The following is a 69,583-nucleotide window of genomic DNA, read 5'->3' on the forward strand; positions in this document are numbered from 1 at the left end:
ATTTTGCTAGTATCAGCGTTTGATGCTCGAGAATTTAGAGCACCAATTTGGTGTCCCTTGGACTAAATATGTTAATGGTCGGATGCCGAAGAAAGGTTTTCGAACACACTCAAGACAGATTGAAGGATCCCTCCAATGGGCGGTTGCCACATCAGCAAACACGAGGACCAATCTGAAATCGCCACATCAGCAGACTTCTCTTCTCTTTGATGTTTCCTTTCCTAAACCAGTGTTTTTTCTACATATAAACATGGTTCTTTATATTTATAGCTCATGGATTCCTCTGTAGCATTTGCAGAAGCTTCTTCACCTTTCCATAGCTTGGCCGAAGGTATTCACTCATGGATTGCTTCCAATTACAGAGGCTGAATGAGCTTGTAGTAATCGTAACTCGTCTGAATTTGTTGTTTTTCTCTGTTTTTTCATGATGTGCACAGAAGCTGTTTCTTCCAAGGAGAATGGAAGTGAAGAGGTAAGATCTATCAATAACTTCCTTTCTAGGAGCTAAGAATGGTTCAAAATGGTTTTGTTTGAAACCTCAACATCCTTTCTTACAAATATTGCCTCCTCCCAAAAGAAGGAAAAAAATAACCCCAAACCCCAGAAATCAAACCATGAACATAAACGCAAGAATATCTTTGCTGCAAATATGCATAATATGATTTTACATACATAAAATCATGATGTTGATGGTGATAGCATATTTTCTCACTTCTGTTGATTGTAGTTATTTGGATGCATTAGAATATGAGATATGTCATCGAGATATGGATATTTTCTTGCCATCAATATTTCTAGCACTGTTGTTTTTTATTTTCCGTCTTCAACTTAAACTAAGTTTGGATGTGTTATAAATATTGGACATTGTAACCATTTTTAGATAGATGTTTCCTGACATTAGCCACTGTGCTTTCTTAGTCATTGTTGCATAGCTTGTACGATTTTAGGGTACCAATATTTTACTGTTCTCCTTACTCACATAATCGTACATGTTTGTTATGTGGAAACAACGTTTTGAGAATTAACTTCTCACTAGTTAAAATATAAGACAAGTGCATAAGGAATGTTCTTGTACCATTTTGGTTTAACGCATGGAACCTACCTAAGGAGAAGAAAAAAGGTATCTCCTTTGGCTATCAATTGAAAACAGCTATAGACAGCAATAGGCCAATCTGTTGATAGCAGTCTACACTGAGATCCAAAGGTGTCCAGATATCACAGATTGTGCACTGTTGGTCTCTCCAATTGTCCATTGGAAAGGTTAAAGCATGCAACTTTAGAATCTCAACTCATTTTGGTGTTGGAGGTTTTATATGTTGGAGTCTCCTTGTGGTGCATTTGTTCTGGATATAATTACATATTGTGGCATCATAATATGGGTTTAATTACATTTCTCAAAAGACTTTACCTCTTGAATGTTTGAACACATCAACAAGCATGTTAGAACCAAGGTTTTCCTTTGAAATACGAAAATCATCTAGTGTTACACATTTTGAAATGGAGATATATTGTGATGACATGACGATCACATCAAACTACATCCTTTACTTTAGTTCTCAACATCATGAAATTTGAATATGGTTCGGATCTTGTCAAATCTGCATTATTTTGATGTGTTAGAAGGCTGTAGACAACCCTTTTCGTCTTAGCAGATTGTCATGGTCTTGGTTATCTGCATCCAGATTCTTTGAATCTTGCATGTGTTAGAACAAGTCACATCCTCCAAAAAGTTGACTAACCAATAGTGATGAATAAAATACCAATGTTATTCTGGTCGGTTAATTCCAGCCCGATTATATTTTCAGTACAACTTTGTTGTGTGAGCTAGAAGTCACATTAACAGTTCATCAGTTCGTGTCCAGAGCATAGATATCAAGTGTGTGAATAATGATTTGGACTGCATTCTACAAGCAGAAACCATCAACAGCAAACTTAAGTTGGGCTCCACTTGTTGCAAGAGAGTTGAATCTCTAGAACGTAAGTAGTCCAGTTCACTGAGTTCCAACTTGACATACTGCAATGAAGAACATGGCCTTCAAACTTTGGAAGTATCCATTAATTACTTCCTTGAGTCAGTCCAAAATGGCCTGAAAATGAGTTTGATGCATAAAAAAAATGTAAAACCATGTAGAATGACATTCCATGTGATTCAAGTTCTGCAATCCATTCCTCGCCATATCAACAGAGTGTATGTGAACTTCAAAGTGTTTTAGTTACAGAGGAACGTAACATAGATTTTTGCAGACTATATGAGGCACTTGCTTCCATGATGAACTTTTATTAGGATTACCTTGTCTTTTGTAAGGAGAAAAGTGAATGAAGAGTACTCATCGTGGTGCTAATATTTAGGACTTGGAATTGAAGGCTCAACGAGCCTTGGAGTGTCCATGTGTTGCTGAGCTACGTGATGGCCCATGTGGAAAGGAGTTCTCCGAGGCCCTTGTGTGCTTCATCAAGAGCACTGCAGAAGAGAAGGTGAAAGTGAATCTTGGGCTTATAAGTTAGCAATAAATTGTGAACAAAATAGGTTTTTGATTTTATAAAGTGTTACTCATAGGTTCTGGTTAGAGAAAGGTTTTGTTTCTTCTCTCTTGGAATGGAAGGGGAATCAAGAAAATTATAATAAACATTCCCCTAGTTTTATCAAGTAGGGTATGCTTTGTAACACAATTCACAAAGATGCACACCTTCCCAGTTTTGTATTTGCAATCAGTAATATGATTGATAACCAAACTCACAAAAACTCACCAATCTTGTTTCTGAGAAATAAGACCTGAAGAATTATAAAATGCAACTCAAGAAGCATCATATTAATCAGTCAACAGTTGTATGTTAGATTTTCTGGTTTGGCTGAATGTTTTGCATGGATTTCTGTAGGGGTCTGATTGCGTGAGTAGTTTTTTGGCAATGCAAGCATGCATGCTTGAAAAACCAGATGCATTTTCGAAGGACAATGTGAGGGAAAAGCATAAAGAGAACCAACTATAATATCAGAACTACCCATTCTTGAAAGATGATGATAGTTAATTCATCCATGATTTTATTTCTATTGTTGATGTGACATCTATCATATTCGAGAAACAAAACCAAATTAGAGTGGTAATGTGTGGAACTCTGTAGCGAGTATAATGTCAAATAAAGAGAACATTTGAGATCTGTCAATTTGGAAGTCTACTTGACTACAGGAAATAAAGGATGTTTGCCCTTTGATCTGAAATGCAACCAGTAGGTTAGTGATAAGGAATTAATGTAGATGAAATGGTATTTGTACTTGCTTTGTTTTGTTTACCTCAACAGAACCTCCGTTTTTTGTATTGATCAAAAAGTGTTCTTTTCTGTGGGGAAAATGTAAACCGTGATACACTATTTTATTTTATTCTGAGACCTCTGTTCTTTTCAATCTATGATATGCTTGTGTTAGATTGTTCTCTGAATTATTCATGCTAGATTGCTCTTTTTTCTCTAACTTACAGCATGCTTATGTTAGATTCTTAGTGTTTGATGAGGATGTACTGAAACTGGTCAATGTATCAGTAATTGCTTTATGTTAGTTCATATCTACATGACTCTAGTGTCTATATTATTAACGTTTGATTCAAAACTTATTAGAGACATCCTTCCGTACAATTATAGTTTAAACAGAAAATTCAAGATCTTTTTTAAATTTGTTTGACACATGACCCACATGAATGGAGTAGAGTTACCCCATTCATATAGACAAAAAGGAATATACCAATACATCCCTAACTACCACAATGCCAAGGCTTCACAAGGATAAAAGCTTTGAAAACAAGACATGTTTCACTTTTCAACAATATCATAAAATCCATGAGCTAATTAAACTAAAAAGCAGGATAAATGCTACTGCACCGATAGTTCTTTCAGCACCTCATACAAACATATCTGAAATGTGTTCCATCCCCTCCAATAATGTGGACACTGAATACAATACTGTCCATAACAAAAACCTCATTTCACAATGTAATTTAAACCTATACCAAACATACGAAACAGGATAAATGCTACTGAACAGAGCTCTTTCAGCACCTCATACAAACACATCTGAAATGTGTTCATCTCCAATAATATGGCCATTGAATACTGTCCATAACAAAAACCTTATTTCACAATGTAATTTAAACCTATACCAAACATAGGAAGACATCAGGAACCCAACATCAGATATAAATTTGGACGACTTACTGCTCTAATGAATTCATAGACAGTAAAATAATCAACCTACTATAAATATGAAAGTTTGAACGTACCCTGTCTCACAACAAAAGACAATTCCTCTGGTTGTGACTTGCGCTTGTGAAATAGTAGCATGGATTCCTCATCAACAGTAAATCCATCATATTCATATGAACCATCTCTAAATTACCTGCCCTATAATTCCTAGTTAGCAAATATTTGATCCTCTTGAAGTAATAATCCAACATCTGAAACAGTAGTAACCTCAGGTTTCTTTGAAAGAAAAGCCATGCCTATTGCAATATTTAAGCAATGGAAATAACGATTGATAAATTCCTTGCCATTAAGGATCTAGAGACCAGAAATTTATAAATGGCGCACTCCTCACATCAGAAACTTGTACATCCATTAACTTAGCAGACGAGATAGATTACAATTTCCCAATAAGAGAACTACTTAATTTAGAAATAGAAGTCATTATTACAATTGTGTGGAAACAAATTTGAAAGCTTTAGATCAACCTAAATCTAAATCTCCTATGACATTAGTACATATTTATCCTCATGTTTTTCATCACTGAGGTTTGTTACATTAAGCTGAGCATCACTTTCTCAAAAGCATCAGAAATGCGTAAATTCACCAGAAAGCCCGTCATTATTACACCATATTCAGGTTCAATGCCGTTGATTAAAATATCTAACTCACCACCTTTTACATGGGCAGTCTTATATGTTCCTTTATAATCTCACAAATAAGTCCAGAGCTTATCAATTAGAATTGCATTGTTCCAGGAAATCTTACATGTACCATCGCTTTCTTTACAAGAAACTGAAGGCGAACTTCCTATCTTCCAAATGAAGCTTCCACAAGAAGCCTAATTTATGGCTACCAAGGAAATTCCTTCAAATGTTGCGTCAACTTACAAAAGTTTGCACTTTCTTATATTAAAAGACCAGTAGCTATGATAGAACTTTACAGTGATCTAGACCTAAATTGGCTAGTTTAGGGTTACCATGGAAACTCCTTGAACAAATAACATCCGCAGAGAAATAGATTAAAATTTCTTAAATCAAAAGATCACTACATTTAGCGATCCTAATTAGCATTAGAGTGATTGGAAACAAAATTGAAAGATAACTTTACATCAACCTAAATCTAAAATCAACTAGGCATCACTATCACTATCATCATCATCCTCCTCCTCTTCATCACCAAGCTCTGCAGCATTAAAACGGACATTACTATTACTCTTCCGTGTTCTAGAAGATACAATGTTGTTAAGATCAACTTCATCAAGAGGATCTTCAGATAAGTATCCTGCATCATCCTCATCATCTTGTTCTTCATTATCACTATCAACCTTAGCTTTACCCTTACCTTTATCATCAACCATGACACCTTTTCCTTTCACACCCGAATCATTGAGCTTTCCTTTTCCCTTGCCAGCAAGACCTTCTTCTTTATTTTCTTCATCTGAATCTTCGTCAGATCCATCCTCGTCCTCATCGTCCTCGTCATCCTCGTCTTGTTCATCTTCTTCTCCTTCATTATCCTCAGAATCAATTTCGGATACCAAATCTTCTTCTTCAACATCATGATCGATATCCTCTTCTTCCTGCAATCCCTCTTCTCTGTTTTCTTCTTGTGGAGCTTCTAACCTTTCTTCCACCAAGACCTCCCCTGTTCCATCTGTCCCAGAGCATTCTAGAGCCGCAGAGCAAGAGCCTCCAGTCTCTGAGAAGGATTTCAACTCCGAAACGTTCCCGGCCGTTCCTGATGCACCATCCACGCGCTCAGGGGTTACGGCAACGTCTTCAGAGGAGCTCTCTCGAGGCTTTTTCGAAGGTAGGGGATCGTCGGGGCCTGCGGTCTTGCGTTTGAGAGGGGCTTCGGAGGGCCCTCGTTCTGTGACGGACTCCATGGCTGCCTTCACTTCTCTGAGACACAGACTCAGACACAGAGAGAGAGAGAGAGAGAGAGAGAGAGAGAGAGAGAGTCTGATGTGATTTGCTTGTTGGTTGAGTGCGGAGGCCCTTCCACATTGGGTGGGTAGGGGGGGGAGGGTACCTACTTACTGCAATTAATACCTATTGTATTGTATAGTAATGTATGTATATATCATATATGTATGTAATGTATATATCTATGTATGTATGTATGTAATGTATGTATATATATATGTATGTAATGTATATATCTATGTATGTATGTATGTAATGTATGTATATATATATATGTATGTAATGTATATATGTATGTATGTATGTATGTATGTACGTATGTGTGTGTGTGTGTGTGTGTGTGTGTGTGTGTGTGTGTGTGTGTGTGTTTGGATGTCTTAATAAAGAATATTTCTTATATAGTGCGTCTTCCATAAGCATGGGATCGAATTAACATTGTGATGTCTTACTATAATTGTTGTGATGTCTGATACTATTGTAGACGAATTGATGTGTATGCAAGATCAAGGAATGTATATATGCTATGAGGTGTATAACTAATCCTATGTTTCGAGCATAACTAATCGTGTTTCAACTGTCTATAATGTAATGTATGTTTGTAATATTCCCGTAGAATCGTTTCATCAAAGACCCTTGGCCAGCCAATGATTGTGCACCCTATAAACGCTTGGAATGAGTACGACAGAGAACGAGAGGTATTACCCTAAGAATCCAAGCCACACAAACACATACTTGTGTTGGGTGAGCCATGTCCTACACAATTTCAATTTCAATATTCTTTAGATACATTATGGAGTTTGCGTTAAGGATGAACTAATAGCAGTAAGTGTGTGAATGTGCGACAACTTTGTTGGCCATAATATCATGCCACCCTAGAAAACACATTATACAAGTTTGGCACACCTTGGAAAAATGACCACTATTGACATAGTAGATCTGGATCTTTTGAATCCCTTCCACACCTCGTCTGTATTAAGCACTTGTTGGCATGGATTTCCTAAGCAAGGGGTCGGTAACACATTTGATGTTCACCTGAGTTTTTCATTGCAATTGGAATCATATATTCACAAAAAGGACCATTTGTATGCACCAACATCACGAAATCCCATGGATGGATGCATCTCAATCATAGAAACCTTAGAAATTCATCAAAGTCAATTGCAATATTTGTGGATAAGAGAGTATGGAGCCTAGCTTGTAGGATCAACGTCATGAAAACAAGCCTTATTGTGGCATTATAAAAGCTGAATTCAATTGCTTCCATGCAAACGCTCACGAAAAACTATTCTTATTCAGCATCCTTATCAGTGCCAAAACAATAATTAAATTTTAAATTTCTGATATGTTGACCTTCATTGCAAATTAATATAGGCAAAAGTACCAAGATACCCCTGGAAGTTCGTCTATTTACCAGGGGTAGTTTGGTAAATTTGGAACTTCCAGGGGCATTCTGGTAAATAGACGAACTCCCAAGGGTATCCTGGTACTTTTCCCATTAATATATATAAATATATTATTGTGAAGCCTACCAATTGATGTAAAACTGAGTCCGTATGTTTATGAGGCATAATATACATATGTACATCAAGATATAAATATGTATATGTATGTATGTATGTAATCTACACGTATATGTGACTGCATTTCAAACATTTCAAAACCTCCATACACAAGTTTACATGGCCTTAATTTCCTTCATTGTGGTATCCTTTGGCGTCTTATTCTGATTCTAATAGAGGAATCATACATTCAATAATAGCCTGCCCAATACATGGGCGGGCATGGCCAAAGGAAGGGCGTTGCCATATTTGAGATGGCTAGCCAGAACATGAGTTTATTGCTTGATCAATATTTCTTTTTTACATGGAAGGGGAGAAAAGCCTCCAGAACTCTGTCCACTTTCTTCAAGATGAGACTTAGGGAATAAGAGGACTCACTGAATTTCCCCTGTTTTTTCTTTTTATTTGTACTGAGAATGAGCAGCTGCCAAAAGGGCAGCACCAATCCCAGATCCATCTTTGGATAAGACAATTTTCACTCTTTTTGCAACTTCTTCACCAAGAAGCTCAGTTACTGCAGCTCTTAACTCCTCTCTGAAGAAAGGATAGTGCTCATATAATCCGCCATCCATGGCTACTACTATCTTTTTTGCATTCTTCTGATTACCATCACTGGTGACCACGTCCTTGCCCATCTTCTTCAGTAGAGCAACAATCCCAGCCCCTGCTAGCCGACTCGCTCTTCTTGCAACAATGCCGCATATTTCGACTACAAGCTTTCGTGAATTCAATGAAGATGCTTCTATCTACAAACCAAAACTCTAAATTTCTTTTTAAGTGTTTTAACAAACACTGAACCAACATCACTAATGTCAAAAATCTAATGCATCACTTACGATGCAGGTTCAATATATTTCTCTTTAATTCAACTTTAATTTATTATTTCCATACCCCTAAAACATTGCCCAGGATTTTCTGTACTTCGTGCAGGTCAGGAGATTCATCTTGATGCATGGTAGCAACATAAGGTGTCCTGAGTAGAAAATCAACCTTACTATTGTATGCATTTAGTTTCAATCATATTCAAAAGACTGGGTTCACTGGATTATGTATGTACCCGAGGATGAAAGGATGTCTCAGTTTTGGTGGAACAGTCTTTCCAAAAAGTTCAGTTTCCTCAGCCAGTCGTAGTAATACTCTCCGAACAACGTCTCCCAGGTACATTCCAGAGAGTAACTTTTCATAAATCTGTCGAAAGTAAAGAAAATTAACTGACTGCTTTAATGGACACAACAGTATCATTTTTATTTATCTGTTAAGAAAAAACAAATTAACTGATCACATTACTGTACACCATTGCTTTCATAAACTTCTCTATATTGTACCTGTTCACCTGGGTTAACACTCGCAATATCAAGGGCATCATCATACTGAGTCCATGGCAAAAATGGAGAATTCAATCCGCCCCATTCTGTGTTGATAATCTATAATAAAAAGGAGAGATAAATTCAGTAACCTTCCCAACTTTTACTGCAAAACTTATCTTAGAACATCACAAATTCAAGGCATTAAACAAACGCCAGCATTCATGGAAGTGCCATTATGCATGGTTAATAAATCTAATTATTTGTATTTTGTAATTAGTTTTAATGCACAAATAAGGCACACTGACTCATCACATGGCAGTGGATCATAATACAATATAGGGACAGATTTCATTACGGTAAGTTCGAGTATCAAAGTACAAATATATTTCCTTGAATGTTTTGACATCAAGATTACCATTTTTCCTGAACTTGGTTTTGGTTTTTTCCATTTGGGTATAGCATCAACATCCTCAACATAGCATGCATTTGTTCCTGTTCCAAGTATAATGGAAATCAGAACTTCTTCATCCTCAGATGCTCCCATGGATGCCACAGCTAGTGTTCCAACAGTATCGTTTATCTACTAACCATAAAAACCAAAAAACCAGGAGCTGTTAGGGAACTGCTTTAGGAAACACAATATTGAAAGTAATTTAAAGGAACCCTGGAATCCTTAGATCTTTGTCATACCCTAGGTGACTGATGCATAAACCCTTCTTAAGGCAAATACATTCAGTGAACACCCTTGCTGATAATGCTACAAAGCCCATGATAGACGATAAAACACATACAACAAATATGCAAACCCATTGTGACCCTTCGATGCATGATCCATCAGCCCTTTTCAGATAAAATATATGCAAGAAATGTCTGGGAAAAAATAATGACTATTGAGAGGTGATATAAAAAAGATACAATATACCTTGAATATGCATCCATCAGTGTCAATATACACCAACTATATGTTAATGCATACATATGGCCAAGAAGACAAATACAGAGGAGGAACATATGTGACATAAATTCTGATTACCAGAGCACTGACGATCATATCAAGTCCTTGGCGTGCCATGGCTTCATTTAATGCTTGAACAACATCTTTGCCAGCCTGTCAACCAGCATAAAGTAAAATTTGAGATTGTTTGTCAAATTAAAATGAGTCCCAGATACGCAGCAAAAACCAAATATGGAATGACGTTAATAACTAAATTTATGCACTATGAAATAGATTCAGGTGTTGTTTGCTAGACCAGGTTTATCCATGAGGAGAATGACACACGATGAGGAAGGCCTCTCTACTGATGAATTCAAGCATGACCAGGAAGTAGGAGGAATTCATGTATATGCACATTGGATGACATTTGATCTAGACTAAGCATTTGAGAGGTTATGAGGCATAAGCTCCCTGTCAACTCTAATGACTTTGATCTCATCATACAACTCCAAAAATAACTCTTCCTTATTCCCAACTTGTTTTCCATGCTTACGAGCTTCCACAAATCCTCTTTTTGGATCCATGTAAATATTAGCATCTAGAGAGCTTCTTACTCCATCTGCCTGAGTAACTATCATTTTTCATATTGTAACCGAAGCAAGTATGTGTTATCTGCTGATATAGAAACCCCATTTCCTTACCTAACTCCAAAAATAACTCTTCCTCATTGCCAACTTGTTTTCCATGGTTACAGGCTTCCAAAAATCCTCTTTTTGGATCCATGTAAATATTAGCATCTAGAGAGCTTCTTACTCCATCTGCCTGAATAACTATCATTTTGCATATCATAACCGAAGCAAGTATTTGTTATCTGCTGATATAGAAACCCCATTTCCTTACCTGATATGACTTTGGTTTTCAAGTCTTTTCTTTAAATTTATCATTAAAACATGTTCTTAACATGTGGAACGAACTAATTGGGAGGCACAATATAGAGAACTTTTAACTAGGAAGTTATCATTTCAAATTGACTAACCGTTCCCTCCACATGAAATCCTTTTGTCCACTTAATCAGTTTTCCCGAAGCAATTGATGTTTGATCTATAGGGAACGAGAAAGTGAAACCGAGCTCTCGTTTTTGACCTGGCAAAGGTGCGAAATCGCTGCTTTCATTTGCCACAAAGGAAGCGAGTTTGCCTGCCAGGAAATCAAAAAGCTCCTGTATGGAAGAATATGTAAAATCTGATCAGTTACTAAGGTCTATACCAATCATTTCACATCTTATAAATAGAATAGAGGTACGCTATATAGGTCAAATTCAAGATGTAAATTTGCTGAACAAAAACATTTCACATAGCTTAAAGAAAGATGGAAGGAGAAAAACTAAATCAATAGTTCAAGATGAAATTTTTTAATTTTTAGCAAAATCTCATTATAGAAAGAAAGATGGAGATACCTCATAAGTTCATGATGAAATTTCTAAACCCATTTATTTCACATACAATATATGCAAAAGGTGGCCAGTAGAGAAGCAAACCTCATGAGTTCCAGACTTAATCTCTGAAGGAATGGTGGCTTCTTCCATCTGTCTATCTTCAGATTGAGGAGGTTTTCCCTTCACGTGCAGTCTTAAGACGCGAAAATTGGTTCCACCAAGGTCCAATGCGTAGAAATTTCCTCTCTCCTTTCTGTTTGTTGCAGAAAGTTTAAAAAATCTAAGTACTATAAATTGACACACAGAACATAAAAATTCCTGAATCTCTCATTTCTGTTTGTTGCAGAGAGTTTCAAGAATCTAAGGGCTAAGAAAACTCAAGAGAACATCAGAAAAGGGACATCACAGCAAGATTGAACACTAAGGGAATATGTACCCGGAAGGTAGCTCATCAACATAAGTCACGATCATTTTATAGTCTTTACTTCCTCCTTCCATGGCCAGACCTGCGCACATTCTGTCTACCATGGTGTTGATAATAAGGTTGAGGCGTTTCACTGGAGTTTCAGTCTCTCTCTTGAGTTCTTCTACCACTTCTTGGGCATGGTTCCAATCAGATTTTCCTTTCACTTGCGTATTAACAAAAACAGAAGAAGAAGGGTCCACAGCTGCTGCCATCTTAACAGTCTTACTACGACTACCGATTATCCGTTTGCTTATATAGTTTCCATTAAAGGAATTATGAGTGTGATCTGTTGTTGTTTGTCCGAGCATCAAAATACGTAGAAAACGTGAGCTTTTGCTTTGATTCGTCCTCGTTGTCTGCGTGGACGCAGCAGAGGCACTCCATGGCGTCACACAGTTAGCAAAGAAAGACGAAGAAGAGGAAGGAGGAGGAGAAGGAGGAGGAGAAGATAGTGAGTGGTTAAGCACGGTGAAAGCCATTCATTCAAAGAAACCAGATGTTATGCAGAATACGGTATTTGCAAGAAACTACGTGGAAGGGAAGAATGAATATATATATATATATATATATATGGTTATAAAGAGCGAAATGTGCAGGTTTTTCTGTAATTCCTGGTGGGATTTCTTCTTGCTTCTCGTTCGAACAGATAGATGATAAGAGGCGATCTTGAAAGACTTGATAGAACTCTCTGAATCTACGATAGAAAGAAGAAGAAGAAGAAGAAGAAACGCAGAGATGCCAGAATGTGCTTGCTTGTGTTGCTTTTGATTCAAACAGAGGACCCAGTAGGTTATGGATGTGGCGAGATCTCTCTCTCGATCGATCGATCGATCGATCAATCTCGATCTGACTGTAGTAAAGAGCTCAGAAGGTACTTTCCTTTTGATCAGGAGAAGAAGAAGAAGAAAGAAGAATACAAAGCGAGCTTATGCTAGCAGAAGAAGAAAAAGAAAAAGGAAGGAAGGAATTGTGGCTATGGCGAAGGAAGGAAGGAAGGAGCAGGAGCAGGAAAGAAGAGGCAGGGGGAAGGAGCAGTCAAATGAACGCTGCGCCAGATCAGCAGGATGCCACGTCCGCCATATCCCGAACACGTCACGTCAGAGGGGTTCCCCATTTGGATGCCACGCAGCCGGATCCTTGCCACGTCAGATGCCACGTGGGCGGCTCTGTTCTTCAAGAGATCCAGTACATAAATCTTTGCCCTCCTACAAGTCAACCCGGGGAAAATTCCCGCTCCCCCCCCCCCCCATCTCATCTCTATTCTCCTTGACCCTTGACCCTTGACCCTTGACCCTTGACCCTCGACCCTTCCGTCTCTCCTTTCCTCCTTCATGGATGGCTCCTCTCTCATTCATTCTAATAACGCAGAGAGTGGGAAGGACCCCACCCCGGTCCCCCACCCATCGCCTCCTAATATATATGTGTTGCTTCCAAGGAGCGCCCCCTGATTGAACCACCATGATTCTCATTTGGCTCCGTGGGTGGTGGTTTCCTCCCCCTCCTTTTCATTACTTGTTGCCGCCTGTCCACGGTGGCACAATCCTCTCCCTCATTTTCTGGGGCCTCGAAGTCAAATGGTCATTAAATTCGCGTAGGTGGAATGCCTTTTTTGGGGATTTCTTGTGCTCTCCTCGAGACAAAATGTTGTGGCTCGTGCGTTTTTCGAGGAGCTTGAACTTGGAACCGCCATCGGTTAGATTAGCTTTGTTTATTGTTTAGTTTATACCTTCATTATGAGCCTGAAATCGAACGATCATTGATTGGATCGGTTCCTTTTGTATTTGGCATACCGACTTTCTAATAATACTAAACGTATCAATATGCTCTAGTAAGCAATATCACAATGTTGAAGCTCAAACTAAAGCAATAACAATTAATAACTAAATAATCAACGTGCTTATGTAGTTACAATCATATTCCTTAGTACTTGCATAACATAAGACGTGAATGACGCAAATCAACCATGTCCTTTTGTGCTCAAACATGCTCGCCGACTAGACTTTTCAACATACTGTATACATTTATAACAATATTGCTTACCACATAGGGAAGCTATGACATATGCAATGACGTAACCCAATCATTTGTCCTTATTTTTAGCTTAACCACATGGTGGATATTTTTACATTTGCCCTGTTGCTTGAAAATAGTCATTATGCAAAGGGGAAGTTGAAGTCTGTTTGTTGTGTTGACCTTGTAATAAACATGTCAAACAAATGCTTTCCATCTTTGCAATACCTTAGCAACACAAAGTTGGCAACGACAATAACTTCCTAGTTGCGCCTTAGGAAGTTAGTAGTAGTGCAATGCCATCTTAGCATATAATTTGCTCGTATAAACTAGGATATTTTTCTCTATGTGCTATGTTGTTCTCGGCATGCTTATGGAACAGTATGACATAAGCAATGACATAACTTAATGAGGTCACCCCAACAAAAAAAAAAAGTATTGGTAACACTACGTGGTTGACATCAATTGCAACATCATGTCATTTGTACATTCTAGTTCATGTATGGGAGATGGAAGGGATATACTTATAGAGGATATGCTCGCATTAGGACTATGGGATATTACCGGAACAATACACTATGTACAAGTTTATCACGTTTATAAAACCAAGTGATAAATGCCAACTACGTATGTCCAATGTGTTGTTTACATTTATATTTGCAAATTAAAATAAAAGAGTGACTTTTGACCTATGTAAAGACTTATTCATGATTATATTGTGAAATGCACATAAGAGATCAAAACCAGTCTCCTTAGCTTCTTACTTCTTAATCAATTTATAGTTGATACAACGAAACCCATTTGGGTTGGCCTGGCTAAAAAGGGTGTGCTAAAAGGGTGGGTCATTTTGGGCACACGCATCCTAAAAAGGGTGTGCTAAAAGGGTGGGTCAACTTGGGTACGTGCAACTAAAAAGGGTGAGCTAAAACGGTGGCACAAAGGAACACATGCACACCACATTTCCCCCTGCGAGAAACAAGAGATTGAGGGGCATCAGTGACCATGTGTGGTCCTTGCCGGGAACTGGAACGGTCCTCGCTGAGAGTTGGAACACGAACACCAACGGGCGTGAGCAACCATGTTGTCCTCACCGAGAATTGGAACACGAACGAGTGAGTGACCATGTGGCCCTCACCGGGAACTGGAACATGAACAACAACGGGCATGAGCAACCATGCGGTCCTCATCGGGATCTGGAACACGAACAATAGTTGGAGTGAGCGGCCATGTGCGGTCCTCACCGGAGACTGGAACACAAACGGGAGTGAGCGACCATGCGGCCCTCACTGGGAACAGGAACACGAACGGGAGTGAGCGGCCATGTGCGGCCCTCATCGAGAACTCGAACACGAACGGGCGTGAGCGACCATGCGGCCCTCACTAGGAACTAGAACACGAACACCAACGGGCATGAGCGACCATGCGGCCCTCACCGGGAACTTGAACACGAACGGGCGTGAGCGACCATGCGACCTTCATCGGGAACTGGAACACGAACACCAATGGGAGTGAGTGGCCTTGTGCGGACCTCACCGGGAACTGGAACACGAACACCAACGGGAGTGTGAGTGGCCTTGTGCGGCCCTCATCGAGAACTAGAACACGAACCCGAAAGAAACTAAAAAATAGAGACAATGAAGCGATGTTGATGATGAAGCGGTGGATATCGGGAGGCCTAACTAGTGAACTAAGGCAGTGCTAATAGAAGAGATACTACTACAAGAGACTAACAAGAGTGTCGGTGATGGTGGTGAGGGTGATGCTACCTACGAAGCGGAAGAGGCGGATGCTTGGATGTGGGGGACCGGTACCCCGTCGTCTCCACCAATATGTGAAATGCACATAAGAGATCAAAACCAGTCTCCTTAGGTTCTTACTTCTTAATCAATTTATAGTTGATACAACGAAACCCATTTGGGTTGGCTTGGCTTGGCTAAACATGGTGTGCTAAAAGGGTGGGTCAACTTGAGCACACGCATCCTAAAAAGGGTGAGCTAAAAGGGTGGCACAAAGGAACACATGCACACCACAATATCATAAAGAAATCTATTTTTAAATGTAAAATTGTTTGAAACTACTTTTTCTTTTTCTTTTTTCCAAAAATCACTACTTCACATTATTAGCAAACCGAATACAACAAAGTTCAACTCAAATCCACAATGGGATCAATATATATAACACAGAGGAACCACCCCAAAACACGCGACCCTTAGCCCCAACAAAACTGAAACAAACCCCATTTTACACCATCTTTACTCATCCAAATGCACTCTTTTATCAATTATACCTACATATTTACATCCCATGTACAATATTGGGAGCCATCAGCAGAAACAACCACCTAGGCGCCTGGTAGTTCCAGTTATGCCTCGTCGAAGATTTGACCATCATGGGAGAACCACCCCAATTTCAGCAAGAACTTAGACCTTGCCCTTTCTGCTTCATTCGATTCCCCCTTAATTGAGCCATATATCGCGAATGAATGCATATACATAAAACAACACTAATGGTGCTTGCTAAGGCTCCGAGTAACCCCAGGAGAGACCACGGACTTGAATCCACCGAATGATAGGGATGCCACGCAGCCAAGTCACTAGCTCGAACCAGATATTTAGCATCACCTCACCATATGAGAGCTTTTGCCACTGAAAAACTAACAACGCCTAGTCCAAATGTGCCATACTGATAAACACGCTACCACTCTACACCATAAATCCATGTCCCTGTGGGTTTAATTGTTCCGCCTAGCCTTCCCCATTTAGGGTCAAACCCTGTACGGAACCCCACACAACGTTCCCATTCACACTGCAAGCTACCACAATTCTAAGGCTTCTACTCCAAATGCTAATCGCCTCTATATAGTTCCAAAAACAGTGAAAGATTGATTCCAAAGCATGTCCAAGTATCTTACAGCCAACCTCAACTTAATTATGTAAAGTGCTAATTAATTAACATAGACATTGATTAGTCCTTCATTACATAATTAGATGATAATTCCCATAATCAATGTTGATAGTTCAATAGTGTGATTTGGATTTTATTACACATGGGGGTATTTTGGTAGAATTTAGTAGTATTGTGATTGTTTAATAAAGAAAGGATATCGCTTTCATAGATATTGTACACAACATTAGCAATGACAAACGTGTTGGTTTGAACATTGCAAAAACTGTGAATTAATTGCTTTATAATTTAACCTACTCAATTCAACTTGGTTCAAGTTTAAGTATTAGAATAAAACTTGGTGCTCAAGTGTGAAGGGTGATTTGGTGTTTTTCCTAAATTTATGGTTTATTGTGCTCATTAAGTATTAACATAAAACATTTGTGTTACAACATCAAGGGTAATTTGGTGTTTTCTCCCAAGTTTAATGGTTGATAGTATTTTTAAAATATTAGCATAAACATTTGTGTTCATACAATGAGAGATACATATGAGAATCCTTTATGAAAAATAAAAAGCCCAATTCATCTCAAGTTTATTATTATTTTGGTTACGGAGAGACACATGCAAGAGCATCTAGCAAAAACACAAAATCCACTCGATGTCCACTTCACTACAAAAATGATTGTAATGAACTCGACATTCGCACAATTTGATTTTATAAATAGTCTATTGGGCAAGTTAAGGAACCGCCAATGGCACATCATAAAACTGCAATGCAATTGTAAGGGATAAGCTTGTACTTATCGTATCCACATTGGATGTGTGGAGTACAATGACAACATGATGATATTGATTTGCATCTATCCTTGTCAAGTCAAGTGCTTGTCGACATTGGAACATCAAATATCTTTTTATGGGAGAAGACAAACATGTTCATTGTATCTCTCACAACCCACACTAAATGTGGACTTTACAACCTTAAATATACTAAATAGGTATTGCCACTCTCAATTCATGAGTTATTGGTGATATAAACATCTAGGAAGATCTTGATTCCAAGAGAAATTGACAGTTGATAGTTGAGATAATAGCGATAAATACACTTATTAAGCTTTGATAACTTATATACACTAATAAATAATAACGATGATAATAATATAACCATATTTTTAATGCAAAATGTAATGCATCCAATCAAAGTATCCTCATATTAGAAATCCCAAAGCAATAGTACGACTCGTGTCTATTTATAGGTAGAATGCCTGCCCGACTCCATTGGGCAAGCATTTTAGATCACTAACATCTATTCAAGCTATGTTTACATTCGTACATGACCTAAATAACCTAACCACTAACAACAACATATGTTCACGTAGATGCTAATGTTATTGTTTCACGAAGATTAGACACAGAATATCTATGCAGACCATTCCTGCACTTATGAGACAAGGGCAGCAAACTCAGGGCACCAATGCCGAGAAGAGTTTTGGATAAAAGTGTAGGCCACCACAAAGAGATAGGTCAAAGTAACATGGACATAAAAACTCTTCCATTCATTTGTTTTCTTCTTTAGAATTAACTACACCTAGAATGATACATGCTTTGTAGTAGCTTCATGTACAGCCTGAACCATACAAGCTGCACGAATGCTTGAAACTACCATGCATGGATCATTACTCTTCAAACCGAGATGAAATATAAGATTTGCCATTCGAACGGCCCTTTTAACATCAACTTGGTTTTTACAAGCAGCCAATAAGGTCATGGCAGGAACAAAAGATGGGAGATGTATATTGTTAAGTAGCAGTTCGGCTTCGTCAAGGCAACCAGCTCTCGCGAGCAAATCAATCATACAATTATAATGGTGCTCAACTGGATTGACGTTGTATTCGTTCATTGAAGAGAACACTTCACATGCCTCACGTACAAGCCCCTCATGACTACAGGCAGAAAGAATACTCACATAGGTGATAATGTTGGGTCGCATACCATGCAGCTTTATTTGTTCAAAGAGGTGGAATGTGTTATTTACTTGCCCATGCAGGGAATAAGTGGCAATCATGGCATTCCAAGAACCTATATCAAGTACCATTGACATATTATTGAATACTTGGCGGGCCTCCTCAACATTACCACACCTGCCATACATGTTAATGAGAGCTGTTGTGATTTTGATATCATTCATACTGCCACTTAAGTTCTTGATCCTATTAACAAGGATTTCCCCCACAAACAAGTTTGGAATATCGGCACATGCATCAAGTGCAATGATGAATGTGATCTTTGTGGGATGCAAACCTTGCTCATCCATCAAAGAGAGTAACCGAAGAGCATCCTCACTTTTATGCTTCTCTACATATGCTGCCATCATGGCAGTCCAACAAATGGTATTGCGTTGATGTATGTCTTCAAAGCTTCTCCTAGCATTCTCAAGGCTTCCACACTTGCCATACATGTTGATCAACGTAGTTCCTACTGACACATCCTTTTCGAACCGAGATTCCAACACGTAAACATGTAGCCTTTTGCCCCACGCTAGATCTTCAAAAGCAATGCAAGCATCGAGAGTGCTCACATATGTTACATTATCGACCTTTGCTCCCTGTTGCTGCATTTCAACGAAAAGACAAAGGGCCTTCTCACTTAAATCATTGTGGACACACGCAGAGATCATTGCATTCCAAGTAATAATGTTGGGTTTCCTGGATTGTGCAAATGTTGTTTGGGCATCATCTGAGCTCCAGCATTGGCCATACATAGAGATCATCGCATTTGTAACAATGGTATCAGTGTCGAGACTGTTATTAATAACAATGCTATGGATAACTCTTCCATACGAAACACATGCACACTGCCTCAGAGCATGAAGGATTGTTATTTTATCAGGTCCAACCTCTTTGTTAAGCATTTCATGGAAAGTTTGGAGTACCTTTTCCCCAAATCCATGCCGAGCATATGCTCTCATCATGAAATTGCATGTTAGAACATTTGGTGAATCCATGGCTGAAAAGAAAGCATATGCATCATCTAAGGCACCACATTCCCCATACATTTGAATAATAAGATGACATAGGTGTGGATCATGTTGCAAACTATGTCTTGCAATATGAAGATGAACTTTCCTACCATCATCCAATGATTTGGTATTCCCACACCATCTCAACATAGAAGCATAGACAGCAAGTTCAAATTGATCCTCGGAAGTGTCTACGTGATTCAACATCTTAGGAGGAGGGGGAAGGAGCAGTACCTCTGCAAATTCAGATTCATTGAAAGTGGTTCGTTCGCGAACAACTTTTTTTGCAAGGTCTGCAAAGATGTTGGAGTCATTGATGTCTTGATGTTGAGACCAATGGATAGATGCCCACTTCAAGTAGCCTAATGACAGAGAACCCAATCTCCTACCTTTGTAGCGCCCAAAGGGAATTATAGTGTTGGCAGCTCCACTCTCCCTTGCTGTCATCTCCCTCTCCCTCTCTCTCTCAATTTATCCCTGTTTTAGAGAGAGAGAGAGAGAACATGACACGAGACATCCCGTCTCTGTCGTCAGCCATTTCTCTCTTAATTCTAGAGGGAGCATGTGAGCTCGGACATCCTCTCTCTATTATCTGGCATTTCCGTCTGTTCTAGAGAGAGGATGTGTGAGCAACACATCCTCTCTCTACGGTCTATTCCCCTGCTCTGCCAAACTCGGGATTGCTGTGGTCGCACCTGCTCCATCCCCGTTCCAATTTTCTCTGTTGTTGTAGAGAGAGGATGTGTTCCTCGACTCTGCCCAGCCATTTCCCCTCTGTTCTGGAGGAACCCAGTCTTCTGGAGAGGCTTTACAGAATTCTTACCCTAGTGGTAAGTTGTTAACACTACTATATTACAGAATTCTTAGATATATCCTCTACAGAATAAAACCAAGGTTAAGTATGTAATCTTGCTTAAATCTTAAAAAAACATAAACCATCATTCTTTCAAAGAACAAGTTATTTAGATGGCCTTCCAAATCTGACGCATGCATTAACGTGCTCCGAATGAAGGAGCACATGTGCTCTAATCGGAAATAAGTATGCAATCTCCTAAGCTTTATCAAGCATGGAATCATCTTCTTCTTCTTCTTCTCAAGCACATGTTCATCAATAATACTAAGTTTCGGAAAACATAACAACTTATGTACGTTGTAGAGTGAACACAACGACGAATTGAAACGTTGGACCGAAACTTGAAGACGAGAAATTGATCACCCAACAAGAGGAATCGGCACAAACTATTTGTACTCTTTTCTCTTAAGAATAATTGAATATCAACATGTATGTATGTATGTATGTATACGAGGAGACCCCGGAACATCTCTAAGCTTTTCTCAGGTTTTAGGGTGGAACCGGACACGAGAAGGACAAAGAGAGAGTGGAGTGAATTCTTGCTGTGTAAATTGAGACTCTTCATCCATTTTCTTTTAATTTGCTAAAACAGAGGAAACGGAGGATTAGCCAGAAAGAGAGAGAGAGAGAGAGAGAGAGAGAGAGAGAGAGAGAGAGAGAGATACAGGATTTGCCCCATCTCTTAGAGAGGGAGGGAGGTTTTGCTTCTGATTCACACAAGCGATCCCTGTTCGTCTTCTTCGATCGATTTTGATCAGATTCTCTCCATGGGAACAGAGCTTCTCGAGGATTGGTTGCAGAGATCTGCCTCTGTTCCTTCTTCCCATCCATCTCCTCCTCCCTTCAACCCTAATTCTGCTCAACTGATCGCTCAGTCCTGGAACCATCTCCGCTTCTGTGCACAGTCTGATCCTATTTCTTCAGATTGCTTGAAATCACTCTGTTTGCTCAGAAACCATGGCCGTTCCCTTCACATTACTGGACCTCAGGCAAAAATCCTGCTTTCCATTTTAATCTCTTCTTCTTCTTCTTCTTCTTCAGAGAAGAAGAAATCAGAAGGCACACACGAGGAGAAAAGGAGGGAGGCTGATATCAGTGGCCACTCTGCTGTGCTCCTCAGCATTTGGATTAGAAGAACATCATTGGTGTCATCAACATCGTCATCGTCATCATCACTGCTTCTCGAATCATTGCTTACTGCTCTCAAATCTCGGTCGAACATAAGCTTTTTCATCAATGAAGCAATCCTTCTTCTTGGGGCTATGTGTGTGGTTCCACATGTTAAGGAAGATTTTAGAAGAGATTGCCAATATATGATTGTAGATATATGTGCTCGCAATCATAGAGCTATTAGAGAAGGTGTTCTTAGCTATGCCTTGTCTGGTATTGCATATGCTATGGTATCTTCGAAAGGTTCTTCATTGCTATCTCTATTGCAATCTTGTATCTCATTATGGAAAACCGATGATGGAGAGATAATGGATCATATGGATCCTCGAGTATCATTAGAAGATTCTCGGATATCTTTAGAATCATCTCGGTCATTATTCAAGCCTTCTTGGCTTCATGATTACCTCCTTCTCTTGCACATGATGGAATGGTGCGGTACTATGGTCATTTCAAGGTATGAAAATCCACCTCCATTTCATACTTTAGCTGAAGACATCATGCGAGTGGGCACCACACACAAGACAATGCCCATCAAGTGTGCCGTGGCAATGAGTGCATCTGGTCTTCTAAGGAGTTTTCATCAGCGCAAACATTCCTTATCATCAAAGAATATGGAATTGAGCTATTTGAGTTTTGTTCCCTTGTTGGAATCTTCAATCATTAGTTTGATAGATGATACCTATCAATCTCATCTGCTCAGAGTAGAAACCGATCCACTATATGAAGTCCAAGTGGAGTCTTACCCTATCATGGGATTAGGGGATAGGTATTTGTTACAGTGTGCTACATTGGCAGTGTCTCGGTGCACTAGATTTTCACCCTCTGTTTCAGTTTTACTCTGCTTGGCAACAACTCTTCTTAGAGATGCATTCCCACTATCTGATTATTATGCTGGACAGATAACTCAGGATAGAACAAGACAGGGGCTTACTGAATATGTGGAAGGCATCCTCTTCAATGAGTCAGGAACTATCTTTCGTAGCATATGCGAGCAATATCAGGCAGCAGATAAGGAATGGCAGCTTTGTGTAGAGAAACTATTTCTAGATTACTCGCATTTCGTGTATAAAAGCCATCGAGGTTTTATGGCAGACACCAAGAACAAAGATTTAGGTCATTCAGCTAACCATTTGGAGAATGATAAGCAAGCATTGCGGAAAATTCATGAAGCTGTTCTTCTATCAATTGTTTTACTTTTATCATATGCATCAAAGCAGAAAGTGGATGCCAATAGTCATATCAAAGGAAAGTTTGGTGCAGAAGTGTTGAGTTCACTTGCATGCATCGAGTTCATTCGACAAGGATTAGTACCTGAGTACAGTGAGTTAGTGCAAAAGTGTGTAGCTTGGGTGGTCTCCAGTGAAGTAACATGTGCCATGCTGAAATCCTTGATTCCTTCACTTAATGATGTTGTTTCTTCTCCAGGTTATCTCTCTTTCTGTGCTTTTTGTTGGGGTTATATAGCTTTGTGTGAGATATGATACATTATGATTTGTGTAAGCATCAGAAGGGTGCTTTAGATGTGTATTTGATTGACCCAACAACAGGAAATCATGGTGCGATGAGCATTGATAACTATGGAAGATGCTCCTTTATTATGTGATACTAATGATTTCCTACACAATCTTGTATGCAATGCGAAGGCTGAGTTCCTAACAAATCCATAGGGGAGAGTTGGTGTGACGAGTGTATCAAAAAACCCACAACTTTGTCTGTAGCACCCCACCCGAATCCTGTATATGTGCATACCCTTCTTCAACAATACCAAGGGCCAAGCAAAGGTTTCCTCCTGGAAGAAATGAGGTTTATGAATGTGAACCCTTGGTATATGTAGGGATTTTGTGTACACGCTCCACTTATAAAAGTTTATGCCATCTGGCTCCCCATATTTGAGTCACATAAAAAACATGGAGTCTGGTTTTATTGAGGCTCATTGACATAGCTTTTGTATGCAAAATGGATGTAAAGCATCCAGATATCTTTCTCATCTGATTAGAGTAGCAGAAATGAGCATATTATCATTCACATATAGTAGTATAGGTATGAGCATTTTCACTTGTCATGCTCCATCTAAGATACCTCATCGGTATATAGATCAAAGAAAGTGAATGGGAGTTGTTTCATCCCAGTAGTGCTAACCTAGCCCCACTAGGAGCACAGCTCTGTCCTAACACTGGACATAGTCATATAGTGCATAAATACCTCAGTGCATATCGTCACTGATAAAGAAAGAAAGAAAGAAAGAAAGAAATGTCATATTAGCATCTCTAAAGTGGACTATGAGACCCACAAATGTTAACAATCATGATTTCATATCTCATAAAAAAATGTTGTGAGCTGAATCTAATAAGCAAATAAAAAACCTTATCATGGTACTGAATAAGACTACTAAATAAGTTGATGATACAGCATACAGCAGACAAAATATGGGGTGTAGTAATGCACTTCCCAAACTGGCCTTATGGGTATCATCCCAAAATGACTTACATCCATCCCTGTATTGTGGTGAGTATATCCTCATCAAAGAAGCATATGGAGGGAGTCTCGCGAGTGGTGAATAACACTAGATTGCATCTGGCTGTAACACATGCCCCTCAAATTTCCTCCTAGGGGATGGATGGTGTAATTTGGAAATTTCCCTGGCTTGCTCCAGGGAGAATGAGAATGGTAAAAGGAAAGCTCGTTTTTTACTTACAATTTAGAAAAGGTTATTATCTTGAATTTAAAAAACAGGTTATTTTTTATTCATAAGACTTGAGCTGAGTGGCTAGTTGGATTCAGTGTATTGTTACATGAAAGCATTCCCATAAAAGGATGAGCATGTCTACTCTTGTATTCAATCCACCACACTTTTAGCATACGCATCAGCTTCTATTTTATGTAATCAAAGGTATAGGGTATATGTGCTAATGTTGATAATGTTCAAACCACACCTTTTACAAAATTCTAGATCTTATAACCTCAATGAAATAAATGATGATGATCATGGACATGATCACCAGCAGCAGTGGAGGAGGGTATGACATCATTGTGGAGATTCATATTTACCTTTAGCACTGAGAGTTTGATATCTTTGGAAGTGTTTCCAGAAGTCAAAGAGTTTATCCTAAGACTTACCTTTCTTCTCTTCTTTCGCGAGCCACTTCATTTCATTGTTCTTTTAGCAGTTTATGATAATAGATTCATTTACCACTCTTGTTGCAGGTCCTTTGGAAGGATACAAATGGACAGAAGATGTTATTCAGGATGCACATGTGACATTTGGCTTCAGAGTCTTAGCAACATGCCTCGATACCTTTCCAGTTTTGAGCTTTTTGAATGATATAGCCCCTACAATGTTTTTGTATCCTTAATCTTGAGATATGTACTTGAATTCTTGTTATCTACTGAATGTATGCTATTTATGCATCTCTTGGAAGTTCTTAACTAAGTACAGGTACATGAAACATCCAAATGAAATTATAGCTCAAGCATCACACACATTGTTAGTGTCGTTTTTTTGCTCAAGTTCTGGGGAGAAGGATAACTCACTTGAGAATCAAAGAAATTCTGTTAAAGAGCAAGTTGCTGTACATTTTATTGAGAGAAGTTTTGAGGTCCTAAGCTGGAATGCATTTCTGTACTTTAATCTCTTAAGCCATGTGTATTATGATGCTATTTTATATTGATTTTGCAGGAGTTTCCAGCTGCTTTTCATTATGATGCTTTCGTTAGTGGGGTGGGAGCACTTGCACGACAGTTGCCTCCGGGCAGCTCAGCAACAATGGTCTGTGTTAGCACTATCGCAAGAAAATCTAGTGAGCTTTTCAATAGTGGACCAAGTGAAGATGGTACTGATCAAAACAAAGAAAGCATTTTAGAAATTGCAAAGAAATTGCAAACACTTCTCTTGCATCTTATCTTAATAGTAGACATACAGGTATGAATATATAACATCAATCACTTCCATATACATGTCTAAAATGCTCTAAATCTAATATTTTGTTTTTTGCAGGTGCTACCTCACTTGCTGAAAGAGGTAGCAAGGTTTGTTCTTCGGTTACAAGAACCGCATAGAATAAGGGCACTTGAAGAAGCTTTTGATACTCTTGCTGGTAGTGACGATCTTACTCGCAAGCATATCCTTGTGCCATGGTTGCAGTCTCTGTCGTTCCTGTGTTCAAATTCTCAATCTAAAAGAACATTTAAAAAAAGTAAAAGTAGAAGTGACAATGCCTCTCAAAGGGATGGTGCAATAGTACTAAATCCAAGTAGTTCACTTGTGACTGAAGCATCAAGATCTAGATTATAGACACCAAGCCATTCTCCCAACAGAAAGATCTTGTGATTTTGATCTTCCGAGGAATATATTGCTTATACAGTATTCCCCATCAAACCTACATGGTTCGCAAATCTCATTTCACAGTGTATCTAGAGAAAGCAGAGGGCTGGGTATATGGCAGTTTATGATGAAGCCTTAACAAAGAGACCAAGAGTGATCCATGAGGACAAGGGGACGTTTATTGTTTGATGGTTCTTAAAGAGTATTCCTATGTAATGTACCTAATAGATTGCCAAATGAAAGCTTCTTCAGTATGAAGCTGGAGATATGCAGCTTCTTCAGTATGAAGCTGGAGATATGCAGCTTCTTCAGTATGAAGCAGGAGATATGCAGCTTCTTCAGTATGAAGCAGGAGATATGCAGTAATTCTCTCGTTCATGATGGTGCAAATTCCATAGTGGGTAATTGTATTTACAAGCAGGTTGTGTATTATATAATACATTTCACCTTGAAAGATTGAAAGCGCTTCACATATGTCAGCCTTAAAACCATCTACACCCTGTGTATAATGCAAATAAAATTTAAATAAAAAATTTAATGCCATTCGTATAATATACTTGCAAGTTTTTCATTTATTTGAGAATGGATTATCACAATCAGCTGAGAATGGATTAGTTTCCTGTTGCAAATTAATTGTTTCAGCCTTTTGATTTCATAGATGTGTATCACTATTTGCTTTTGAGAGCCTTTCTACCAACTTCACATCTGAGATTGCCATCAATCTAGGCATAGCAAAAGCTGACTTGTGCAACTTTGCTTGGATCATTCTAGTTTTGCTACCTAGTACAAAGGTGGATAATTGCAGCCAGCATAGAATGGATTAATATCCTATTATCAATTAATTGTTTCAGCCTTTTCATTTCATAGATTGTAGGAATTTGAGGGTATAATAACTATTTACTTTTCAGAGCCTTTTCACCAACTCCACATTTCCATCAATCATTGTTTTCGCTATGCTCTACACTAAATAAATAAATAATTGAGTAGTGAAGCAAAAGTTGTCCATTGAAAGTTTGCTTGGGTCATTGCATGATTTGTACCACCATTGAGAATTGCACACTAAATTTCAGAGTATGGATTTCGATCTTGTTGCTATAAAGGCATACATTGTTGAAAATCATGTTTTTATTATAGTTTTCATTCTTTTGTGATCATGTGGTTGATGCATATGGTTCACATTTAAACACACGACAATATCACCAAATTACACAATGCATGCTTCACAACGTTCCACCATTTATTATCAAAATCCCTCAAATTTAAAACATGAGATTATATAGACAATGATGGTCACATTCAAAGTCCGACAGTTGAGCTACATATCTCAACACATTAATGTGTGTTTAGGAGGAGATGGTGGAAATACTGTCCACATCTCACAATGGTTTGTTCCATTAAAAACTATTCTAGCTATAAGAGAAAAGTCAACATTTTTCAACTTCCAATAAATGTCTTTGATACAATAAAACCATATATGCCTCTAAAGCACAAATGATTTACAACATACTCAAACAACAATCACAATGGTAGAAGAGGAAGAAGATTGAGCAGTGGATGCAACAACAGAGAATGACATTCACAAAACATACTCCCAACTGTTATTGGAAAAGGGGAGTGAGAATGGAAGAAACTCTAGAAGGGGGAGTTTCAATGGCAGAGTAAACTGTGAAACAAAGCCAGAATGTTGGCATTGCAAAGTTGGATATATGCACAACATGGACAAAAATGTAGCATATTGGGCATTACTGTTAGTTCAATGTCTTTTTTGTTAATAGCAAACATTACAACGTAAAAAAATATCCTCTTGAGCAATATTGCTGGTACAACGTATTTTGGTTTGCTGCTCAGAATTTCAGTTTTCACTAGTACTTGACATAACCTTTCAAACCCAAGGTTCAAACATTCATTCAGTTTTCCTTTCTAGACAAAAACAAAACTACAATATCCCAAGATCCTCTTTCATATGATTTTTTTAATTCAGTCACTAATAGCAATGCAGAGGAATGCCTGATTTGAATACCATCACACCCTTATACTAGGGCAAGGACCCAAGTTTTTATCAAAATATTTCAAGTGACCTTTAACTCATTTTGACTCGTGAATTAACACATTTAACATAACTCTTGCTGTTGGTTATCAAAGCAGTGCAGAGTTATGTTAAATGCGTGTTTTGCTTGGAGAACAATAGATAGCAGTTACAATGGTTTCATACTCAACAAAGAAAAAATATTTTGTATTTTGCATGACTTTTGTACGAGTCCAAGCTAAAAGGTTGCCCACTTTATGTCAAATACCATTGCATATTTTACCAATCTCTATGCCATAGGAAGAAGTATTTTGATACCAAATATTCACACATACACAGAACCTTCCTCAGAAGATGAAAATACAACATTTAAATTTCAATAAGTCATTATTCTCCTAAGGAGATAATAAGATCTTATAGCCTCATGTTTTCATGGTTCAAACTTCATTCAAGTTAAATCAAACACATCTTCATGTCTGCATGTGCATGGTTGACACTTTAGACAACAATCCACAAACAGCACCACCCATTTAGATTGTTCTATCATAGAACAGAGGCTGTGGATGGCGATAAAAAGCCCCATCAGAATCTGTCATTATCAAAATCCAAGTCTCTATTTGAGCCAGTATTACCACCTCCAAAACTGCCACCACCACCACCACCAAAACCTCCATAAGGTCGAGAAGCTGGTGCAGCCGACGCATAGTCTACTCTAATAGCTCGACCATCAAGAACCTAGAAACAAATTTCAATAAAAAATGAGCCGAGTCTCAGATAAACATTCCAAACGTAAGATAGTTTTCCATCCTATACTTGAAATCAACTTTTTTAAATCCAATGCATAACATCCCCTCCCATCTAATACTTTTTAAATAAACATTTCAAGCAGAACATACCTTCCCAGACAATACTAAAATCAACAAGTCAATATTAGTATACCTTCCCATCCATGCCTTGGAGAGCTGCTTCTGCATCCGCTTCAGAGCCAAATGTAATGAATCCAAATCCTTTAGATCTTCCCGTTTCACGGTCAGAGATTATTTTCACTATTTTCAGAATTGAAGGCAGTAAGGCACGCATTTACAACTTACAAACTTTTAGAATGACCATATATAATGGACCTACGTACCTACCTACCTTCATGTATATCACCATGAGCTGAAAATGCCTGTCTCAAAGAGTCCTCTTGTGTGTTAAATGAAAGACCTATGTCAAGGATATAAGTAAATATATGCATTACTGATGCGTGCCTCAAATAGTAGAGTCTATGAGAGACCTACATCAAGAGATTAAATGACATCACCAAACTTGTATATATATGAAATACGTAAATTAGCAAATACACAACATACAGGTGAATGTTTCAAATAGTTGTCTATATGAAAGCCTACATTAATAGTGCGTTATTTGCATGTAATCATAATGCACGTGCACATATAAAAAACCTATATCAAGAATTGCACATAATTGTGATGCGTCACATACGAACTCAATCAAACAGTCCAAAAATGAAACACCTAAATCAAGGTTATAAGTAGGCATATGACATACAGATGCCTGCATCAAACAGTCTTCCTATTCCAACATGCTTTTTATGTACACACGCACATATATACACGTGTGTGTGTGTATGAAGGGACTACATCAAGTTTACTTTTCGATTGCAACAAACACAATCTAGACATAGAACCTACACGATAACTTGAACGAACCAATCAAAAGTTCCAAATGTAGAAATAATCCATCCAAAGTATATAAAAAACTTACAGCAAGCTTAAAAGTACCGTATTGTATAAAACACAGCAAAACCTGAACTTAAAATAACCGAACTGAAATTAGAGATATGGTTCATGGCCACTAGCTTTGCAGGCTCGATCTACTTCCATAGCTATGAACATGAGCTCAAATTTACAGATATTTCTGTAGTTGAACCTAAACAGCAGATTATATCGATTTGTGTGTGTATGTGTGTGTGTCTCAGAGAGAGAGAGAGAGAAAGTGTGAGCCATACCTCCGATGAAGAGCTTGGAAGAGACGATGCCTCGAACTGTAGTGAATATCGTAGGGATGACAAAACTCTTCACAATGGATGATCTCTGTCGAAGGAGGGTTCCCATTCTTGTGGAATTACCGGTCATCGCGTCACTGCTCTGTTCTGCTCGATAAGCCCTAAACCTCAATTAAGCTATGGAAACTATGTTACGCATGACTGCATGGATGGACGGACGGATATATAATGTATGTGTATGTGGTGTGTATGTGTGTATGTATATATCATCATGATTCATGCATTATGTGTATGTGTATGTGTATGTGTATGTGTATGTGTATGTGTATGTGTATGTGTATGTGTATGTGTATGTGTTTACATTATGGGGAACCTCCAATTTTATTTTTTTTATTTATTTATTAAAGATATCCTGTCATTAGTGTAATCGTTTTACAAAATTAAAATTCTATGTGATTGGGGGGGGGGGGGGGGGGGGGGGAACAACCATTTCGGAGGTTGAAAATGCCAATAAGGAGTACCACAGTTGGCTGTCATGAATGGAGTAGCTTTCCATATAGTGATAAACTCATGCCGTTGAGCAATTTTAGCATCAGAATCTCCAATAATACCATCCCATTGTCCCTTCAAAGTATGAACTATGTCTAAACAAATATTTGAAACCAAATTGGCCGGTGGTGTTTTCAGCCGATGGAAAATAAGAGAGCACCTAGTCTTCCAAATATGATATTTCGGCATACAAGCACATTTAATCTCCCCAATGCAAATGAGACTCTTTGTGTTTTTGGGTGAATGCCATCGGCGTATCCCTCTTCATCTTGTCAATCCATAGACCACTCACAATATATCATTATGCATGTTGCACAAAAACGAGGTTGAGGTCAGCGTCAAAGTGTCGGGATTCATGCATGCTTACAATGTTATTATGTGTGGCTTTTCAGCTTTGGACTTTTGTTATATTTGCATGTCTATTATAATGATCTAGGTCCTCAATTGGAATATTTAGATGTCTTCATCACGACCACCACATTCCGTGCTCTGGCGGACACTTTGTGCCGTGTCGTGTCGTGTCGTTTGCGGATGCATGCATGCGCCTCTCTCTCTCTCTCTCTCTCTCTCTCTCTCTCTCTTTCGGCCCTACTCCTTGATGAGCAACTTAAGGAGGAGGGTTATTTCCGTAAATATCTGTTTCTCTTTTGGTCTTAGAAGACGTCAATATATCGTTCTTTCTTGCTTACTTTAGAGAGCCAAAGAGGGAAGGAACTCTTCTGACATTTCTTGTGTGGGCCGACTTTGTGGCTGGGTTGTTTTGGCGGGAAACAGTGACTTTGCAGACATTTTTGAAATTCCTCCATTTCTGGTTGCCGGCGGTAGACTTTACACAGCTGTCGTCGTCCCTCTTCTTCTTCTTCTTCTGTTTTTGTCTGCAGTGTCGATGGAGGAAGACTCCCACCATTCCTATGGCCTTGTAGTGGGAACAGCAACAGAAAGAGGAGGAGGAGGAGGAGGAGGAGGTGGTGGTGGAAGAAGAGATGGTGTGTCCAGGTCTGCTACAGATGAAGAAGAAGCTTGGCTTCAATGGGAGGATCAGATCCTGATGCTTCAACCCGAAGAAGATGATGGAGAAGACGATGAAGAAGAAGGAAGAGGAGCGATGTTAACAGATTTGCCGTTACTCATGATCGGTGAGGCTGAGGTATAAGCTTTTTCTTTCTTCTTTATTCGGCATGAGAGAGAGAGAGAGATTAGTGTATTATTGTACTAGAGGCCAACATCTGTCTATCATATAAATCATAATTAAAAAAGAGATACTGTGTAACCAGGCCTTCGACTTGAAAAATGAAGTAGCTCTCTGGTCTCGAGCCGAAGCACAGGTGAGCGCCATTATCCGCCGAAAACTTTAATGTTTCACAAAAATCAACATTTCATATTTTTATTGTCGTAACCCTTATACTGATTCAATGAGTCAGTAGATTTGTGCTGCCTCTGAAGCTGATATCGTGTATAAGTTGGAAGAAGAGAAAGATTTGAAGCTTGCTACCATTGCTGAGACAGAAGATGTTCAACGTTATCTGATGATGCAATCTCTGATGGATGGGTATGCTATAGACATGGTTCGATTTTATTTATTTGCACATGCAAATTTTTTATGTCTCAAGATTACCATTTGCAATATTTTTAGGATTTTAATCCTCTCATTTGCCGATTCGAGCTACAGTATTGTCAGGTTTCGAGATTTGAAATGTTATTTCCTGACACGAGATTTCAATGTTCTATAGGTTTCTTCCCATGAAGATCATACTGTTTGACGTTGAGGTCTTCCTCTAACCCTAGATTTACACAATATTCCATGGAAATGCATTGTTTCATAGGAACGTCATCTGTCTAGCTGATGAGTTTGCAAAGTCTTACAATTTAATTTGTACAAAGAGTTCTTTTTAACCAGGAAGATGCTATTGGGATATGAAGTGTAGACCTTTAAGCATGCAACTTGTTTTTTAGGGAACATGATTCTGTTTTCCATAGCTCCACGGATTAGAAGTGTAGACCTGGAAGGAAATATTATGTGTCGACATAGAATTTGTCAACCAGGAAATTATCTGTTGCATATTTTGTATTAAATGTAGATTTGAAAAGCAATATATAGATTTACATGGAATTTGTTAAACAAGAAACATGTTGTTGGATGCAAGTTGTAGACTAAGTGTATACATTATGGATTTTTATGGTGACTGCTAATTAGTGAACATGCTGTTGCCTGAAATTGTAGGTTTATGAATTGTAGTCTGGAAAAGCAAATGATTGATGATCATTTGTAAAACCCCAACATACATGTATGCTTATTATAAGCAGTAAATATATGTTGACGTTTTGGTCATGGAGCGTGCTGATCAGGAAATATTGAGTTGGTACAAGCAAATATTTTGATAGAGATGGACATTAGAAAACCTTTTATACATATATCAAATAACTAGTCTTTCATGGTGTTCCAGTCACAGAGCATGTTAATCAGAACACGTGAAGTCAGTAAAAAGCAAATTTTGGACAGAGGTGGAGATTAATAATCCCTGACATGCATAAATTCTAACAAGCTGTGAGTCTTTCTTGATGTTTCTGTCATGGAGCATGTTGATCAGGAAATCTTGGGTTTAGAAAAACAAATATGTTGATAGATGTAGAAATTGTATATAGAATGTAGAATGAATTTCTATATGTCCAGGGATGTGTTTGATCAACTATTGAGCTAGAAGGAAAATTTATGGAGATAGCTGTTAGCTGTTAGATGAATGTTCATGGAAAGGAAAGTTATGGAAAGCCATTCATCTATCAAGACTTATGAAGTATAGAACTGTAAAGCAAATTATTATTATTAATAAACCCCTATAGACATAGATTCTCGTATTCAGTGAATCTTTGTTGATGTTTCAGTCAACTCTTGTTGGCTCTAGGGCAAAGTATCTTATTGATGAGAAGGGTGCTGAAGAGGCAGACTATCAAGATTTGATATGTGTTCATCAAGCAGCAAAGGTTCTCCTTCAACTTATTGATCAAGCCATGTGTAGAAAGATGGAAGAAGAGCGGTATTATTCACCGTATTTACGATGACAGCATAAGGAGATAAAATCTTTGAAATTTGATGAAACACTAACTTTGGTTTTATTTTTACAATTTCAGTCTCAAAGTTCTAAATGAATGTAGCAAAGCAATGGCTAGACAGAAGGAAATCGAGGATGTAGCTGCAAAAGAACGACTACAATTTAATGCAGAGATCTTCAAATTGAAAAGAGATTATAGGTTGCTGAATGAAAAACTTGTGAGCTCTCAACATTTCTCTTAAATTCATGTGAAAATTACAAATTAGAAGAAATACCTTTTTGTTCTAATACAGTGTTGCATTTGAATGGTACAGGAATGGGAGAGGGATCGTTCGACATGCAAAATTTGCTTCACAAAGGTGAGATTAGTTAATGCAACACAATAAAAGTAAAAGGATATTCTGACAACATCCATTTGTTTCTTTTCCTTTGCTCAGGCTAGAGATGTTTTGATTCTACCATGCAGTAAGTACCTCTATTCATATGGTATAGCGAGATATACATGTGCTTTCTGTCATTATAATCACTTGTTTGTTTTTTACCAGTGCATTTTCAGTATTGTCATGCTTGCCTTAATCGCCATCAAAAATCGCGCAACATTTGTCCAATGTGCCGATCTCCAATAAGTGGTGTTTTGAAGTACAACCTTTTGATTGATTAAATTTTTTCAGCCTCAAAGTGGATATTGAATACAAGACACTATAGTTAGAACAGAAGATTCAGTTTATTGAAGTTTGAAACTTCAACATGAAATCATCTCACCATTCTTGATGATTCTTCCCTTACAATCAAAATGATAACAAGGCTGTACATAAGTAAAGTATCTTTTGATAACATTCATATACTATTGCACATGCCTCTTCTTCTCAATATGAATTCATGGTTGATTAGATTTTCAGAGATTGGATGTGATACGATATGATGTTGAACGTGGTCAGCTTCACTTGTTTTTAGAGTTGGCTAGCCATTACCATTGCCCACATGTTGTACATCGAATTTTTGACTAAGGAACAATGTTACAATGCCTCGAGTTTCTATAGAGCTATTAGAACTCTCAAACAGACAATGATCAATAGCTCTTGTTTTGGAGATGACCAACATTAGCTTTTTCTGTTATTGTCGTTAGTATTATAGGCCCACTTACAGAGTTGATAACCAAGTGTGCATCCTAGTAACTTTCCACACATCCCACCAACATGGTTCCTTTTTGAAATGTTGGTTACAATCTCCTCCTTTATATGCAATTTGGATCTTTTTTTATTGCCATTTCTAGAAAATTGTTGTCTAACAACTTGGTACAGCAAACTGCACATCTCTTCTTGTGCTAAGGGCATTTTAGTGGGACAATTGAGTGTCCACTACCTCAACATTTTGGAGTTTCTTCATGATATGAATCACGAATTTGTAAATAAAGGAAGCCTTGTATATATTTATAAGAGATGTTTATGAGCATTGTCTTCCACTAATGGGTTTTCCCCATATTAGTATGTGTTTTCACATTATTACTATTGTTAGGATGATCCCATATACTTCCTCAAATCAACATAAGTATCATGCCAATATCTTAAGCTCTATATAGATAGAAAAAACCTCAATGGAAATATAATGAGAGATATCAATGCAGTCATTACTCCAATTAGTGCGCATCATAATGAATTAGTTGGATTTGTCACATCAAAATCAGAAGGATATGTCATGGGTTTGCATTGATTTTCTTGTCCAAGAGATCCAAAGCTATACATACAATTGTACATAGCCTTCTCAAACTCTTATAGGTGAATAACATAACAATGTTATCCTCTTCTAGGCATACCCCAGAGTTTTATATGCACGCTTGATCTAACCATGAGTCTAGGGAGGGTGTCACATTATATTTTGTGGTGGAAAGGGTCAAATTTTCTATATTAATTTAATGACTGATATCTATTGTTACCACAAAACTAAAGTTGTGTCATAAACTCAAAGAGGTGTGTGTAAGTTTTAAAAGCCGTGCTTTTTTAGGTATTCATAGATATTGGTACATTAAACTAAATTCAGGTTTTCCATATTACCCACCATAATGTACAATACCACTTCGCATAAAATTGAGGTGCCAACCAACCAAATAAATAAAAGTTTAGGGGTATTTCAGAGCTTACACAGAGTAATGTCTTCTCCAAAGAAAATTGGCATAGTTATATAGTTAATACTATTTTTATATTGGTTTTGATATTCAATTCCTTGACTTGGTCCTTATTTAGAGACAAACAGAAAATCTTTGGATATAAAATTCAACTAAACAGCAGTTACAAATCTAGCGTGTGTGTGTGTGGTGTGTGTGTGCGTGTGCGCGTGCGTGTGCGCACACACGTGTGCAAAGTAACATGAACATGTTTTAGATGGAAGAGATAAGAATAAGAACATTATCATGAATATTTGCAAATAACCAAATCTAATAGCTCTACATATCTTCTACATTGAGAACATAACACGGGATTACTTTATGATATCATATAATTTTAATGAGAACATAATTGGGGATTACTTTATGATTGGAATTTTAATGTCTCATTGGATGCCATATGGATGGAGACCATCGAGTACATCGCTAAATTGAAAAATAATTACACACGCTTGTGTAGGATAATATAAGTGAGATAAAGAAAACCTTAATCGTTCCCCGTTGACAAATGCTTATTGATCTAATTTAAGCTGTTTGGCATAATATTTTTCTTTTTACTGAATGAACCCAAGTGTCTCGTGGATATGCTTGTGGAATAAACAATTATCCAGAAAACGTTAAGAAACCGATCACAATCTCAAACCGCCATAGTCCCCAATGCTTGATAAGCAAAGGCTCAAAAGTAATGCTAACCTGGCTAGGCATATGATAGGAGGAATCCTTCAAGGAAAGTCATGTAATCAAAAGTTTTATCTATATTCTTAAAATTCTACCTATCTTACTATTATTGACATTAAATTTTTATCTAGGTACAATATCATTGCCAACAATAGATATAATCGTTATATGATAACAATGCCCTAGTGGATCCAACTCCAATTTGATACCAATGTTCGACATACATTCACGACATTGATTGGTATCTCCACGTTGTTTTGCAAACTAGATTAGAATTTAGGTGCTAACATACAGAGTTGAAATCCAACTATGTCCAAATAAAATAATATTTTCCACCGATTGGTATTCTTCACTCATAATCATCCTTGGCAACCTAGAACAAAATTCAAAATTGCATGCAAGTACTGTACTCCACATCAAAAATCCAATGATATGCAAAACATTTATTTTCATAAAGAGTTTTCATCTATTCATATTTTGTAACCTAGAACGCTATTCACATTCCCATCGATGGGTCACACTCATGCACAATAATACACCTTTACTGAAGTAGACACATTTGAAGGCAATGGCACAGTAAACACGTTACATGACAATTCATTTGTGCTACTTGATTAAAAGACCTTCCAACGAAAATCCTAGTTCCCAAAATTGACAGAAAAGGAAAATTTAGAGGGAAAGAGACAGAGAGATTTTATTGTGGTCCTTCGAGGTCAAATATGATCCACAAAACCAAAGTGACAGATAAACATGTGGTACTTGAGGTTGGTCACAGAGAGAGAGAGAGAGAGAGAGAGAGAGAGAGAGAGAGAGAGAGAGAGAGAGAGGACAATGACAATGATATTTTAACTTCTACAAAAGGATTAGGAACATGACCTACGGGCCCCAAAAAAAGTGTTATAAGACAAACTCCCATTCCTATGTTTTCTTGGTCATCGCTCTCACGCTTTAGGTAGAGATCCCACATGGGCCTAAGAGTTTTTTCTTGTCCAAACATAGGGAAGTTCTCTCCGGTTTGTGTATTCATTAGGGTAATTGATGGACACATTTTCTAATGAATGAGAATGCATCACAACGTACCATGAAATACTCCTTATCCCCAATATCATGATTACCACCACATAATGTGTCTTCAAATTTCTCAAGCAAATCCTCTAACCTCCATTCTTCACTTCAAGATAGTGGTTAAGAATACATGAGGGGTTGATAATTATTCTTTAAAAATGGCTTGGGGATAAGAAGATGTTGGGTCGCTTTCGTCATTTCCATTCACACATGTAGTGGTACCTTTCGTCATTTCGTTGTAGATGTTCACACATGTAGTGGACAAGTCAAATTTGTGATGCAATTTGCTATTACCATCATCTTTGTTCCATTTGTTTATGACTATAATAATCATGAATCAATATCTATCATCAACCTGTTGATGTGTAGCGGCTAGCCTCATCTGATGCCACAATCCATCTTGTATTTGTGTGTGGTGTGTAAAGCTAGAAGAGATCAATATTGAATTGTGTTACTCTTATGTGCTTTGTTGGTGCGATCACAATATTCCTTTGGTAGGCAATGCACCTCCATGCACTAGTCTTGGTTACATACTTCTCCACCAATTAGTGTTTGAGAGAGAGAGAGAGTGTGTGTGTGTGTGTGTCTGTATGTGTGCAGCATTGTAATTTGTACCATTTCCTCTAGCCGAAACATCATGACTACTTAGAGAGAACTAGAGAGGATGGAATGGCAATTGGGTATGGAGAAATGACAAAAAGGAAGGCTTGGTGGCCAAAGATTAGCCATACTCTAAGCTTTCAAGACTAAAGTATATGTGAGCGAGTTACTCTAGGTGAACAACCAATGGCAAAGTCATGTTATCACATGTGCTGCACTTAAAAACTTCTTCATCACACAGAACTCATCAATTTCTCAGTTGTGGCAACAAAACATATATTCTCATGAGTCATGACAACAAGACAAATATAAACCATGCATACATTGTATGTTTGTACAAGACATATCCTTTTTACCTTGGCCATGAGTGGTATTGCTTTCTTATCAAATTATGAATGTAAACCCCGAACCCAAGTTTTAGACATCGCACTCTCTTCTCCAATATCTTTTTTCCTTCCTAGATGCATTTAACATAAGATAGGTGAGTTTAAAGTAGTAGCTAACTAGTGAGCCATCTTCCATTACTAGAGTACCCGAAATGAGAAAAACCTTTGGTTGCCTTGGGTGAAATCCGCACATAATCTCGCAAACAGAGCTATGTAGTCAAGCCATGTAAATCTAACCCATTTATTTCAAACTTTACTTGTGATAAAACACTCTTAACTATTGGTGTACATTAGTCTATTCATTGTCATGATTTTTGAATACATATAGACACATCCCCCATTGATGAGATGAGAAACGCATAGTTATAAAAGGCATAAGGTAAGAGAGACACAGGGGAGGGCCAATGTTTTTAGACTATCTCTGAAGAGGTCCAAAGATGTGTCCAATGAGATGAAGACTTTGGAAAGCCAAGGACAAAGGGAGAAATTTTAGTGACAGTAATTAGTTATTTAGGATCCTCATCCCTTCCATTTTAACCACTTTAACTAAAGATTAGTGACACTAATTACATGGGATTACACATGAGCAGTCAGTCAGTCATGCTCTCCCCAATCTAACATTTTAAACCAAATGTTAGAACATCTTCATTAGTTCTGATCCGTTAATTAGTTGCTGGAATCATCTGTCTGAGTCTTTATTACAAATTATATTTCCGGGATGTAATTCCTGTATGTCAGGATTTCGAACAGAAACCGGCCTCCTGTAGTTAGCCTTGTCATTAAGGATTTCGAAACGCGGATTAGAGGGCCTGACACTGCGATTGGCATTGTAATTAGGCTTACTCAACATCTCCAATCTCAGCCCTGCCTTGGTGTAATAATGCTCTCTGGGAACGAACACAGGGGAGCAGCCTGCTGATTTGCAGCCATAGTTCGTGCTAATGGTATCGCTAATGACAGCCGGCCTGCTTATCGTATCTAAAGTACTGTGATCCTTCTTGGAAGTGTCGCGGCGATTGTCGTCATCATACTTCTTCCTTAAAATGATTGAAAGATTTTTAAATCAGGAATCATAATGAACCAACGAATTATTTGTCCACGGTACGAGTTAAAAAATTACTTGAGATATTTGTTACTGAAAAAATTCACTAATTGGAAAGTAATTAAATTAATAGCGAGGCGGCATTTAAATTTTAAAGTTAGAGAACTTTCCTGCAAAATTTATTTGATTTTACCTTAGCTATTTACATAAAGAGCTGTACTAAAAGGAATTCAATTAAAATACACAAATTTAAATTAGATACAATTCAATTTAATGCACATAACTAATAGATTTAATTACTTGTTAGAGTGGGTCAATAATTTAAGAGTTTTTTTATGGCTGGATGCACGATCATGAATTGAATGCCGGAATATTTATTATTAGCATGTGATTCGATCATTAATCCTGGTGAGGAATTCTTATACCTTTCCGATTGATGTCGATTGGGAGCAGCAACCAAATTAGGTTTAGCAGTTGGATTAGCAGACATTTTATTAGTAATCATAAGTTTAGACGATGAGTGGTTGACGTTGTCCACATTAATATTGTAAACAGCAAAATCGTCGTGCACCATGATTCGACAAGGATCAGTAGATGGCCCCGTCTGCCTGCTGCCAAATCTAAAGGTGCAATTAGCATGATTAGCAGCAGCATTAATCCCACCATTAACGGAAGCATTTGTCCCACTCGATAGATTCGGAGGGGTTAACTTCCTCTGAGTGTGACGATTGCTTTGTTCTTTTACATCTAGCCCCCCTATGCCGCTGCACGAATTAAGGAACCGAATGAAACTCATAGCTCCCGATTGGTGTTGCCTTAATGACGAAGTAATAAAGTTACTTCTGTCATGATTAGAGGTGTGATTATCATTAATCGTAGAGTTAATGGTGGGATTAATATGTTCGTCGTCATCATCATGAGCCAGAAGAAGCTCATGAAGGTGAACTGAATTAGTGCTAGGATTAGTTGTCTCTTCGCAGGCCGGGTTGATGCCATTACGATCATTAGTGCTATTTAATTGAATGGCCTCTGCTTCAATGTATTTGGTATTGCAATGTATCTCTTCTTCTTGTTCGGATTCAATATTCTTCCCTGCCAGGTGATTATCTTCTTGTAGATTGCTAATTGCATCGTCATCTACTTCTTCCTTCACTGTAGCTTCAATGCAGACCTTGGGCCTGCTTGGTGAGACTCTAGCTCCACAACTATAAGAAGACCTAGAAATGGCATGGCTGTCAGTGGATGGGGAATAATTAGGGTTAGAGGAGATGGTGGAATTGGAGGATGAAGGAGGGGAAGGGTTCAAAAACAATTCAGATTTCATGTCTATCTCTGTAGCAGGATTCTGATCAATAATTATGTTGCTCTCTGCTGGATAATGAAAGCTATTATTCTCTTCCACTGAACCTGCTGTTTGTGTGGCCACATCTACAGAGCCTTGACGTAGATTAGGGTAATTAGTGGGATAAATGACTTTCAGATCCCTCGCCATGATCAAACCAGATGAGGCTGAGGACACTTTGGAATCATCACTTATTTCCCGATCCTTCAATGGTCCTCTGGTATCTTGATGATGAATCGCAGGAGCAGCCTCCTCCAGCCTACTACTTTGCCGTGCATCGATCACTAATGGTTCTGCAGAAAAACAATTTGATAGAAATGAGACAAAAAGATTCATTGCTTGTACTGCTGCAATTCCGGCAATCGACTTCAAATGTGTGAAGGAACACTCAATTACGATGAAGTAATATGGTGATTAACGCAGGAACTCTTACTGATCGCTAAATCGTTGGCATGGATGTGACCATCTCCTGTGATTTCAGAGCCTTTGAGAACATATTCTCCGCCGCCATAACAGTAACTGATCCCTGAAGGGAAGATGATGTCCTCATCATCGCTCAAATCTTGCCACACATACCCATTCCTGTAACTCCTGCGATTTGAGTAAATTCAGATGAGCAGACCTGAAAAAACTATTCGTAAAGATTCGGCAGGTAAACATATAGATGAAGCACGCAGAATCATTTGTAGAGGAGCATTCATACATGAGGAGGCACTAACCCTAGATCAATCAGGCATGGCGGCTAGTTAAAATTCAGGGCGTTTTAAGGGAATGGAAAAGACGCAGAATCATACCGCTTGTAGGACCATGCGAAGGCGGAGGGGAATTGGGAACCTCTGATCATGGACAAATGCTGCTTCACATCTGTGTCAAAGGGTAAAACACAAGAATGGTAATCAGAACCAGGGGAGTCAGAAATGAAAAGGGGGAGAGGGGAAGAAAATCGCAAAAAGAATTCATCGAGAAAAGAAGAAGGATAAAAGAATGGGGATGGGGTAAAACGAATCCGGAGGCACGAAGACAGAACCATAGACAGAGTAAGAGATGGATGGATGGATGAGGAAAGAAGAGACCTGTGAGAAGGAGGTGGCGATGGCGGGGACGGGGGAGGCGGAGGAGGTGGGGGTGTTCCAGGTGGCCGCCATAGCTGCTCCGGCAGAGGTAGTAGATCACGTGCAGAGATCCTCCGGCGGAGGCGTCTGGCGGGGTAGGCGGAGGAGGAGTAGCGATGGAATGTGGGTGGGGATGGCCATGGCCATGGCCATGGGCAGAGGCAGAGGCAGAGGCGAGGTGGAGATTCAATGGCTTCTTCTTCTGCTGCCCCTCCTCCTGCAGCATGGACATTCTCTCAGCTCTGCAGGTAGAGGGGAGGAGACAGAGAGAGCAGAGAGTAAAAAACCACAGAGAGTTAGAGAGAGAGAGAGAGAGAGAGAGAGAGAGAGAGAGAGAGATTGAGGAGGAGCCTGGAGGAGCCTGGAGGAGGAGGGGAAACAACAGTAAAAACAGAGGGAGAGAAGGCAAATATGTATGTATGTATGTATGTATGTATGTATGTATGTATGTATGTGATAGGCAAATATGTATGTATGTATGAATGAATGTGATAGGCAAATATGTACGTATGTATGTATGAATGTGATAGGCAAATATGTATGTATGTATGTACGTATGTATGAATGTGATAGGCAAAATATGTATGTATGAATGTATGTATCGGTGTGTATTTATGTATGTATGAATGTGATAGGCAAATATGTATGTTGTATGTATGTATGAATGTGATAGGAAAATATGTATGAATGTGTATGTATGTATGTGATAGGTAAGAATGATAATCGATAGATAGGGGAAGGGGACGGGGATGATGATGATGATGATGATGATGATGATGATGATGATGATGATGATGATGATGATGATGATGATGATGATGATGATGATGATGATGATGATGATGGTGGTGGTGGTGGTGGTGGTGGTGGTGCCTTCATATCGTGGAGATATCGTATAGTAAGTAATATGGCATGTATGTATCGCATTATATGTATGTACACACATGTATGTATGTATGTATGTGATTGATTATGGGCCATCCTTTGGTCAGTCGGTCGGTCGGTCGGGGCCACCCATCTCTCCAATAAGCTCTTGTGATTCATGGTGTACGATCATAGACCACCAAAACGGGTTTCTTACACTTTCTTCTTCTCCTTCTTCTTCTTCTTCGATAGCGGCTACTCGACAAGTTCTTGTTCGGTGTGCTCGTTGAGTTGTTTTATTGTCAAGCCTCATAGAAGTGGACACAGGTTTTCGATTCTCTCCATTCATGTTGGTGGGAACGTAGACCATGCAACGGGTTTTCTGGCATCGTTTTTCTTCTTTTTAAATCTTTCTTTGAGCCGGCAAGTTCTTGTTCAGAAATGCTCCTAGATAAGTTTTTTTTTTCCATAAAAATTATGCTCCTAGATAAGTTGTTTATGTAACAATGAGAGAAAGAATATATAGGTAGGGTTTTTTTTTAGATTCTCTCCTCCCTAAAGGTGCTCGAGAAGTGACGCAATTCCCACCTATGAGCTCGCCTACTTTTTCCATGCTTGTCGTGATAGATAGAGATACATATAATTTACGTCACCCTAGCGAGTGCCTCGATTATCGCCGATAAAACCAGAGAACTATTGATAAGATTCCTCTTCGAAATGCTCCTCAACATCATTGGGCTACCTATACTTCTACTTACAAGTCCATCGGATAAGCTCATGATTAGTAACTGCCCACATTCCCATCGTTTTCAACATTTCCATTTTGTATTCCATGAGGATATGTGCACCTAGAAAACCGTGATTTGTTTTGTCGTAGAGGCCTCGCTAGAATGATCGCGTTCTCTGTGGCGTTTGTACCGAGATTAGCAGAACAAGGCCCCACTGAATGCAAAGTCATTTGGATTGTTGGTTAAATTTGAGTTTTGCACTTTCTCGATGTAATTTGTCTATATTCATGTAACCACAACTCCCATATTTTTGAGAGTTTTCCATTTTGGATTGTATCACTTACTCCTCCGACCAAGATTGTTGGTAAAATTTGGGTTTGCAAGTCCTCAGCATTAATTTTGTCCACTCATGTAGCCATAATCCCATAATTTTGACCAAGTTTTATTTTCAATGTTGGTTTTGTCTACTATGGAGTTTGTATTGTATTCATATATGTATAACCTCTTTAAGGTTCGTGAAACATGATAATTAGTTACACATCCGTCAATATGTTTCCACAGAACATAGAAAAATTCCATTTTGGTATAAACAGTTTGTCTAAAGCAAACGATTGCAAAGTCTATACCACAATATAAAATTTACAACTTCGTATGTAAATTGATGAGTTGGGAACAATTTCACTTGGTCACTCGTGCTTTCATTTTATCCTTCCCATTCAAAATTGTTTTACTCGTTGTCAGTAAGTTCACTTACAAGGTCGAATCCATGCCATTCAATTGTTCATCTAATGTACATATGCTTCGAGAATGTAGCATAAGGAGCAAAGTTAATATTCTTTTAGTTGTTCCTTGACATTTGGTTTTAAAAAACCTATGGATTGAACAAAGAATGCTTACTCTTGGAAGTTTTAATCACGATATTCGTTGTGCATGTAATAGAAGTGACAACCAAACTAGTTTGTCCATTTATTTCCTTGTTCAATTATATCTGAAGGTTCCAATCGATGTATACATTTGAACAACTACTCCAATTATCGTAAAGGATGTCATCTCAAACACTTTTTTGTATAATACACGAGTCTGTGCCCATGTTGCTAATAACTATTGTTATGCTTGAAGCTAATTTGTATTAGCTTTCTAGGTTGTTGTTGTTGTTGGCATCATTCAACTTTGAGTAAGAGGGTTGTAGCGTGTGTGTAGCTTGAGCCATGTCATGTTTGTGAGTAGCACAAGAGATACAGATCATCGAGCAATTAGGTGTATAGGAGAACAAGTATAGGAGGAACAAGTTCAACCCTAGCACAAAAGTAGCTTAGCTCAATACTAAACATGATACCTTTTGTCTCTCAACTCCATAAAGAATTATCTCAATTCATTGTTCCAGAAAATGTTACTTAGAAATACTATATGCCCCAACTAAATCAAGGAACGTCATTAGGAGATCATACAAACAAGGCCACATTATTTTTAATATACGGGAACTTTATACATCATTTTAACAACAAGCATCCTCACTAGGATTATTGAATGAATGTTTTTTGTATTATAACAACATGCATTTGGAGAATGATTTTGTTTTGTAACCTATGAAACATAAGCTCCATTCTTGTTGTTTCATAAATCTCAAACTCTATGTCAAATTGGTGCAACAACCAACTTGTATTGTAAATAGCATCGCAAAGGCTATACCAAAGTGGTAGAACTTTATTCAAGACTAGTGCCAATGTTTTCAAAGGAAAATCCTAGAGAGTGCATGCTCATTTGGCATATATTTGACAACCCTCTGTAATGAAATGGAAGCCAATATATAATTATTCTATTTAACTTGGTCTAATTCTCTTCATGTTTTTGTATGTTGTAAATGTGTGGTTGGTGAACTAATAATTCCACAAAAATGATAAACAAATTACATGTGATAGAGACTTGTAACATTGGTTAGGATTTTGTTGGGTTCATTGACATTGTTGAAGCCATAGCAATGTAGATAGACCCTCTTGTGTGCATCTTCTAGGGCCATCTTGATTTAAGATATAAGAAAAAGCAACTACTCACCTCTTATTTCAAAGTTACGGAATATTTAGTTATATACTTTCACTATGTACCTAAAAATTCATGCCTACTAACCAAGAAGCCAAGGGAGCTCAACTGACTTACACATCAATGCTTTATTTGTTGTGTTGTCAAATCTATGAAATGGTAGCGAAAGTTTTTGGTCCATGTCAACATATTACGTTGCTCAATAAGGCCCATCATACTAGCCTACATGTATGTGTGGCTATCTCTTTGCAATGATTCACATATTTATCGTGAATAGAACCTTTACCTTAGGGGTATCTTGACTCAAATCAGTTGTTCATGTCACACATGGGTGTTGTGCATTCTTCTCGTTGGTACTCAAACTTTAGCTAAAATCTCGATTCTCACGTCTATTGAGTTATGGTTCGTAAATTTATGTTTTGGACATCATTGGATGGAGAAAGAGGACAATCAAGAAAGGTGTGGCCGAATACAAATTCATCATATATTATTTCTTTTTAGCATAAAGTATTCTTAGAAAATTTTCATTAACAATACCGAGTAGAAATAAAATCCAATAAATATATATTGGACTAAATTGAATTGACGCGATGAGAACACTTCGAGTTTTGGTGTTTGGGCAAATGTCCGAGGCATTGCAATCATTGAGATTATAGTAAGTGTTATAATCAAATATTATGTTTGAATACCGATTATTCTATTTTGTAAACAAGACATTTTATGTGTCACGCAATGTGAAAACTTTGCCTTATTTCTACATTGGAACAAACTTTTAACTGTATTGCTTACATAGCATTGCAAAAGCTTTAACGAGATTGAAGTGAATTCACGTAGAATGATTAGAGAGGGGTTTTCTAGTGATTACCCATGTGATACCTATTAGAAACATTGAAATTTTTGAGAGCGTTTTACATGTTTTCTCTCTAGTAGTTTGTGCAATGAGTGGCAATCATGGAGGATTGTGTTGGGGCAAACTTGAAGCTTATTTTTGGATTTCCAAACCATCGTTGATGTTTGTTATCATAGTATCTAGAAGGCCTAAAAGTGGACTCACATAAAAAGAACTGTAACTCTCTTTGTGTTGCCATCCCGATTCCCATGCAACCAAATGTCCAAATTGCGAGTACATGATCAGGTATTGGTATACTCAATTAGTACATTGTTTAGTGACCAAATATGTTTTTTGCATTTGAACATAATCACCACCAAGTATCACTACAATGAAGGTTTTGGATGAGTTCCATCCAAGTGCATATCAAATCATCTTATGGTTTAATGAATTAACCTTCTCTATGAATATGTAGGTAGATTTGTAATAATTTGAAAAGCTCAATAAATAGTGTGACCGACCATAAATATGTACAATATTCACTAGAATAAAAAAATAGATTTGATGCAATTTACCTTAGCATACACGACCATATATGTATGTTGTAAGCCAAAACTCTACAATTAGACAAGCATGGGTTGCACATTCTCATTCCGTATTATTCCTTACCCCAACACAAAAAACTTGCAAGAGAATGGATGAACATGAGCACGGAGTGTTTTGACATTTTTTTGCATCTCCTGACACCTAATTCAATCACTTTTCCGATGACTTGGAAGATTATTATACATACCAAATGAATTCGACATGAATAGGGTTTAAAATTAACATTCTAGTGTACACTACAAATGGTTTTTGGTGCATTCAAGTTTTATGCGTACATTACGTGGTGGTAGTCGTGATATGATATGTCAATCTATAAGCAAGCAAGGACATTTGGAGACCACCCTATGATCATGAAAGGTAAAGTTGGGTTGTAAGGAATATGCTACTATTATTAGTTTTAGAAATAAGTATTTTATTTGAAAATTACTAAATATCTCTTAGTTTTGGTGAAAGTGCTTACACTACTTCGCAAGGTTTGGCATCATTATCACAACGTACATAACTAGTTTGAGTGTACGAAGTGTCACAAATGTCCAGCTTTAGCATAGGTGTCGCATCGACCTTTGATGTTAAATCACGATTGTAACTCTACGGCAAGACGTATGTTGTACATTACATAGACAATTGTCAATGTCCTATCCAACAATAATTGAAGAATGGCTTGCTTTTGTCGACGTGTTCCTCATTCATGAAGAGAGGTGTTTCACAAGGAGAAAATGTGGACATGTGGCAAAACAAACAAACCAACCTCGACGATAGTGATAGATTGAAAGGGGTGGAATTGGAACCAAATAGAATGGAGACATGAATTCGAGGGTGCATGGGTTTATACTAGGTGTAATTTGTAAAGGAGGAAATGGAAAGATGGATCTAGGGCTTAAATGAAAGGAGACATGTATATGTATGTAGATGTAAAGACTCAAGAGGGAAATATATTTGGGTATATAAATAGTCTTCACTTTTTGTTCATCTAAATGTTGCCAATTTGGAGGCACAACTAGAGGGGGTGGGGGGGAGGGCTATCTTGAGGTCCATTAAATTGTGGGTGCAGGTTCCATGATGTTGATGAAGTAATAAAATCCTCCAAATCTTTCACTTAAATAGATAGTGATGAATGAATATGAATAGAGGGAAGTGTGCATGGCCCGACTGAATTTAACTAATATTGGATACTCTACTACTACTCCTCCTCTTGGCAATCAGCATGACACATTCACATATCCTAATCAATCACTCATTTATTGGGAAATCTTAAGATTTAGGTCACGACCCCCAAGAAGCTTAAGATTGAGGTCACATACATAGAGAGATAGATAGATAGATACATCTATGCTACCATCTATTGTATCTTCCATCCAAAAACCTACAATCTCTTTTCCTTTTGCACTGAAGTTAAGATGCTTCTCAAACATGTTTAATGTCTACTCGAGAGTCGACTTCATGGATGCATTGGCCCCTTTTTTGGTGTGACGTGTGTTTCTCACCGCTTTTGTCTTTGATGTCGACCCCTTTGCCAAGGCCTCGATGTGGATGTAAAGTGAAACCTTTAGGAATAACAACAATTCTTGAGCGAGTCCGAAGTTTTAGGGTTTGGTAAACATAAACCTACATACCCTAGACATACAACTCAACTTCTTGTTTCTATGCCAGATGTATATATTAAATTGACGTCAGTGGTCACATGTGTTTTTGTGGTCCCTTGTTTTTCGATTTTATGTATAGCACATATCAAGCTTGGTTTTCACAAACCATATGCACAAGCTTGAATGAAAAAGCTCCTTGAGATATATTTATTTGTTTGCATAAACTTGGATCCTATTTAGACACCTTTAAACATGTTGTTTCTAATATTTTTTGTTTACATGTTCTCACCTTCAAATGACCCACATTTTCACCAATCAATATTTTCATGTCATATAAGCACCATGAGTTGTCCTTTGATTGCTTTGCTCAACATCTAACATCAAGGACACAAATTTGGTAGCTATTTAATGGCTTTGCTTTGGACATTGGCTTTGTTGTGCCAAAGAACCTTTCACTCATAGGTTGTGCACACATTCAAGCAACAGACCACTTTGGGATCTAGACTCTTGATTGATCTAAAGATTTGTCTTGATATAGAAAATCTTTGAGGGCCTAATTTGTGATCCACCCCTTATGATGAGTTTCCTTCCTTTCCTTTGAAGAAAGATTGTTTAGTATCTAAGAAGTTCACTACAAAGTTCAAATGTTTTTTGAAAGGAGATGGTTCATTGAATGTTTTTGAGAGCATTAAAGGCTCACATTGTCCGCATTGATTTTACACTCTAGTTATAGGCTCTACTTATGATTGAGCATTTGTTCTGCACCAAGTGGGTGAAAGGATCACATGACGTGAAAAACCTCAATGGATGGAATTTCATGTATCCAACAGAAAGAAGAAGAAGATGAAGGCAATGATAAAGAAATGGATATTTATCTCTAAAGAGAGACTGAAATAAATAACCAAACATAGAAGGCGGATTCTAAAACTATCACAACTGGTAACCTCTCTGGTGCAAACATATATAAATTAATTTCTTCCATCAATGTGAAATTTTGGCATCCTCTTGCATATAAATATCTCCCTTCCTACATTTAGCTTTTCATGTGTATTTGGTCATCGTTGACGTACAAGTTGCATGTGCAATTCGTATTATCGATAGGGTTTAGGACAACCCTTTTGCTAGCTATATGGGCTCTACTTGTGTGCGATATTTGATATGAGAGGCATCCTCTTTAACCTCCTTGGTTGTCATCACAATCAAACGATAAGCCATCTCGCCACATGAATGAGGTTTGCCAAATAAATGTAGATATACTAGTATAGATAGCCTTGCCCTTGTTTTCTTGGAAATAAGATATTCAAAATCCAAGTTTTTAAGATTGTTTAGAGGCCCATTGAATGCCTAAATTACACCATCAATTCAATCCTTGCTACATATAATGGCTTATGGATTGATTCAATCCATTTCATCTTGGAAATGGGCTTGAATATATGTGATACAAGAGCACATGCAAACAACATATGACATTGGAAAAGTTGGTGGAGTAGGACCTAGTAAATAGTGTACTATTGTATTTCGCTCCATACACACCTGTTTCTTTGTAATTTGACAACAATCATAAATTTAGTGAAGTAAACTTCAATTCTTCAAACCACTCTCCATCAAATTCTAAGGATGATTGGACAAGGAAAACTAGCCAAACCTAAACTCTTATGTATTTCATGATAAGTAAGGTCAACGTCGTTACCCACTCATGTAAAGGTGTACTTCATCGAATCCTCGAGAATTTAGATACAATAGTACTAAAACAACTTTAAATCAAAGAAGAGCCCTTAGAGAAATGTTAAATCTAAATTATTGTGGAAACTTTTTGTTATATTAGATTTGGGCATTAGTGCATCCACGGATTTGTCTTTCAAAGAAAAGTGTGAAAAAAAATCGAGTGGTAACAAACCTTTTGTGGCCTTCCTTGTATCAAATGCAAAACATTCCTATAAATGATTGTTTTTTTTTTTCCAATAAAAACTCCTTCCATTAGTTATAGATAAATGATTGTTTGATTATACATAATTATACCTTACTAAAATGTTTTGAATTAAAATATGAACATGATGATGTAGGTGTAAAACTTATCTTTGTTTGACAAAACTTTGAGGATGAATTCAGATGAGAGATGTTACAATTTTTTGAGGTTTGCTACTTACATGTATATTGTATTACAATGTTATAAAGTCAGTAGTTGATCAGTGCACATTTTCTTCTATGTTGATTTTCTTAGGGCATATTCCCTTCTCCACTAGTTTCTTAAGCGTCACTTTTAAAAGGCACATTCTCTTCAAACTTGGATTTAATTGAAGCTAAAAAGCTTGAGAATGGTTTCTTATGGAAGATATACATTTCATTCTAATTTTGTTTGCTCCATCTTTTGAATAAATAAGGATGTTGCCCTTTTCAACAACCCATTTGTTGTGTAAAGTGAATTCATAAAGTGCCGTTTTTAGGTGTACATTTCGTAAGATTGTGATGCAAAGAGCGAAAGTCTAAAGGCATTTATGAGAAGAATATTTATGAAGTGAGTATGATCTCAAAACAAAAAACAGGATTTCTTTTTGCAACAAAATGTAACATTGGGCCTACCACTTTAGATTTTAACGCAACCTCACAATAACAAAGCTTTACCTTTATAATTACATTATCACTGTAAAATGTATATATAACCTCTTCATGGCCCTACCAACCATGTTTGAGATTGCACAACAACTAAGGGCAAGATTTTGATATGTCACCAGAAGGAATCAAAATAAGGAAATGTTCGGCATAAGGTGGCAAAGTTATTTTCAACTTCCACCCTTTTCATCTATTTGTAGATTATTAACAAACTACGATTGCTACACATACATTTGGATAACCCTTCCAAAGAAAATTCATCGGCAAGATAGTGAAGGTGTCACCTATCTAATCTAGATTGTTGCATTCACACACTACATTGGATCCATCCAACTAGATTGTCCATCTTATGTGCATTTTCTGAAAATGTGAGATTCAAGGAATAATAAAATTTAGGACGTTTACTATCTATGACATAAAATTTAGGTCGGTCTCTCCCTCGTAATCAGTTTAATTCATGTTCAAACATGCACAATGAGATGGAAAACAAATAGCTTGAGATGAGCATACTTCCACAAAAGTTCTAATTGCACATAAGATACAACAAACCTTCATAGGAACATCGAAAAAACATTGTGATTAGCAACAGTATGAAGCTTCTAAAGACGAAACTTAAAAAGCTGACCAAACATACAATAGAGGCACCCATTTAACATTAATGATTAATGATCTATGATGACCATGACGTGCAATAATACATTAGACAACGATGTCTTGTTGGAAAGGTGGTAAGAGTATGTTGCAATATTGATTGTGAAGCAAAGAATATCTCACTCTAAGTAAAGGTCACGTTATTGGAAAAAATGGACTCTATAATGTCACATCTCTTCATACTTCACTCTTCTACTTCTCTTCCTCCTCCACCTTTGGGGTCACCTTGCTCCATACTTGCCATGGCTCCCGATCTACCAAACGAGTTTCACCTCCACCGAGAAGATGTCTTAGCCACCTCTCAAAGCCCCTTGCTCACTAATAACCAAATACTGCTTGTCCATAGTGATGGTAACTCGGAATTACTCGCTAGTGATCAACGGGACACTTTAATGAATATCTACGATAGCATTCATGTGCCCCCCCCATGTCCCCGCAAGAAACACTCCCTTGTTCGCAATGCAACTAGAAGGTTTCGCTACACAAATGACACGCAAACAGGTGGAAATGTCCGGGATAACAGGCTGCTACCCGGTCATAGACTACGCATTGCTACCCATGCCATTCGAGCCATAGCGAGGTTCCAACAACCTGTGCTCAACAACATTAACCATGACACTTTCCATGGTGATGTCCCAAGGAAATGCAGCCCTGCTGCTTCATATTCAGGAATAGAGATTTCTACATTTGGATACGGGGGGGTGTCGGCCCCATCATCGAGGAATTGCACACATACATGTTCGATTCACAGCTTAGGCGGATATGGTCTAGATGAACCTCATGAGATTAGTCAAGTGGAGAAGGAGTCTAAGACCCAGTCCCGGTCACCATTATCAACTCCTCCGATACCTACAACACCGGCCATTTTGGTAGATAAATTAGCTTCCCTATTGCAAAATCGGAGCCAGACTGAGCTCTCCACTTTAGGGGGGGTCCAAGGAGTGGCTGCCCTTCTCCAATCACGAATCGACACCGGGATCGACGATGATCCCGACCTCATTCGCGAGCTTAAGCACAAGTATGGATCCAACACTTACATTCGTCGGCCTCCCAAAGGCTTCTTCAGTTTCCTTTTTGATGCATGCAGGGATCCCACCCTCATTATATTGATTGTGTGTGCTTTGCTTTCGCTCGGATTCGGCATCAAAAGCCACGGCATTGCCGAAGGCTGGTATGATGGAGCCAGCATTCTGTTCGCGGTGATGCTTGTAGTCCTTGTGACCTCCATCAGTGATTATAGGCAATCTTTGCAGTTCTTGGTGTTGAATGAAGAGAAGAGGAACATTCAAGTCCATGTGATAAGGGGAGGAAGAAGGATGAGGGTTTCCATATTCGATCTCGTGGTTGGGGACAAGGTCTATCTAAGCATTGGTGATCAAGTACCTGCGGATGGACTCTTTGTGGATGGCCACTCTTTGCAACTAGATGAATCAACTATGACTGGGGAGAGCGAGCCGGTGCACATAAGCGATACAATGCCTTTCCTTATGTCAGGTTGCAAGGTAGAAGATGGTTATGGCACAATGCTTGTCACGTCGGTCGGAATGAGGACCGAATGGGGTAAGATTATGGCACAGCTCGAAGAGGATATGGGTGAAGAAACTCCGTTACAAGTGAGATTGAATGCCATTGCCACTTTCGTAGGTCAAATCGGTCTGTCCGTGGCACTCATTGTATTTGTCATCTTGTTCGTCTTCTACTTCACTGGGCACAAGGCGGGATCCAACGGTACTGGTTACTTCAAAGCTCACAAGACTTCAATTACCAGTGCATTGAACAGTGTGGTCGACATCTTTGCAATCGCTGTCACAATTGTGGTTGTGGCCGTTCCCGAGGGGCTACCGCTTGCTGTTACCTTGTCTCTTGCATATGCGATGAAGAAGATGATGGTGGATAGAGCATTGGTGAGGAGATTGTCAGCCTGTGAAACCATGGGGAGTGCTACTACAATATGCACCGATAAAACGGGAACCCTCACTCTCAATTTGATGACAGTTGTGAAAGTTTGCATAGACGAGAGAGTCTGGAATGCTGAACAAGTTGGTGCGATGATCGGTTTCAACAGTCTTTTGTACGGTTTGCTTCTTGAGGGCATTTCACATAATTCTGCAGCCAGTGTGTTTATGGGTGATGGCGGTAAGGAACCAGAGGTGTCAGGCTCAGCTACTGAGAAAGCTGTGCTGGTGTGGGGACTCAAACTTGGTATGGACTTCTATAAGGAGAGGTCGGGTTCGAGGATTTTACAAGTGGAGACCTTCAATTCAGTTAAGAAGAGGGCTGGTGTAGCCTTGAGATCTGTGGCGAGTCGCGATGTGCACGTGCATTGGAAAGGAGCAGCTGAGATTCTACTGGATGAGAGTGACAAAATGCTAGATTCAGATGGATCTACAGTCATCATCACTTCAGAGAGAAGGCAAAAACTTCTGCGAGTTATAGAGGCCATGGCTTCTGAGAGCTTAAGGTGCATTGCATTCGGTTACATGGAGCTGGACCCAGATGAAGTTCCAAGCGGAGAGCAATTGGAAGTGTGGAAAATCCCAGAGGGACCTCTCACACTTCTGGCTATAATCGGCATGAAGGACCCTTGCAGACCTGGTGTACCGGAAGCGGTTCACAAGTGTCAACAAGCTGGCATTATGGTCCGTATGATTACTGGCGATAACCTTGCAACAGCCAAAGCAATTGCGACAGAGTGTGGCATCTTTAAGCAAGAATATCAAGCTGTGGATGGGCCTACATTTAGAAGCTACTCCGATTCTGAGAGAGAGGCTCGAGTTCCCAATATATGCGTAATGGCACGATCATCACCCTCTGATAAGCTTTTGATGGTGCTCACATTGAAGAGAATGGGGGAAGTGGTGGCTGTGACGGGTGATGGGACGAATGATAGCCCCGCTCTCCATGCAGCCGATGTTGGCTTGGCTATGGGTATTCAAGGAACCGAAGTAGCAAAAGAGAGCTCAGATATCATCATATTGGATGACAATTTTGCAACCGTGGTCAAAGTTGTGCGTTGGGGGCGATCGATATATGTGAATATACAGAAGTTTATCCAATTCCAGCTCACAGTGAATGTGGCAGCCCTCACGATCAATTTTGTGGCAGCGATTGTCACCGGAGATGTTCCTTTGACAGCTGTTCAATTACTTTGGGTTAACCTAATAATGGATACATTGGGTGCTTTGGCATTGGCCACAGAGCCACCAACTGATGAGCTTCTTGAAAAATCACCTGGCCGTCCCACTGACCCGCTTGTTACAAATGTTATGATAAGAAACCTACTTCTACAAGCCATCTATCAAGTCACTGTGCTCCTCACACTGCAGTTCAGAGGTAAAGAGTTGCTGAGACTGAAGGGAAATGATGCAAGTGACGTTAATAACACTGTTATATTCAATGCCTTTGTTTTGTGCCAAGTATTCAATGAAGTGAATGCAAGAAATCCAGAGAAGGTGAACATATTCAAAGGACTTCTGAAAAATAGGCTCTTCATCGGCATAATTGTGGGCACTGTTGTGCTCCAAGTAGTGATTGTAGAGTTCCTCAACAAGTTTGCCTCCACAGTGAAGCTGAGTTGGGAGCTGTGGCTAGTGAGCATAGGGATAGGGTTTGTAAGTTGGCCACTTGCCTTTCTAGGAAAATTCATTCCTCTACCCCAAAAGCCTCTCTTGCTGGGGCTTCATCGTTTCAAGCCTTGTTGTGGTGAAGATGACACATAGCAAAATTTCTTTGCTCTGTTTTTCCCTTTCTTTTCCATACATACATACATACATATATATATATATAAGGATGGTAGTTGTAAGCTAGTTTCATTCTTTTTCTTTTTTGCATTGATACATAAAAGCACAACCCCAAGTGTTTGCATAAATGGATGTATTATTTATTAAGAAATTGAACTATATCACAGATGTGGCCCTAAAATGATTTTTCTAGATATTACAAATATTTGTTGATGAGAAGATTTAGTACTGATTTAGTATTGACAAGACCTGCATGACCTAAACAGTTTTCTCTCACAAACTTGTTCAGAGTGTGTAACAGACACGCTACTTCAATTTACTGAGGGCTGAATAATGTGTGATTCATCAGTCTTGCAAATTTCCTGTATGCTATTATGCATGTTTGGCTCAAAGACACCTTAAGCTACCATGAAACCAATTCCCCTCCAATATCTAAATATTGCCGTCTTCTTACTCGGAAAGGTATCTGGAATGGTATGGAGTCTATGTTTGTCTTGAATGTCTTGTGCAAAATTGCTACTGTGAGGTGAATGTCAGTTTAGATCCCAACCTTTTTGGTGGTTTGTTACTTTCTTCTTGAAGATGGTCTTTAATGATGTTGATACAACTACAGTACACGAGCAAATGGTTCACCTTTCAAAGACAACGAGGGAAGCATAGTCAATTTAGTATTCCTTGTTAACCTTAAACAAATAGGTCCCCTCAAATAATACACATCTATGCTCTAAGAACCTTTGTTTCTCATTTAATCTGGATGTTCAGCTCACCTTGACTGTCATGCCATGGGAATGTTGTCATTAGTGTTCTGTCACAGAAAATATACTGTTATGCATACCAACCATGTTTTCTTGCAGATTCCTTCATTTCAATAGGCTGATTTGTTCTTCATGTCAGTTGTTTATGTCTTATCTTATCAACTGATGAGTTTTGCTCCACTTTGTGGATACATCTTTCGTTAACATGTGTCATGATTTGCTGATATCAATATACTGATAACTGACAACTTTGAGATGTCAACAAGTTTCCTGCATATTATTTATTCAAAAACTCCAACCCAGGCATTTTACAATGAGGAGTGCATTTTCTATCAATGACCTCACAGATATTATGTACATGATTGTGCTAGAATTTTGTGACACACGATTTAAACACATCCAAGATCAATAAAAATACCACGGAAAGATATCATCTAAATGCAACACAATGTCACTTCTCTATCTATTCAGCACATGAGATACAGCTAAACTGCAAAATAACTAGGTATGGAGCGCTGTTCATTTTACATGAGATTATTTTCTTCCTTCCACCAAATAAATTTGATTTTTGGTGGAAATCCAATTTGATTTAACATAACAAAGCTCTTGAATAACGTCTCCAGACTTTGTACATTCGAGATTACAGTCAGATGAACTGCAAAATAAGTAGATTTGGAGCAGTGCTCATTTTGCATTAGATTATTTTCTTCCTTCTTTCTACCAAATAAATTTGATTATAGGTGAGAATCCAGCTTGATTTCATATGACAAAATTCTTGAACAATGCCCTTAGAGTCGATTAAAATAGCCATATAATGTAGACACAAAAATACTGAACTAAAGATGTTCAGACAGTTGTAAACAGAAAAACTTAGGTAAAGATGTACAAATAATGGCTGCTATGTGATCATGAGCAAAACAACCAACTCTTTGACATGGGATGAATATATTGTGTGCCATATTGACAAACTATCAAGACCTAACAAACACAGGGCGAGGTGATGCAAGGGGTGCCATGTGAGCAGATGGGAAGTCTACGGGGGCAGATTGTGTGATCGTTGGATAACTGCCAAGAACACGCATGAAGCATGAATGTTGTTGAAGTTGAGAAAGGGCATTTTGTGCATTTCGAGTAGCTGTGGAGCCTTTGAAATCAACAAAGACCACATATTGGAATTTGAAGTTAGAAGAAGGGTTGGTCTTGATAAGGGGCTGGTTCCGCCATGGTCGACTCTCAACCTTACTAACATGGATTCCACGGAAAGCAAAAGCTGCCATTACTTTGTGGAGCGATCCTAGACCATCGGGAAACACTAGGGCGACAGTGGTCTTGTATGTAGAATCATCTCCTGGGGTGGTTGATAAAGAGGAGTCTGTACCGCTTGAAGAGAAGGAGGCTGGTGAGGGGAGAATGGCATCTCTAGCAAGCACCCAAAAGCGTGATGTGATAACCTGCATAGACAAGGTTTCCAGGGTGATGATAATTTCAGAAAAGCTGGAACACAGATTTCTCAGTACTTTTCACATCGATTCCCATAATACTGGGTTGAGGCTAACATTGCTCAAACTTTTACACTGATTCCCACATTGCTTGCCATTTTCACATCGTGATTCACAGATTGCTGATTCCAACCTAGCACTGCTATTTCCATATTGTGTTTTACACATTGTGAAATCCAGCAATACCATTTTCACAGTGTGATTCATAGGCTGCAGCATTGAACCTAACATTTCCACTTTTACAGAAAGATTCCAACATGGCAGATTTGGATCTAGAAATATGTTCTTTTGTAGGTTTGGGCAGGGGGGTCTCACCTAGCTCTGTATCTGCATGCTCTGCCTCATTACCAATATCACATTACCCTTGATATACATGATATAAGATGTTGATAGGATAAGGTTTTATTGTTCTGAAATCGACTCAAACCTAGATGAAATTTACCTCGAATATAAAAGGGGTTTCTCTGCTGGTGCTGCACAAAATCTAATCCTATCAGAGTCCAAAAATTGTTCCAAAGTGCAAAACTTCCTATTTTTGGACTCTGATAGGATTAGAATGAGTAAGCAAAACTTTTGTAGGAAATAGGAAATTTTTGCTTACTCATGCTAACCCACATACATATTCTACAATTTATATACCACCTTATAGAAGAAAGTCCATTGCTAGATTGAATTCCTATCTCGATGAAATCTTCGCTTAGTCATTCCAAGTCATATGAAAGTTTGGCCACCTCATGGAAACCAATATGATTATTCTGCTAACCCATATAATTTGTTCTCTCACTTATTTGATCCATGTTATCTCAATCCAATGGTTAACCTAATCCATGTTTCTCATGCCAATGTCCATGAGTTTTGGCTACCCGTAGATCAAATTTGTTAGTTGATCCAACCCTTATGAAAATATTGCTAACTGATCCAATCCATGTTAAACACATTCCAGTGGAAATGTTAAATAATTCTAACCCATTATTATGTGTTATTATCTATACGAAATCTCTACCAACCATTCCAACCCATAGGTAACTCATTATAATTGATATTCCAATCCATGGCTAACTCATTGCAATGGGCAAGTACTTCTTTCTGGCTGACACATTCCAACACACAGGAAATTTCTTGCACTATTCCCATGATTCCGATCTATAGAAATTATTTGCCCACCTAAATTTAAACCCATTTGAAATTTTTATTGAACCTCATTCCACATACTAAATTTGTGCTTACTCATACAAAACCATAACAAGTAACTCAACAGATAGAAGATGCAAACAGTGGAATTTAAAGGTTCAAAAGGAGATGCATAAATGACTTGCCTGGTCAGTCGCCGATTCGAGGATATGGTCATGAACTTGGATGAGCTCGCCAACAATATGGAACTTGTTTCGGAGGAGGAGATCATAGGTTCGGTGTCTCGTTCCATTCATAGAATTCTCGACCGCAAGAAGCGCCCGATCAACTTTCCCTGATTGGAGCGCACCGAGCACCGCCTCGGATTGCGGATACTCTATCGAAAATGACTCTGGAAAAAAATAGCTTTTTCCCAGTGCTTTCGTGACAGTAGGGGTACTTGCCACATTACAACCTTGCTTAATAAAAGCATCTTTGGACATAATTGAGGGCCCAAAGTTCACAGAGACTTGCAATTGCTGTTCTTTTCGAAACTGTTCTAGTTTCCATATGTGTTCTTTCCCTTCTTCTACGATCCAAGGCAGGCGAGGGGTCTTCGCTTCCTCGATGATAGATCGGAGGATCTCGACAGCCGGATTGCTTGTGGAGGCAGAAATTCCACGGGGGGTCGCAAAGGGGGCATTACTGAAAGTATTCATGTTGTTGCTATTGTTCGAAAGGGGTGATCGTCCATGGCTATCTCGAGCTATGTCAAGGTGAGCCAAGTGTGGCTTTGTGCTTCGCTTCAAATCCTCTTCGGCATCCTTGGATAGCATAGCTGCAGGTTGGGATGGAGAAGAAAAATCAGGGCTTGGATTCATTCTTGCACAACAGAGAGAAGATCAAAGAGAGGAGGATCAAATGGAAGAAGAAGAAGGGGTGAATTTTCAAAAGAAGAACACTTAACCAAACATGAAGGGGCAGGGCAGGGTCCTGTTATAGTAAGAAGAAGAAGAGAAGGGAAGGATCAAATAGAAGAAGAAGAAGAAAAAGGGGTGAATTTTCAAAAAAGACAGCATGAAGGGGCAGGGCAGGGCCCTGTTTTAAATACATAGTATAGTAAGGATTCCTCTTTGACAAATTTCCTGTCTAGTTTTGATGGAGACCAGTCACAATTTGACTATGTCAAATCTGTGAGTGTAGTGTGTTCACATACATAATATATATCTGCTATATTGGCACAATACTACTTGCTTTTAATTGCCCACTTAATTACTTTAATTAACACCACATCATATTCATCAATTTCATAATTGTTTAGTTTGCAAACAACAAGCTAACTTATTGATCAATGTTGATCAGGGGTAAACATGTGTTGTAACACGATTCGTTATTTAAGCCACATGAGTTGTGAACCGATCCATTAATCAATAGACATACTTAAACCTTGGGGGTACTCTAGTTAAAAATGGAATTTTTACCACAATATGGTTTATATGTGTGTTAAGAAAATAGCCCACCATGGCTCAAAATGACCTATATATACTTGGTCATACCTTGGCATGTGAAAATTAAGATTAAAACACATTGGTATAGATGAATTGCCCTAATTGATCAAATATTTACATATACGATTAGAACCTCAACTTTCACAAACCATGGCCTTGGGTATGTGCGTGTGTATGCAAAAGAACAAAGATATGTTGCGTTTTACCCATTCAAATGATGCGTTGAGAAACTACCGACTTTGGTCATTGCTTGTCTTTTCTAATTGCCATCAATGGCCAATGCTCATAAGAAATAACTTTACCAATGCTAATAATCCCTTGTTGTCAAAATGTTTTACTAACACATGTCAATGGATTTAAAGGTTTTTTATTTCATTAGAAAAACGAATTAAGGACAATATTTTAACGAGCAAATGCAATGCTCCCAAGACATCTCTGAAAAGCCTAGTGTAATGTTGAGGAAAGGGAGTGTTGTTTGCATGTATTTTCTGTCCAATGAACTCATGAAAGTGTGTTAAATGTGTATAGATAAAGTTATGAATAAATTGCATACAATAACAACACGAGTTTGAATAGTTTTGGTACCAAAAAATGGAATTGATAATTGAATCATAAAATCGAATTCAAAACTTCTAAGTTGACAATACTTCTAGGGGTACATTGCAGGATTAGTTTCACATTCATCTATCTATTATTAGTTTCAATGAACAATCCTGAATGGATGACCGTGTTTTAGTTAATAAACATGATGTTGTCATGGAGAAATTGAATGCTAATACACTAAACTTACATGCTGAATGTTTCATAAACTTAAGCTTCTCAATGTCACAAGCAAAAACACTCTTCAAATTTTAGTGTGAATTCGAGTTAGTAAGTTGGGAATCGAAGTACTCAAGGCACCAACTACAATGATTATAGTCCAAGTGTGATATTCTTAAACAAACAATATGTATATCTTTTTTAAGGTATGGTTGAGGCATTAATTCAATGATTTGATTTTTAGGGGATATCTTTAGCGAGAGTAAGCAAATCCCTTTGTAGTTAGACTTGGACCACCGTAAAAGGGATTGGTGAACCACAAAAGATATTAAAGTGGCATTGTTTTAATTGAGGCAATTTTATTAAATTATCACTCAACATAATTAGATAAGCTAATTAATTACGATGCATACTAATTAGAATGAGCTATAAGAAACTACAATGCTTTGTTTCCAACCTTATTATTATGATGTATTCTAAGAAAATAATTCTAATGAATTACAACAAACTAGCCAATTATGATGAAATGTAAGTAGAGGCTAGCAAATATTTACCTTAACGAACAAGCAATGATGAAACCTAACTTGATTTTTTATGCAATGTAATTAATGAAGACCGATTAATTGCAATTATCCGAATTGAAATCATGTTTGTTATTTAAACCTTTTTATTTTTCACTTTTAGTGTAGTTCCCAACCTTACTCACACATATCGACTTTAGTATTATGAAAAATGTTTGGGATTATCAACACATATTATCCTTTGTTTGGGGAATTATCCATGTACAAGTGGATGCAAACTATTAAATTATTAAGATATCTTAGTGATTATAAATACATGGATAGAAACAGACTCATTGGGCAACCCGCATGTTACTAACTTAATATGTACACTACCTTTTTTTATTTATAAAAGTAGTTTGTCTATATATTAAGCGATAGTGACAATATGATAAAGCATTTAGAGTCTACTAAAATAACGAGGACTTGATTGCAAAGCAAACCCTCTAAAGTGATGTAAGACCACCTGACAAAAAGTTAACTCCTTTAGAGATAAGGTACCATAGAGTTCAATTACAAGAACTACCTTATCGATTATCTTTTAAAGCTATTGGAACTAAGACCATAAAACAAGAACCTCATTCTCATACTACAATAGCATAGATCCCAATATCTAAGTATGAGTCTTTGAGCAATTATTGAAAGGGGGACTTTATCCCAATTATTGACACCCAAAACTATCCCCAAGGTTGTGGGGTAAGCATTTGAATGGCTTGAGCAATTGGGCATGTAAGGAATCTCTCTCAATCACACACTCTCCCTCTCTCTTGTAACTCACACTTACACTCATCTTTGTCTCTCTTAATCCATTTTCTCCCAAACAATATCTTTTTCTGTTTGATTTAAACAAATTTTCATTCTCAATTTGCTCTCTCCCACACATATATCATGTTTCTACTTTATTGACAATGTTAAAATTTGGTATCATCACTATTATCATATGGAGACTCTCTCGTTTTTTTTTGTAAAAGTAATATGTGTGTGTCTCTATATATATGAAAACATTGTGACAATGTAATAAAAAACATGTCCCCACTAGAACAATGAGGATCTTATGACAACTTAAAGCCTATGGGGTGTTGTGAGATCAACAGACACAATGATACTCCGTTTAGGACAAGGTACTTGTAGAGCTTAGTTGAGAAAATTGCCAAATAAAAAAGAAGTATTTTTTTGGGTACTCCATGGGAACCATAAAGCAAAAGCCTATTTCTTATACTCCATAAGTACCATCTAATGCAATCAAATACAACCTTATACGATGGATTATGGAATAGGTAACGCTTAGGCTATCTGAGCAAACAAAAAATCTCTATCTCAATTCTCTTTTTCACATATCAAAGAAAAAGTAAAAAAGACTGAAGGGCATAGACATCAAATAGAGGGAGGGAGGGAGGGAGGGAGCCTGGAGAGAGGGGAACCTAGACAATTTGTCAGTTAATTGGTAAGGTTGTCTTGTTGGGAAAATAAGGTCTTGTGTTGAACCCCTACAAAAATTGAATCTCCACAAGTTCAAGAATCACACATTTCTCCAAATCATGACGATGTACATGCGTACCAACAAATATGAATAGGTGTTGCTAGTTGATCTCATATACTTTGAGCTCTTAGTTGGCCCCGGAAAATTTTAGTTGGGGTTGCCTCCCAAAAATAGTTGATGGATACTTTGGCGTGTTTGTTGCATATGCAAAAGTCATTGTTTGCTTTTTTCGTGTTATTTCTAAATGGGATCTCACTCATTGGTGTTTCACTAATATCAAGCCTTAGGATAATTTTTCTGCCCACTTGTAGGCGCTTTGGCCAAGCTGATGAAACCCTTCTTCATATATTCTAGGTTGATCGTTGTTGAGAATCAAACTCAACTTCCCTAATGTGGGAACACACTCTAGTATCCTCAAGTGTGAACACCCCACCTTCTAATATAGTAACTAATGTGTCCTAGAACCTTAAAGTTCTATGACACATATTTAGTGTAGTTAAGTCTCCACCACTCTTTAGTAAGTGGTAGTTGTATAAAGAGAAGGTGACTACATAAGCACCTCTCTCCTCCTCTTTGTAATAGTTAGTTGTGTTCTCTCTCTCTCTCTCTCTGGTTCGATACATGTTAGAGCCCATCCCGTTATCTGTCATTCAAACCATTACTTCCATGTGACTTAGATCACATGCATTGTGATGTGAGACGGGGCATTGGGGCACAAGTGATGAGAGTGGCCGACAATGTACACTTTTCCCTAAACAAGTTCGAGAGTCTGAGTATCACATTTTGATACAATGCTCTGCCTTTGATCATATTCAACCATGCTTTCCACATCTCTTCAACTGAGCCCAATCCCTGCACGAATTTCTCTCACAACCACAATGTGCACTCTCGGTTGCAACATTCATTGGCAAAGTTCTTGAACATCGAGAGTCACTACTCACTTTGTAATATTTTTGGTCTCATAGGTCATATTTGACCTCCGAAGACGAATCGTAATATAATCTGTCTATCTATCTATCTATCTGGACTACACACACACACACACACACACATCCCTTCCACTGGACAGAATCCTAATTCTTTACATGGTATTAGAGTGATTGGTAGCTTGATCCAAGCTCATCGCCTTTGCATGTGTCGTGTCCAGCCTATGTTCACGAAGAACAGGCCGACCATTGTAGCAGCAACTTGCACAGTTCGTATCATAGAGAAGAAGAAGATTCAACATGAACACTAAGATGGGAAGCACTCTTCCCACCGAGAAACTCGACAGAAACAACTTTGCATCTTGGGAATACAAAATGCACCAATACCTTTTTGGCCAAGGCTATTGGGGTTATATCAAGGGAGCACAAGAAGCACAACCCAACCCAACACATGCCGACTACCCAGCTTGAGAGCAAGCGGCGAGTCGTGTGTTGTACTGCCTTGCATCATGCGTCCATGATCACATCCTTGGCTACATCCAAGAGGGCAGAACGCCAAAGGAGGCGTGGGGGAATCTCAAAAAGATATTCGTGGCCAATATGACCACAAGAAAGCTTCAACTCCGTCAAGAGTTGAACAACATACAACAGAGGGACAATGTGTCAATTGAGAACTACACCTTGAAGATCAAGGAGGTATGTGATGCCCTAGGGACAATCAAAGTCAACATCAACGACGATGAAATGGTGCACATATGCCTCGGTGGCTTAGCACCTCAGTTCGGAACGATAAGGTTAGCTGTCCTCAAGAGGGAGAATCCTCCCTCCTTCGATCTCCAGTCGATGCTACTAGTCGAAGAAAATCATGTTCGGACAAGAAGCAATGTGCAAGAAGGACACATGTTCGAATTTCGATGGAGGAAGAGGACAAGGTCGGGGAAGAAGAGGCCGATTTGGCCAAGGCCGACATAACTAAGAACAAACCCGAGAACACAATTTCTACTACCAACAAGATGTGTCAAACGTGCGATGCGGAGCGTCTGGAAGAAGGGGGAACAATTATGCCGGCCCCAACAGACAAAACAATTCCACCCCATGCGGATACTGTGGCAAATTTGGCCAGTATGAGGCAAAGTGTCACAAAAAGAAGAGTGAGTCGGCCTCCACTAAACCTCAAAATCCAACTACGACAATCGTGGCGGAATGTTCGTGATATGACATAGAGCGAATTCAATGACGACATCATGCCCGACAAAGCACGTCCAACTCAGAAAATGTATGGTCGATTTGGGTGCATTCAATCACATGACATCTCATAAAGATTGGTTTTGAGAATTGTGAAACCCCAAACAACCCAACTATGTGGAAACAGGGGATGACACAATCCACCCCATTCAGCATGTCGGAAATGTCCCCTTCAGCGAAGAAGGGAATCAGACCTACATCAGAAACGTCTGGCATATTCCAACTATAACGAAGAATCTATCTCGGTCGGCCAGATCGTGGAACAAGGCATGCAAGTTCGATTCAACAACAATGACAACTTCATAAAAAAGGAAGGCTGAATTATCGCTCGAGGTCAAAGAGAAGGTCGAATATTCACCCTCGATTCTCATGAGATGAAATTGGCAATGTATGCCAAGGGCCGTAAGGCTGACACCGACATAGAGTTGTGGCACAAATGAATTGACCACATCAATCTATAAAAGCTCAAAGGAATGCAATCGAAAGGAGTCATCATCGAACGACTGACTTTTACCGAAAAGGAGATTGCAGGCGTATGCGAAGCTTGTCAGTTCGGCAAACATCATCGTCAATCGTTCCTGAAAGAGAGAAACGTGTGCAAAGGTATCCTGGATGTAGTACATTCAGATGTATGGGGACAAGTCCAAACGGCTACATTCAGCGGATGCCGATATTATGTGACGTTCATTGATGACTTCTCCAGGTACACCTAGATCTACCCTATGTGGCAGAAGAGCGAAGTGTTTGGAAACTTCCAAAAACTCAAAAATGAAGTCGAAAAGGCAACAGGTCGGCATGTCTGATGCCTTCGATCAGACGGTGGTAAGGAGTATTTCTCCAATGCCTCCACAACATACCTTCGACAAGAAGGAATTCAATGGGAGTTCACCTACCGACACACACCTCAGCAAAACGGTGTCGAGGTATTCCTCGCGGATGCGTGGAATGAGGCGGGACCTCGGGGGTCCTGTACCGAAGAGCAAGAGAGAAAGGAGAAGAGGCCCACTACGTGCGAGCGTAGATTCACAGGGACACGGCCCTTCGACACAAAGACGCAAGTGGGACAGCGACACAGAGAGACACGAATGTATGTATGTATATGTTAACAAAGACAAACAACAAGAAGCACGAAGTCGGTTACAACCGAATAGGCTGGCGAATAGATGCCGATGCCTGTTCGTGAATGCTCCGAAGGAAAGGAGTAGGTTGGAGGTGCTGCCGGAAGCACTCGGGCATTCCTCAGAGCAGCGCGAGCCTCCCGAAAACCTGCGCAGAAAGAAGCTATGGAGTATGGAAGAGAGAGAAGCCTTCGGCTGACAACCTGACAACACTTCGTCCTCTCTAACCGCGATCCCTTCCTTCTCCTCGTCTCCCTCCTTTTATAGGCAAGAAGGGAGCCGTTTCCTATTAACTTCCTACCTACCGAATCTACCTACCTAGGATCTTCCATGTCCCTAATTCTCTCTTATGTACAACACAAGGCGTACGTGCATGAAGAGCCGGTTCCTATGCTCCGGCGCACCGATTCCGCTCGTGGACGGTTTTCTTCACGACATCCGCCCCCACCTAACCGCGCATCCACCGGCATGCGCCAAATTGAGTTGGGACGGAGAAAACCGGTCCAGCCTTCATTCCCCGCCCGTCGGTTCTTCCTCGGTTTCAGATTGTTCGTTGTTCCGGTCCAGGTTAACCGGATCCGGCTCGTCGTCGTGACGCTTCTTGAACGCTTTGATCCGCTTCCTAGCTACCGGTATCGCCATTCTCGTGCCGTTGAGTTCCGCCAGATGGTACGTCCCGTTGTCGCTGGCGCTTTGTACCACGTAAGGCTCGAACCACCTTCTTGCGAACTTCCGTGTTGCTCGGTGCTGGTTGTCGAGGCTGCTGTCATAGACTAGCACCCAGTCGCCTTCCTCGATCTTCTTCGGTCGGAGCCGACGCGTCCGGTCGAACTGGGCTTTGTTCCTCGTCCTTGCCACCCGAAGCTTTTCCATAGCCTGCTCTACGTCCTCCGGTCTTCGCTCGAGCTGTCGTATACGCGCTGTCAACAGTTCCTCCCGGCTCATCTCGTCTCTCTAGTCCATGGTTGCCCACGAGGAGATCGTACGTTCCATCGGCATGACCGGCTTCTGCCCAAACATGAGCTCTGCCAACATGAATCCGGTTACCGAACTGTGCGTAGTTCGGTCAGCCCACAACGCGTAAGGCAGCAGTTGCGACCAGTTCCCGACTTGCCCCCCGCATGCCCGAACTAACGCCTTGACGATCGGTCCGTGTCTGCGCTCCACCTTCCCATTCGCCTCCGGATTGTACGCAGTGGTAAGCGAGAGCTTGACTCCTAGCCGATCGAACAGCTCCTCGGCCTCTTCGGCGTCCAACTCCCCGCGATCAGGCACGATCGTCCCGATGCACCCGTACCGGCATATCACGTCCTCGATCAGGAACCGACATACGGCCGCGGTCCTTTAGTTCTGAAGGGCTCGGCCTTCCACCTGGTTCGTCAGATCTTCCCGAGCTAGGACCAGATACCGCATCTGTCCTACGCCCATCGGCATCGTCACCAGATCTACCATCCATTTGAAGTGGATGGTCGGAGGGTACGTAGGGTGAAGCTCGTCCCGATGCCGGACTATGGAGTGCATCTGACAGCTCTCGCAAGTTGTCACGAACCGATGCACGTCCCGGTACAGTCCCGGCCACCAGTACTTCCCTTTTATCTTCTCGAACGTGACCCATGTTCCACGGTGTCCAGCCCAAGGGCTGTCGTGGTAGGCCGTCAGCAGCTCCTCCTGTTCTTCCTTCATCGCCACCACCCGGAGCGGGACGCCGTTCCTCTTCTTCGGGTGCTTCCATAAGTATCCGTCCCGGAGAAAGAATCGGTAAGCTTTCTTCCGGATCCGGTTGGCCTCGTCTCTCGTCCACGACGCATCCGGCGTCATTGTCCTCAAGAAACCACCGATCCGCAACCACTTGCCGTCGTACTTGCTCTCGTCGAAGCCGTTAAGTGCCGGAGTGCTCGTCCCATCGGTCGTTGCGTACGCCGCCTTGAAGAAGTCCACGCCGACTTCTTCGTCCTCCGAAACCATGCCGCCCTCGTCATCAAACCTCGCCCTCGAAAGCATGTCGGCCATGGCGTTGTCCTTTCCGGAAATGTGCCGTATTTCCAGGCCCAGGGACTTGATGTACGCTATCCACCTGAGCATCGCTAGGTCCGGTGTCGCGCATTCGGAAACCATGCCGAGAATTGGCAGGCAATCCGTCTCGATAATCACTTCTGTCCCGATCAGGTAGTCTTTGTCGGCCTTTACTGCCGAAACGATACCCCAGAGTTCGCGTTTAACCTGGGCGTACCCTCGCTGTCGCTCACTGAGGACCTTTGCGCCGAATCGGATCGGGAACCGGGTGCTGTCCTCGTCTTCTTGGTTGATGACCCATCCGATCTCGGTCGGGCTCGTATCCACCGTTATGTATACCGGGGTACCCTTCTCGTAGATAGCCTTCCGGAGCGCCGGTGTTGCCGCAAGAGCTTCCTTTAGCTTCCGGACCGACTCCGTGTGCTTGTCTCGCCACTTGAATTTTCGCCCCTTTTTCAGCAACCTGTATAGCGGCTCCGCAACGTGGGCGTAATGCGGGATCCATATGTGGTAGAACGTGCATGCCCCCAGGAACCTCCGAACTTCCGTAACCGAGCTACAATCGGTCTTCATCGCGGAGATGGCTTCTACTTTTGCCGGAGACGGCTTCCGGCCATACGGTCCACACAGGTGTCCGACCACCAGGATTTCTGATTGCCCGAAGGCCGATTTCTCCCCGGAGAAGGTGAGCCTCGCATCCTCTAGCCTTTGTAGCACCTTCTCGCAGTCGTCGATGTGTGTTGCCACGAATCGCCGGCATCCGCCCGACCCGACTATCTCATCCTTCTCTTCCACCGGGCACCCCTTTATCGGGATGTCGTCCAGAAATGGCAT

At 39.2% G+C, this 69,583-nt stretch overlaps 9 protein-coding genes, 1 long non-coding RNA gene and 1 pseudogene across 12 annotated transcripts; 5 read left to right on the top strand and 6 right to left on the bottom strand.

Moving 5' to 3' along the window:
- The first annotated feature begins 212 nt into the window (after positions 1-212).
- Positions 213-3,210, top strand: MIA40 (Cox19-like CHCH family protein). Of its 2 annotated transcripts, none has more exons than XM_087326644.1 (4): positions 213-331; positions 438-472; positions 2,350-2,475; positions 2,878-3,210. In XM_087326644.1, exons 1-4 carry the CDS (start codon positions 274-276, stop codon positions 2,986-2,988), a joined length of 330 nt encoding a protein of 109 aa, XP_087182770.1. In that variant the 5' UTR covers positions 213-273; the 3' UTR covers positions 2,989-3,210. The 2 variants fall into 2 exon arrangements, with proteins under 2 accessions (XP_087182770.1, XP_087182771.1); XM_087326645.1 differs by having other exon boundaries at positions 2,365-2,475.
- Positions 3,211-5,218: 2,008 nt separating this feature from the next.
- On the bottom strand, positions 5,219-6,228 carry LOC147858232 (uncharacterized). Its single transcript, XM_087327974.1, has one exon. It carries the CDS (start codon positions 6,113-6,115, stop codon positions 5,360-5,362), a length of 756 nt encoding a protein of 251 aa, XP_087184100.1. The 5' UTR covers positions 6,116-6,228; the 3' UTR covers positions 5,219-5,359.
- Positions 6,229-7,778: 1,550 nt separating this feature from the next.
- On the bottom strand, positions 7,779-12,515 carry LOC147858233 (hexokinase-2-like). The gene is made up of 9 exons (XM_087326947.1): positions 11,827-12,515; positions 11,493-11,643; positions 10,992-11,174; positions 10,055-10,129; positions 9,437-9,601; positions 9,040-9,138; positions 8,772-8,902; positions 8,606-8,687; positions 7,779-8,460 (listed from the first exon to the last, which is right to left on the bottom strand). Exons 1-9 carry the CDS (start codon positions 12,333-12,335, stop codon positions 8,116-8,118), a joined length of 1,740 nt encoding a protein of 579 aa, XP_087183073.1. The 5' UTR covers positions 12,336-12,515; the 3' UTR covers positions 7,779-8,115.
- Positions 12,516-18,275: 5,760 nt separating this feature from the next.
- LOC147858234 (pentatricopeptide repeat-containing protein At3g02330, mitochondrial-like) lies at positions 18,276-20,558 on the bottom strand. The gene has a single exon (XM_087327864.1). The coding sequence runs from the start codon at positions 20,213-20,215 to the stop codon at positions 18,338-18,340; it is 1,878 nt and encodes a 625-aa protein (XP_087183990.1). The 5' UTR covers positions 20,216-20,558; the 3' UTR covers positions 18,276-18,337.
- A 724-nt stretch (positions 20,559-21,282) lies between these two features.
- Positions 21,283-26,603, top strand: LOC147858235 (obscurin-like protein). Its single transcript, XM_087326931.1, has 5 exons — positions 21,283-23,216; positions 24,996-25,134; positions 25,228-25,387; positions 25,468-25,710; positions 25,786-26,603. The coding sequence occupies exons 1-5, from the start codon at positions 21,389-21,391 to the stop codon at positions 26,080-26,082; spliced, it is 2,667 nt and encodes an 888-aa protein (XP_087183057.1). The 5' UTR covers positions 21,283-21,388; the 3' UTR covers positions 26,083-26,603.
- A 1,867-nt stretch (positions 26,604-28,470) lies between these two features.
- Positions 28,471-30,374, bottom strand: LOC147858236 (glycine-rich RNA-binding protein 2, mitochondrial-like). The gene is made up of 4 exons (XM_087326680.1): positions 30,150-30,374; positions 29,276-29,344; positions 29,078-29,184; positions 28,471-28,873 (listed from the first exon to the last, which is right to left on the bottom strand). Exons 1-4 carry the CDS (start codon positions 30,274-30,276, stop codon positions 28,721-28,723), a joined length of 456 nt encoding a protein of 151 aa, XP_087182806.1. The 5' UTR covers positions 30,277-30,374; the 3' UTR covers positions 28,471-28,720.
- A 1,132-nt stretch (positions 30,375-31,506) lies between these two features.
- LOC147858237 (uncharacterized) lies at positions 31,507-34,914 on the top strand. 2 transcript variants are annotated; one of them, XM_087326714.1, is made up of 8 exons: positions 31,507-31,842; positions 31,970-32,020; positions 32,120-32,244; positions 33,596-33,727; positions 33,822-33,960; positions 34,057-34,101; positions 34,180-34,207; positions 34,288-34,914. In XM_087326714.1, the coding sequence occupies exons 1-8, from the start codon at positions 31,582-31,584 to the stop codon at positions 34,401-34,403; spliced, it is 897 nt and encodes a 298-aa protein (XP_087182840.1). In that variant the 5' UTR covers positions 31,507-31,581; the 3' UTR covers positions 34,404-34,914. The 2 variants fall into 2 exon arrangements, with proteins under 2 accessions (XP_087182840.1, XP_087182841.1); XM_087326715.1 differs by having other exon boundaries at positions 34,299-34,914.
- Positions 34,915-39,238: 4,324 nt separating this feature from the next.
- LOC147858238 (uncharacterized) lies at positions 39,239-42,354 on the bottom strand. The gene is made up of 5 exons (XM_087327589.1): positions 42,090-42,354; positions 41,811-41,880; positions 41,450-41,607; positions 40,100-41,309; positions 39,239-39,669 (listed from the first exon to the last, which is right to left on the bottom strand). Exons 1-5 carry the CDS (start codon positions 42,352-42,354, stop codon positions 39,312-39,314), a joined length of 2,061 nt encoding a protein of 686 aa, XP_087183715.1. The 3' UTR covers positions 39,239-39,311.
- A 9,908-nt stretch (positions 42,355-52,262) lies between these two features.
- On the top strand, positions 52,263-55,970 carry LOC147858239 (calcium-transporting ATPase 8, plasma membrane-type pseudogene; annotated as a pseudogene).
- A 649-nt stretch (positions 55,971-56,619) lies between these two features.
- LOC147858240 (uncharacterized) lies at positions 56,620-59,535 on the top strand. The gene is made up of 2 exons (XR_015530533.1): positions 56,620-56,730; positions 59,330-59,535. It is a non-coding gene; the product is annotated as an uncharacterized LOC147858240 (long non-coding RNA).
- Positions 56,965-60,134, bottom strand: LOC147858241 (arogenate dehydratase 3-like). Its single transcript, XM_087327897.1, has 2 exons — positions 59,347-60,134; positions 56,965-57,982 (listed from the first exon to the last, which is right to left on the bottom strand). The coding sequence occupies exons 1-2, from the start codon at positions 60,019-60,021 to the stop codon at positions 57,503-57,505; spliced, it is 1,155 nt and encodes a 384-aa protein (XP_087184023.1). The 5' UTR covers positions 60,022-60,134; the 3' UTR covers positions 56,965-57,502.
- Positions 60,135-69,583: the final 9,449 nt, after the last annotated feature.

This window comes from Azolla caroliniana, unplaced genomic scaffold (genome assembly GCF_043228905.1).
Source record: "Azolla caroliniana isolate FFs.n. ecotype wild unplaced genomic scaffold, voAzoCaro1.0.p SCAF_11, whole genome shotgun sequence".
Classification (NCBI taxonomy): domain Eukaryota; kingdom Viridiplantae; phylum Streptophyta; class Polypodiopsida; order Salviniales; family Salviniaceae; genus Azolla; species Azolla caroliniana.

Excerpts from the sequence above, each read along its gene's own strand:
- MIA40 (XM_087326644.1), top strand. The coding sequence starts at position 274 with ATGGATTCCTCTGTAGCATTTGCAGAAGCTTCTTCACCTTTCCATAGC. Across the intron at positions 332-437 it reads TTTCCATAGCTTGGCCGAAG|AAGCTGTTTCTTCCAAGGAG; the intron begins GTATTCACTCAT and ends TGATGTGCACAG. Across the intron at positions 2,476-2,877 it reads AGAGCACTGCAGAAGAGAAG|GGGTCTGATTGCGTGAGTAG; the intron begins GTGAAAGTGAAT and ends GGATTTCTGTAG.
- LOC147858232 (XM_087327974.1), bottom strand. The coding sequence starts at position 6,115 with ATGGAGTCCGTCACAGAACGAGGGCCCTCCGAAGCCCCTCTCAAACGC.
- LOC147858233 (XM_087326947.1), bottom strand. The coding sequence starts at position 12,335 with ATGGCTTTCACCGTGCTTAACCACTCACTATCTTCTCCTCCTCCTTCT. Across the intron at positions 9,602-10,054 it reads ATATGATCGTCAGTGCTCTG|ATAAACGATACTGTTGGAAC; the intron begins GTAATCAGAATT and ends TATGGTTAGTAG. Across the intron at positions 8,461-8,605 it reads TCCTGGGCAATGTTTTAGGG|ATAGAAGCATCTTCATTGAA; the intron begins GTATGGAAATAA and ends TTTGGTTTGTAG.
- LOC147858234 (XM_087327864.1), bottom strand. The coding sequence starts at position 20,215 with ATGACAGCAAGGGAGAGTGGAGCTGCCAACACTATAATTCCCTTTGGG.
- LOC147858235 (XM_087326931.1), top strand. The coding sequence starts at position 21,389 with ATGGGAACAGAGCTTCTCGAGGATTGGTTGCAGAGATCTGCCTCTGTT. Across the intron at positions 25,135-25,227 it reads ATAGCCCCTACAATGTTTTT|GTACATGAAACATCCAAATG; the intron begins GTATCCTTAATC and ends AACTAAGTACAG. Across the intron at positions 25,388-25,467 it reads TTATTGAGAGAAGTTTTGAG|GAGTTTCCAGCTGCTTTTCA; the intron begins GTCCTAAGCTGG and ends TTGATTTTGCAG.
- LOC147858236 (XM_087326680.1), bottom strand. The coding sequence starts at position 30,276 with ATGACCGGTAATTCCACAAGAATGGGAACCCTCCTTCGACAGAGATCA. Across the intron at positions 29,185-29,275 it reads TCATGGTGATATACATGAAG|TGAAAATAATCTCTGACCGT; the intron begins GTAGGTAGGTAC and ends TTCTGAAAATAG. Across the intron at positions 28,874-29,077 it reads TCCAAGGCATGGATGGGAAG|GTTCTTGATGGTCGAGCTAT; the intron begins GTATACTAATAT and ends ATTTGTTTCTAG.
- LOC147858237 (XM_087326714.1), top strand. The coding sequence starts at position 31,582 with ATGGAGGAAGACTCCCACCATTCCTATGGCCTTGTAGTGGGAACAGCA. Across the intron at positions 32,021-32,119 it reads GGTCTCGAGCCGAAGCACAG|ATTTGTGCTGCCTCTGAAGC; the intron begins GTGAGCGCCATT and ends ATGAGTCAGTAG. Across the intron at positions 33,728-33,821 it reads AGAAAGATGGAAGAAGAGCG|TCTCAAAGTTCTAAATGAAT; the intron begins GTATTATTCACC and ends TTACAATTTCAG.
- LOC147858238 (XM_087327589.1), bottom strand. The coding sequence starts at position 42,354 with ATGCTGCAGGAGGAGGGGCAGCAGAAGAAGAAGCCATTGAATCTCCAC. Across the intron at positions 41,881-42,089 it reads TCGCCACCTCCTTCTCACAG|ATGTGAAGCAGCATTTGTCC; the intron begins GTCTCTTCTTTC and ends CCTTTGACACAG. Across the intron at positions 41,310-41,449 it reads TGCCAACGATTTAGCGATCA|AACCATTAGTGATCGATGCA; the intron begins GTAAGAGTTCCT and ends GTTTTTCTGCAG.
- LOC147858241 (XM_087327897.1), bottom strand. The coding sequence starts at position 60,021 with ATGAATCCAAGCCCTGATTTTTCTTCTCCATCCCAACCTGCAGCTATG. Across the intron at positions 57,983-59,346 it reads TCGAATCGGCGACTGACCAG|GTTATCACATCACGCTTTTG; the intron begins GCAAGTCATTTA and ends TTGTCTATGCAG.